The following is a 72,089-nucleotide window of genomic DNA, read 5'->3' as shown; positions in this document are numbered from 1 at the left end:
GATTGCTAACTCAGAGATAGTGTTCCAGACGCTGAAGCACGCTCTGTGTAGACACATGGTTCTGGTCGCACCAGACTTCAGCAAGGAGGTCGTGATCCATATGGATGCCTCAGAAGTCGGGTTAGGAGCCATGCTGTCTCAGGAGATAAATGAGGAAGATCATCCCATCCTATATCTGAGCCTGAAGCTCTCGTCATGCGAGAAAAATTATTCCATTGTGCAGAAAAAGTGTCTGGCCATAAAATGGGCCGTGGATACATTGAGCTATTATCTAGTAGGCTGGAGGTTCAAACTTGTGTCTGATCATGCCCCCCTGAGATGGTTAAGGGAGAAACAGGGTAAGAACGCCCAGGTGACTAGGTGGTTCTTAGGCCTCCAGGATTTCAGGTTCCACGTAAAATATATGCCCGAGAAGCTACAAGGGAACGCAGATGCCCTCTCCTGAATTCCCTGTTTTGTGTCCGAAGGTGCCAAAGCCCTGGATTTTGGCAGAGGGGGGAATATGTGATAGGGTCACTGGTGTCGTACATGAGGGGAGATATGTGCTGAGAGCAATCCAGTCGCTATATGGGCATGGTTTTTATGGTGGGGAGGTCAGAGATGGGCGGGATGTTTACCCACCATATCTCCACCTCAATGGGGGGCTTGAGGGAGTTAAATGTCCAGCTAGATTTTTTTCCCTCTGTCTGTGTGTGGAGATAGGAAGCCTCCAGATGGCTAGCTGGTATATGTGTTGTCCCAGAGACACTGGGCTGGACTGTGTATGAACTGTTTACTTTCTTTTGAGCCAGAAAGGCTGTTTTTTCTGTTGCCAGTTTGGGTTTTTGGTTTATGATGGAATAAACCAGCCAGAGACTTTAACCAAACATGGCCCTGTGTCTACCTCGAGGAGCGGCTAAGTGAGCCAACCTTCCACACCCCATGTAGAGTATTAATGGGCCCTGGTGACCACGTATATCCTAATACCCCCTGATCCCCAATAAATACTAATAGTGCCCCTTGATTCCCTATATATGCTAATAATGTCCTCTAATCCCACTATTCATACTAATTATGACCCATTGAATTCTGCCACAAAAAAAGTTATTAAAATAAAAAATACATATAATCTCAGCTCAGTCAGCGTCCTGTAGCAGATGTACAGTGCCTTGCGAAAGTATTCCGGCCCCTGGAATTTTTTAACCTTTTCCCACATATCATGCTTCAAACATAAAGATATAAAATGTAAATTTTTGGTGAAGAATCAACGACAAGTGGAACACAATTGTGAAGTTGAACGAAATTTATTGGTTATTTTAATTTTTTGTGGAAATTCAAAAACTGAAAAGTGGGACGTACAATATTATTCGGCCCCTTTACTTTCAGTGCAGCAAACTCACTCCAGAAGTTCATTGTGGATCTCTGAATGATCCAATGTTGTCCTAAATGTCTAATGATAAATATAATCCACCTGTGTGTAATCAAGTCTCCGTATACATGCACCTGCTCTGTGATAGTCTCAGGGTTCTGTTTGAAGCACAGAGAGCATCATGAAGACCAAGGAACACAACAGGCAGGTCCATGATACCGTTGTGGAGAAGTTTAAAGCTGGATTTGGATACAAAATGATTTCCAAAACTTTGAACATCCCAAGGAGCAATGTGCAAGCAATCATATTAAAATTGAGGGAGTATCATACCACTGCAAATCTAGCAAGACCCGGCCTCTCTCTAATCTTTCATCTCAAACAAGGAGAAGACTGATCAGAGATGCAGCCAAGAGGCCCATGATCACTCTGGATGAACTGCAGAGATCTACAGCTGAGGTGGGACAGTCTGTCCATAGGACAACAATCAGTCGTACACTGCACAAATCTGGCCTTTATGGAAGAGTGGCAAGAAGAAAACCATTTCTCAAAGATATCCATAAAAAGTGTTGTTTAAAGTTTGCAGCAAGCCACCTGTGAGACACACCAAACATGTGGAAGATGGTGCTCTGGTCAGATGAAACCAAAATCGAACTTTTTGGCAACAATGCCAAACGATATGTTTGGCATAAAGGCAACACAGCTCAATCCGTATTATATTATCTAAGTAGACAGAAAAAATAAGGGTTAGGTATGGCTTATCTTACCGCTATAAATACGCCCCCGGAAGAAGCTACGGGCGAAACGCGCGTCGGGGCGACAGGGGAACGCCGGACTATCCACACCATATAACACACGTATTTATAGCGGTAAGATAAGCCATACCTAACCCTTATTTTTTTTTTTTTTCTGTCTACTTAGATAATATAATACGGATTCCTTGGTTGGGTACCATATAATAAAATATTGTTAGTACCGTAGATATTCTTTAGGTGAATGGTAGTTATATATAACGTTTCACAATACTCTAAAACATATAGGCTGTGTTAGCACTTGTTGCTGATGGTATACATGTATTTGATGGGTATTTTTCCAGCCCCTTGGGTATTTCTTTGTTCTGTATGTTGCATCTATATGGTTTTATAAATCTGACTAAATAAATATTTGATTTTATTTGTTTTTTTGTGGATCTCTTCATTGGAGCGAGGGGTTAATTCCACTGAATCTCCAAATTGTTGTTTGCTATGTTGGGAAGTGCCACATAATATATTTGGACATTGATGTTGAATAGCATTCAGACAATGCTTGCTCTGGGATGCAAGTACTGTCATTCATTTGCCTTTTCATTTGCATATGAATTCAAAGTAATTTTCGCAGGCACTGTACCAGGAAGAGATTCAGTGCTAGTATGGTTGCTATGAGAGCTAAATCCCTCAACACTGTACAGTCCATTTAAAATGCTTTGGGTGAGGGGGGTGTAGCCTGATGCCATACTGAGAGTATGCATTGCTGAGGAGCTCCCGCCGGGCACTGTATAATAGCTGCCAAAGCACCCTGCACCGGCTCTTTGCCTACTTACCGGATGGGACCCAGAAAGAACAGGAGCCTCGCGCAGTCTGGGGCGACGTCTGCGCGAGCGGCGATGGCCCTGGAAGTCTTCCTTCCCCGGGATCAGGGTGCTGTGGAATTCCGGATGCCATCTTGCCACGTGGAGGATGTTGATCGGGAGCATGTGAGCGGTGCTGGAGAGGGGGTTGAGCGGCACGGTGAGGGGCCCTCGGGCCGGGCTACAGTCAGGTCTTCTGAAGCTGGGGCCACAAATCAGGGGATGCCTCTATCTTGTGCTCCCCTGCCCTGCAGGATCACCACATGAGCCCTCTTCTCCTAGCCATCAGGGAGCAGCCTCAGGTGCTGTGCAGCACATAGGGAGGAACAGCCTTCACCCTCTCCCATCTCATCTCTCCCAGGCTCCAACCCTGTCATACCAGTCACACCGTATAAACTGTTGTGAATTCCGTTCTCGGGCTCCCTCCTGTGGTCATGAGTGGTATTGTGTGAGTTCTGTTCTTGGGCTCCCTTTGGTGGCCTTTAGTGCTTACTGTGGGTCTGTAGCTGGAATCCAGCTGCCTCGTTTTCTGCTAGTCTGGCCTCTATTTAACTCCACCTGGACCTTCACTTTTTGCCTGCTGTCGTTGTATTCAGTACTGGTTCTGATCTCTCTGGACTTTCCTTGTGACCTGTCTCCTCCTGAGAAGCTAAGTCTTGCTAGTTCATGTTTGCTCATTATTTCCTTGAAAATGTTTCTCTGTATATGATGAGTTCTGTCCAGCTTGCTTATATGTAATATTCTCGCTTGCTGGAAGTTCTGGGGTGCAGAGTTGCGCCCCTCACATCGTGAGTCGGTGTGGGGGTTCTTGTAATCTCTGCGTGGATTATTTTTTATAGCATTTTATACTGACCGCACAGATTCCTTGCTGTCTTCTGTCTATTTAGTGTTAGCGGGCCTCATTTGCTAAAAAACCTGTTTTCATTTCTACATTTGTGTTTTCCCCTTAACTCACCGTTATTATTTGTGGGGGGCTGTCTAATACTTTGGGGTGATTTCTCTGAGGCTAGTGAGGCTTGCTTTCTCTCTAGGGGTAGCTAGTTTCTCAGGCTGTGACGAGGCGTCTAGGATTTTAGGTAACGCTCCACGGCTGCCTATAGTGTGTATTGATAGAGTCAGGGTTGCGGTCAGTATAGCTCCCACATCCCCAGAGCTTGTCCTAAGGATTTCTGTTACTTAGCAGGTCAGTTTGCGATCCTTGCCACCAGGATCATAACAATAAACCCAGAGGACTGTGCCTCAAAAGGTGATTTTACTAAGTTAACCCCTGGTCTCCCATGTGTTGACGAAGGGTCAGATTGCATGGAGGGACTCTCTGAGGACGAGGTTGGCTCTTGAGAGGACCACTTGCCCCCTCAATGGCTGAAATTGCTCTCTCGTTTCCCTTCCCTCGCTTGTAGATCGGAAATTGCATGTGTGCGACAGGACCTCCAGTTTCTGGAAGGCAAAATTGATTCTTTAGAGGGAGAGCACAATGAGACTAGATCCCATGTGGCTACCTTGCACCAGTCATCTACTGTGCAGATGAAGATGGTCAGAGACATACAGGCTTAAGTGAAGGATCTGGACAATAGGGGTTGGAGGTGTAACATTAGAGTAAGGGGGATTCCTGAGTCGGACGGTCAGGAAAATGTTAAATTAATTCTTCAGGAGATATTCACTTCTGTCCTGGAGGACCCAGCTTCCATCCCCTTTAAGCTAGACAGAGCGCATTGGGCCCTACAGCCTAAGGGATCTTCCCCCTTTCAAAGAGACATTATTTGCTGCCTCTATGATTTTGAAATTAAAGAACAGATCATGAAAAAGGCCAGGTCCATGAAGGAGATGTTGTATCAAGACACCACCATCCAATTGTTCCCTGACCTCTCTCGTATTATGCTGCAAAAGAGGAGACTCCTTCTGCCCTTGTTGTCTATTCTTAAGAACCTCCACATCCCCTACAGGAGGGGGTTCCCCTTCACCTTGACTGCCCGGAGATAGGGAGTGTCTGTGACTCTACGTTCCCTTGCTGATTTGCCTTCTTTTTGTGAGAATCTGTATCCCCAAGATTCCTGATTGAGACACCCCGGACCCGCCAGGACCCCCAGTCTGGACCCAGAAGAGAAAGAAAAGCTGACAGAGAAGCATTGGTGAGGAGAGGGGAATATCGGGCCTCCACTGACTTTGTGGACAGAACTCTTCTTTTTCTGCCCCTCCTTGCATAAAAGGGGGAAAGTGGCAGTGCGTTCAGATGAGTGATTATGACTCTTTAGTTGCATTTGTCGGTGCAGGCTCATATCTGTATTATACTATAATAGCTTTATAGCCATTTCTCATTTTACCCCTTTTATAAGGGGGTCGAGTATTTAATGTTTTGTGTCTGGGGGAGATTCAATTGAATTTGTTCTCTCCTTTTGGTAGTTTTTTGGAGGTGGGCTATGACTCCCTGACTATTTTTATTGTGGCTGCTGGGGTTATCAATCCCGTGGGTTTGTTTTCTTTTTTCCACAGGGCCAGCCACAGTTCAGGTTGTTTTCTATCTCCTGGGAAAAATGATGTTATATTTTCTTCAATTGCTTGTATTTTCTTTCTGTATTCTCTGTTGTCTCTATTTTCCCCATTCTTTTCTGTTTTTCCCCTTCCCAATCAGTTGTCGGAAAGTACCTGTTCCTGAACTTTGGTTTTCGGCTCATTCTGGAGGAGAGGGCCGGGTTCTGCCTCTTGAAAAGGGTAAATATGGCTCTGGTATTAACTGATCATTGGCATATGAGTTTCATTTCTTTCCCAAAATGGTACGCTTATTATCTTTGAATGTCAAGGGACTTAACTCCCCTAGAAAGAGGGGACTTGCCATGCGGGAGTTTAGATCCCAAAAAGCAGATATTGCCTGTCTTCAGGAAACAAATTTTGACAGTATGGGTTCCTTTAGATTCACTTCTGGCTCCTTTCCCGTGTCATACTCTGCGTTATCAAATAATAAGAGAGGAGGAGTAGCTATTTTGATCTCTTCGAGTTGTCTTCTGCAGGAACATAAGGCACATTTAGACCCCGGGGGTAGATACATAATTTTGGATGCCTCATTAGGAGGCAACCCCATCATCTTGTGCAATCTCTATGCTCCAAATTTGGGACAGATTAGATTTTTGAGAAAAGTCCTTTCCCTAATCCAAAAACTTCTACCAGCTGCTTTGTTGATCAGGGGAGACTTTAATGTTCCCTTCTCGCAACAATTTGACAGATTCTCTCTAAATGGTAAATCTCCTTTACAAAATTTGACCAATTTAATGAGAGAATTCAGAAAGTTAATCAGGACTAATTCTCTGTTTGACTTATGGAGAATAGACCACCCCAGAGATACAACCTTCTGTTTTTACTCTCCCCCCATTGCACCCACTCCAGAATAGATTATTTTTTTGCGAATACTCCGATCCTCAGGATGATGGTGAAGGCAGAGATGGGTCACATTACCTGGTCCGATCACGCTTCTGTGATTTTGGATCTTAAGTCTTCCCATCTGATTTCCAGGAAATGTCACTGGCGGTTGAACAAGTTTTTAATTTAGGACCCGACTATTCGGAGGACCCTGTAGAACCATCTCTCTGACTATTTCCATCTGAATGAGGGTTCGGTTTCTTCCCCGGCAGTATTGTGGGAATCTCATAAGGCTGTCATGAAGGGGTACTGCATAAAGGAAGGTTCTAGATTAAAAAGAAGCGTTAGAGCGGAATCTGCTAAATTGACCTCTCATTTGGCAGCTGAGAAGAGTATGTTGGTAGCCTCGCCATCAGTAGGGGCCTTGAATAGAGTTGTTGAGCTTAGAGATAAATTGAAAGATATAACATCATGTAGGATTGAAAAACTCCTCCTCTACTCTAAACAAAAGTATTATGAAAAGGGTAACAAAGCCCACACTCTTCTGGCCAGGATGTTAAAAGGTTAGGACCCTAAATTCCCATACTCATGCCTTGAGGGGTTCTAATGATACGATCCACTATGACCCTGCTGTAATCTCGAATTTGTTCTTTAATTTCTATAGCAATTATACAATTTACAAGATACTATATACCCAAACAAATCTGATAGAAGGAGATTGCTACGTCAATTTCTCCCAGGCCTAAATCTACCAATTCTCCCCACGGAAGCCTTGGTGTCTCTTAATTGGAGTGTGACGCGGGAGATCCTCGACATTCTAGCTGATCTCCCCTCGGGCAAATCTCCCGGTCCTGACGGACTGACATACTTGTACTACAAAACCTTTGCAGAGGAGCTTTCTCCCTATATGGTCAATCTCTTTAACTCTTTCTTGGAGAACTCCCCCATGCAGGAAGCATTAGCTCATTGCAACTTGGTCCTTGTCCCAAAGGCGGGGAAGGATGCTCTGGAATGTTCGAACTACCGTCCAATAGCACTGATGAACTCTGATTTTAAAGTATTTACTTGTTGGCTAGTAGGTTGAACTACTGGTTCCCTCAGCTTATCAACAAGGATCAGGTGGGTTTTGTCCTTAACGAGCAGGGGAAGACAACACTAGAAGGGCGATAGACTTAATTGATGTAGCTAACAAAAATAAATTACAGTCTCTGATATTGAGTCTAGATGTGGAAAAGGTATTCGATCACCTTAATTGGTCCTTCATGTTGGAAACCTTAAAGGCCTTTGGTTTTTCGGGTCCCTTCCTAGCAGCTGTAAAAGTACTGTACAACGCTCCCACTACCTCAATCAAGCACCCCTTCCATTTGTCTTTCCCATTTAAAATATCCAATGGGACCCATCAGGGTTGCCCTCTATCACCCCTATTATATGCTTTATGCATTGAGCAGTTAACGGCTATGATCAGGCAAAACCCGAACATTTCGGGGATAGAGGTTTTTAAGATCTCCCTATTTGCTGACGATGTTCTTTTGACTCTGACTAATCTCCATATTATATTGCCTAATCTGATGGATGATCTTAAAAAATAAGGTGATTTGTCGGGGTATAAGTTGAAGACGTCAAAAACTGAGACCCTCCCAGTGAACATCCCCCCAGATGTATTGGATCATCTAAAGTTGAATTTTAAATTCAGTTGGAAAGTTGAGAATATTCAATACTTGGGGGTTAAACTTTCCTCCTCTTATGACAGCCTATATAGTTCCAATTTTCCGCCACTCCTGTCTGAGTTGAAGAGATTGTTAGACAAATGGAAGCCGCTCCCGCTATCATTTTTGGGTAGGATTTCCTCACTGAAGATGTCCCTCCTCCCCAAACTACTCTATTACTTTGAGACCTTGCCGGTCAAGGTTTCTATGAGTAAGCTCAAGTCCCTTCAGGCAGCTATGATGAGGTTCCTTTGGAAAGATGGTCATCATCGGATCTCTAAGCGTGTTCTCGTCTCCCCTAAGTCACAGGGACGACTATAGATTACAGACATAATTAAATATTATCGGCTGCTCATCTTCGTAGAATCCCTTCGTTGGCCTCGTTTTGGGCATACAATAAATGGACAGAGATAGAGAAGTTGTGGTTGGCCCCAATTCCCTGCTATGGTCTAAGAAGACTGCGCTGGTCCCGGAGCCCCTTTTGGGCCCGATTCGATTTACAAGGGAAATTTGGCACTCATGTATGAAGAAGTTCGGTTTAGCCTCTCAAAATTCGCCTATGATTTCCTTCATATTCCTACCCCTATTACCAAGCAGTCTTGAACATGCAATAGCCCACCCTTGGTCCTCTGCGGGTCTATTTAGATTTTCAGATGTGTTGGATGGGGGCACGCTTGAGCTGAATTCATTTGATGAAGTTAAATCTAAATTCTCCATTTCTAATAAAGAATTTTACCAATTCTTACAAATCAAGCATTTTGCCTCCTGCCTCTTTGGTTCCTCGGGAATCTCTCTGCCAACTGATTTTGAGAGGATCTGCAGGAGGGGGACAACGACTACAGGTCTGATTTCAGAAATCTATAAAATTCTCTGTTCCCCTCAGGATGGCCGTGAACCAAAGCATCCTTACATGAGCAGAAGGGAATTCATTCTGGGAGAGAAACTCTCGCCCCAAAAATGGCACATCATTTGAGAAAAGGCAGAAAATCGTCTATGTGTACCCTCTATAAAGAGAATCAGTATAAAATATTAATGTTTTGGTACCATACTCCTAATATTCTGAATAAATTGAACACTGCGATTCCAAATGTGTGTTGGCGTTGCGGCCTAGATATGGGTACACTGTATCATATTTTCTGAACGTGTTGAGAGATTCAGAATTTTTGGAGGGAAGTGGGTTCATTGAATTCCGAGGTGCTTTATGCTGAAGTTGGACAAGATCCGACTATATAGGGGGATGGGGAAAAATGCGGCAAAACTGTTACGTCACATTCTTACTGTGGCAAGATGCTTGATTGCTCTTAATTGAAGGCAGGTTTCTTCTCTGTCTTTCTTCCATCTACTCTACAGAATTAACGACATTAAACGAATGTATATGACCGCAATACTCAATGCAAGGGAGGAGTGCTTTGACTCGGTCTGGCTCCTTGGGACTACTTTTGGGCGCAAAGATCAGAATAGATCAACATTTGGCCATTGTCCCCCCCTCCTTCAGGTGCTTACTTTTCCCCCTTCCTTTCCCTTCCCCCTCCTCCCCAATGGTGTGTCTCTTGTCTTTTTGTCGTCTGTTCATATTAAGGTTACAATTGTGACAAACTGCTTTAGGTTTTTTTTTTTTTTTTTAATTTTTCTTCTTTTCTTGATGTGTTGGATGAATGCAAAAGAAGTTTGTGACTGTCCTATATTTGTAAATAACTGATGTATCATCAATAAAAATTTACAGTTATTAAAAAAAATGCTTTGGGCGAGCCCCACCATGTGAATGTGCCTAAGGCATCCGCCCATCTGCCTTCCAGCAGCTGTGCCTAACACTAAGCTCTATTTCTGTTCAAACTTCATAATATATATGCTATTCTAATGATACAGTTCCTTGAAAAAAATATTCATACCCCGTGAACATTTCCACATTTTTTTAAATTACGTCCACAACCTTAAATGTATTTTAATGGGATTTTATTAATATTATAAATGTGAAAATTGTGACATGCATTTGTATTCAGCCCCCCTGAGTCAATACTTACAAGTCTTTTGGGTTATGTCTTTACCAGCTTTGCACATCTAGAGAATGAAAATTTTATTTTTTGCAAGATAGCTCTCATTGAGATTGGATAGAGAACATTGGTGAGCAGCGATTTTCAAGTCTTGCTGTGAGGTGAATTTAGGGGAATATACTGCTGACCGTCACCTACCATTAATCATTTGCATGTAATTTGCAGCTGCTGTTCTATTTTGTTAGGCTACTTTCACACTTCCGTCGGTACGGGGCCGTCGCAAACCGTCGGCCCGACGGACGTTGTGCTAAATTTAGCACAACGTGGGCAGCGGATGCAGTTTTACAACGCATCTGCTGCCCATTGTGATGAGCGGGGAGGAGGGGCGGATCTGACGGACAAAAAAATGTTACATTCAACGTTTTTTGTCACGACGGACCGCTAAAACACGACGGATGCGACGTGTGGCCATCCGTCGCAATCCGTTGTCCATTAAAGTGTATGGCAAAAAAACGGATCCTGCAGGCACATTTGCAGGATCCGTTTTTTTGCCATAACGACGGATTGCGACAGAGGAAAAAAGATGGAAGTGTGAAAGTAGCTTTAGGCTACTTTCACATTGCCTTTAAATCTGCAGAGTTTAATCCGCAAACGCAAGGACAAGAAAAATGCAAGAAAACGTGTGTAAATGCAGCGTTTTCAAACCGCATGCGGTTAACGCATGCGGCATTAAAACACTGCGTTTACATGCTTTTTTACGCATTTGCGTTTTTTTTGCGCATGTTGAAAAAATTTACAGGAGAAAAATCTAGATCACAAGAAACAGCCAATGGGACTACAGAGGGCGTTTATTACGGGATATCTATATATAAACCCTAGGACAGCTGAAATCTTCAGATTTTGCTCCTGTATACTGTGACATGATGGATCTTCACATGGATAGCTTTTACTTCAGCCTGGATCTAAGCATCAAGATTTTTCTGGCGTGTGCGTTTGCTTGGGAGCAACACCGAAACCGGGAAAGACAGAGAAGGACACGGCATAGGCGTTTTTGGCAACACCCCATTGTAGAACTGCGGGAGAGCCGTGGTGCATATCACACCCTGTATGTCGAGCTCAATGAGAACCCGGAAAAATTCCCAGAATATGCAAGGATGTCACAAGACTCTTTCCGGGATTTGCTTGCTCGCGTCCAAGGAGCCATCCGGAGACAGGACACACAGCTCCGTAGAGCGATTCCACCAGAGGAACGTCTCCTGGTTACCTTAAGGTATGCAATAATTCTAAACAAATGCTAGTCATAATTATTGCTGGTCTGACATGTATTCTTTGCATTTTTGTAAATTATTTTTTCTTTCTACAGATTTCTTGCAACTGGAGAGAGCTTGTCATCCTTCCATTTCCAGTACCGCCTTGGAATTTCCACCCTGTCTGGAATTGTTTTTGACACCTGCCGGGCTTTATGGACCATTCTCCGTGAAGAATTTATACCCATACCCACGCAGGACATGTGGCTGGAAATTGCTGATAAATTTTGGACTGTTTGTGATTTCCCCAACTGTTTGGGTGCGGTGGATGGGAAGCACATCCGGATTATCAAACCAGCCAGAACGGGATCACAGTTCTTCAACTACAAGAAATATTTTTCAGTTGTTCTCATGGCAATAGCCGATGCGGACTGTCGCTTCATTGCCGTGGACATTAGTGCTTTTGGCCGTGGCAACGATTCACAGACTTTTAAAAACTCGGATATGGGCCGACGTGTTTATGGCAAAAATTTTAATTTTCCACAGCCACGACCTCTCCCCAACACTCAAGGCCCACCGCTGCCATTTGTAATGGTTGGGGATGAGGCCTTTCAGATGAGTGAAAATCTCCTGAAGCCCTATTCAAGTCGGGACTTGAGCCGCACAAAACGGATCTATAACTACAGACTAACCAGGGCCCGCAGAACAGTAGAGTGTGCCTTTGGGATTATGGTGTCCAAATGACGCATTCTAGCAACTGCCATAAATCTAAAAATGGAGACAGTGGATGAGGTGGTAAAAGCCTGTGTGGTTCCCCACAATTTCATTCTGGCTAAGGAGCGACCCACCATAGAACTTGATGAACCTGTTGGAAACCCTTTGCCTGATTACCGTCATCACTCGCTGCGGTCAACAGTTGAAGTAGGCCACATGCGGAACCAATTTGCTGCATTTTTTTATTCAGACCTCGGACGTGTGGAATGGCAGGACAATATGGTGTGAAATGTCCTGTTGGCTTTGGGTGTGTAACAGTTATTTTCAAAATGTTGATAATGTTTGTTTTAATAAAAAAATTCTGTTTTAGTATCTCCACCATGTCTCCCATGTATTTGCTTTACACACCACTAACGGTTCTTGAGCTGTTGACGTCATTGCGTTATGACTCGGTTCACCAGTTGGTATGTGAGGCAGACTGTGTAGACGATGGCTGTTTGGTGCCATCACATTCTCAGTATTTGTTCATTACTTAACATCAGTATATAAGCCGAGACCAGAGTGGTTGTTAAATCCAGAGGTGGTGTTTATATTTTTATTTGATTTTTACTCACATTGAACCACTCCAGGTTTTGGCTTACCAATAGTGATGTTAAATACTGAGCCAATAATGTCAGTGTGACGGAAGCTTCACACAACAGATCAATAGTCATCAAGTCAGGTGTCAGAAATAATGAATTCATGATGCATCAATAAGTAGCTCATGAATTTATTTATTCTGACACAAGTCCTGTTGGGTATAGATATGCCTTGTATCACCTACATCGTACCTACACTTTGTGTTAAATAGATTTAATGTACAAAGAAGATAAAATGGAGGTAATACAAGGCATTTCTCTACTCTAAAGGTCTGGTGTCATAACTAACGATTTTGTTAAGACACGACCAGTTGAGTATAGTTACAGCTATGTATTCAGCTGTGTATTGCCACCATTTTGTCTTAATTCTGCGACCAAAAGTCACAGACTGAAAATACAAGTGTTTTTTTTTTGGGCAACCTCATTTTTCTCTATACCAAACACACACAAACCTTATGTGTTGTACTAACTAACTACTGGAGCTAGGAGGTAGCCCCCCAAAAATACACAGTTATCCAAACCTTATTGGGGGGCAAAAAAAAGAATATTTATTTTAACAACATAAAACCAAAAAAAACAAATTAAGTGCGCCTGCTTGGGGTTGATTGCCGAAATTGGGGGGTGTGGAGCAGTGAGGGCTGGCTAACTATTGACGACGCAGGGGTGGCTGGAGAAGGTGCAATAAAACTACTGGGGTCGGGAAATTCGGGGATTGGGCTAGACACATGAGAGGGCAGAGACACACTAGAAGGTTGAGACAAACCAGACATTACAGACACATTGGGAGGTGAGGGGGGAGGGATAGCTATTGTCTTTGGTTTTTTATTGCCTTTCCCTTTTTTTGATTGGCGCTGCCGTCTGGGGAGCCTCGTTGGGCTACTGGGTATTGGCCTTGATGTGGTCACCGACTTGTCACGGTCCATCTGCCGTTGTTGTTGCCTTCTAGTGGTGGCGGGGAATGCCAGGGCAGGGTCCGGCAGTGGCATTTCTGTGGTGGTGGCGGGTAACAGGCCTGGGTCCGGCATCGGCATTCTTGTGGTGGTGGCGGATAACATGCCTGGGTCCAGCTGCGACATTCTTGTGGTGGTGGCGGGTAACAGGCCTGGGTCCAGCACCAGCATTCTTGTGGTGGTGGCGGGGAACGGGCCTGGGTGCGGCAGCGGCATTCTTGTGGTGGTGGCGGGGAATGGGCCTGGGTCCGGCAGCGGCATTCTTGTGGTGGTGGCGGGGAACGACAGGCCAGGGTCTTGCGGCTGCAGCATGGTGGTAGCAGTGGAGGAGGCCCAAGCAGGAGCAGCAGTTGTCATGGTGGTGGCGGTGGGCTGTCCCACTGCACTGGGCATGGTGGTGGTGCTATAATACGGTCCGGCAGTGTTTGGAATGGAGGTGGCCATGCAGTGGTATGCAGCAGATGTCGGCATTGAGGTAAGCGTGACAGTGTGGGCACTGGTGGAAATGCCCCCACTGTCTGCTGAAAATACCGACTCTGCTGCATAGCCTGCACGTAAGCAGCATTGCAGGCCTGCATAACAGTAATCTGGAGATCGGGACTAAGGTGTTCCGACATGCCCTGTTCTATCTGATTAAAAAAATGATGTGCTGGCCTCTGGAGGTCGGCTTTCACTTGGGCAAGGGCTGTGGTAACCTCCTGGATACGTGTGCTCATATGACTAATGGCAGTATCCAGTCGGTCACCCATGAGTGACCTGTCCGCGGCCCTCTGCCGCTGCCGGGAGGAGCCCATAAAAAATTGGCTAGAGGCAGAGGACTGGGGAAGGGGAAGACCTGATGGACCAGCTTCCTGGTCTCCAGGTTGTGTGGCAGGCCCACTTGCTGCAGCGCTGGAGGATGGCTGGGACGGGTCCGTGGCTGACTGATGAAGGACCGCTCCAGAACCTGGGCCAACAGTGGAGCTCCAAGTGCTGTGAAAAAAGATTAAAAAAAATTAATACCAAACCGTTACAAAGCGATAACTCCTGTGTTATATACATTGAGATTAAAGCAGAGGTCACACTAGCACTATTTGGACAGAGTTTTACATCAGACTTTGAAAGCCAAAATCAGGAGTACAACAGTACGAAGAAAAGTATAATAAAACCATATGCTCCACTTCTGCATGCATCAACCACACCTGGTTTTGGATTCAAATTACTGATGTAAAATATGAAGAAACGATGTAGGCGATACAAGCCATATCTATATACATGCCATATCTATACTCACCAGGACAAGTGTCAGGAAAAATGAATTCAGGAGCCATTTGTTTGTGCATCATGAATTCATTACTTCTGACACCTGACTTGATGACTATAGATCTGTTGTGTAGGCTGCCGTCACACTGTCAGTATTTGCTCAGTATTTCAAATCAGTATTGGTAAGCCAAAACCTGGAGTGGAACTATGTGAGGAAAAGTATTCAAAGAACACGTACCCCACTTCTGCATGTATCAATCACTCATGGTTTTGGTTTCCAAATACTGATTCAAAATATTGACCAAAAAAATGCTAGCATTAATTACAAAACTTTTTTTAATTTTTTTTTTAACCAATATACTTACGTTCTTCGTGCAAGGACTGGTCTCAAAAACGCAAGGATGCGGTGGTACTTGTATTTTCGTATCCTTGCTCCAGAACCACTTGGAAGCCGGCTCTCTTGGCGCAGGTCCTTGTTGAAGCGGTCCTTCATCGATCGCCAACGTGTTTTGACTTTTGACACTGTTGACAAAACAAAACATAATAGTTAGGACAATGCTATTTTGACCGTGGTCACACAACTGTGTGTGCTGAGAAAAAGTAATGACTTTCTATCATGATACACAGTTGTGTGAGCATGGCCAAGGTCTTGACTGCATCACACTGCATTGCTATACTTACCAAATGCAGAACGGACCTGAGTCGGGGCATTGGCCCAGCCATCCCACAACGCTGTGGCCACCTCATTCCAAAGCCGCCGGATCATCACGTTGTTGGCGTGCAGTGGATCCCGGGTGTCCCACAACGGGACTCGCTCATGGACCAGGGAGATTAGGTGCTCATTCTCTATGAGGTCCTCATCCCGTTCTGGAACCTAAAAACAAAAAGGACATTAATATTGGAGACATTAACATAAGGAAGATAGAAAACAGAAGCAGAGGAATGGCATGAATATTGAAATAAAAAAAAACAATGGTGCTGAAGCAAAAGGGAAAGAAAGAGAGAAGTAGAAAGAAATGAAGATTCAAGAATTGTAAAATGAGGATACAATAAACAGTCAGCCAGGTATACTTACACGCTGCCGCCGTGCCACCCAACTGTGACTACGCTGCTCCTGCCCAGTCCCCTGCCCAGTCCCTTCCGCTGTAGAAGTGGTCTGAAAAAAGGAAAATATACATTGTCATATGTGTAGATGTGACAGTGAATACTTACCAATCTGAGGAGGTGAATACTCACTTCGCTGACATGTTCCCCTTGTGCAGGCCCAGGCGTTTGCTCATCATCATCAGAAAAAGAAGACATTCTGATGCGTGCAGAAAGAAAGAAATGGCAGAAATTAGGACATGTAGAGAAAGAAAATTGAAAAGAAAGGCATTGGATAGGATATACTCACATTGTTCTGAGGCTTGTTTGCTGCTCCAAGGGGTTGTGGGGCATCTCGTCTGCAAGGCAGTCTGCTGAGTAGTGAACTGCAAATGTCCACTACCTCCCTTTATCACCTTGTATGTGGGGGGTGGCTTATCAGTGTCTAGACATGTTTTTCTCAATTGAAACGCATGCATTGAAAAACGCAACCAAACGCATGTGCTTAAAAACGCATGCGTTTACATATACTACAATGCGTTTTTTCGGCGCAAACCTTACGCAATCGACCGCATACGTTTCCAGGCGGCAAATTGACGCCTCTAAAAATTACTACATGTTGCATTTCCGCGCCCAGACGCAGATGACTAGACGACGCATGCGTCGTCAAACGCGGAAAAACGCGAACACGCGGAGCTGTCTTAAAGGGGGAGGTGGGGGGCATATTTAAGTAAGAGAGGTGTGGGGCTAGTTGGTTCCTGCTCTCTCGGGGTCTGAATTGGTAGCACCGGGTACCTTGCTGACAATGGAGCAGGCCCTGGAGAGCCTGAGGGCTGCAGCGGTATCGCAGTCCCGTGGATAGCTGGAGGCACAGGTGGCTGGGAATCTCGGTGGGAAAGCAGAGCTGGCAGATGCATCTTCACCGCGGCTTCCTGAGTGTCTTTCTCCCAACGTCGCTCCTCCCGGAGGCGCAGGAGCCCCTCCAGGCCGTGTGCTGGTAAGATCGCAGGCCAGCAGGCCCCGGCCTGGGAGGAATCCTATTGCCAGGGGTGGTCCAGCGGCAGCGTCTGGTCCTTCGCCTCGTGCTGTTCGAGGGGTGGAGCCGGCGCATGCTGGGCAGCAAGTGAGGCCTAGTACTATTGCCGTGGCGGGTCTCGCGCTGGGCGGTCCGCCTCCTCTGCTCAGATCGTCAGCGGGAATGCCATGGGCACAGCTGTAGCGGGCGGTTCTCACATGCAGCTGAATGAACCGGCCCCTTCCAGTTCCTCCGCAGGGTGCCCTCCTGCTCCTGGAAGATCCATCAGGGCGGCCTCTTCTTCCCGTGTGCTGCAGAATCATCGTCGCAGGCACTTACCAGCGGGGATGGGCTACAGTCGGATTTCCTTTTCTCCACGGATTCGTCCCCTGGGTCGTAGCCAGTGGTGGGGTCGCCAGGACTTCACATCCGTACACCTGGGGATCTGGCAGGCCAGGGCAGCATCGTGGTCGAACATCTGGACCCTGGATTTCCGGCTGGAGGACTCATAGCTCCCTCACAGCCTAGTGAGTTTGCTTCCATGTCTGGTCTGTCTTTGCATAATTTATCTTCTCCTGTTGTTAACGTTAGTCAGGTGGGGGTAGCTAGTGCTAATGTGGGGGTGGGGATTTCTGGGGATTTGAACAGTGTAGGGGTTAGGGATATACTGGTTAATGTGCGTGATTTGTTTACTCGGTTGGAACGTGGGGTGGCAACACCGGGGCCTGTAGCGGCTTAGTTAAGTCCCCGTGTTAGTGGTTTTGGTTCTCAGGGTGGGGTGGCTGAGGTGCCAGGTAGGATTGTGGAGCCAGTGTCGGTTCAGACTGAGAAGGAAAAGGAGTGCAGAATTCACTTGGACGACAGGGCTCAATGCGAGGTTTATGTATGTTTTGAGGGACCATGGGGGGCTCATCTTAAGAAGGAGGTCAAAGAAAAGATTTGGAAGGATGAGTACGTTGAGATCTTTTCCCTTCTCCCTTTAGAAAAATTCAATCTGGATAAGGGGACAAAGGAGGACAGCAAAAAAGAGGAAGAGGAGAAGCGTAGGTGGCGGCTTATACCTCAGACTTTTGTAAATTGGCTTCAGGCGTTTGCCATTTTGGCAAACGTTATAAGTGAGAAAGGGCCGGAAAATTGCTCCACGTTTCTTTGTTACATGGATTTCATAGGCGAAGCCCATAGGGTTTACGGGGGGCAAGCTTGGCTTAGGTATGATGAGCAGTTTTGGCAGAGGAAGGCTGTTAGGCCCACGATTAGGTGGGATCAGAAGGACATAGGGCTTTGGCTGCGGGTCATGGGGCAATACAAGTTTGGCCAACCCTTTCACGCTGGGGCCGGGAACACCGGCCAAAGGAATAATCAACCCAGTACGTCGGGAACAGGGGGTCAGTCAGGTCAGTCCGGAGGGCAGAAATTGGGTTTGTGCTGGCAATTTAAGGCCAGTGTAAATTTGGTGCCAATTGCAAATTCAAACACTTATGCTCACACTGCAGCGGCTCCTATCACGAGGCTGCCAAATGCTTTAAGAAAGGCAAGTCCAAAGCAGGGGGGGCATACCCAAGGGGGAGACTCCAGTGAGATTGGAAAAGATAGTCCCTTATCTAGATAGATATCCGGATAGGGCTAATGCGGACTTGCTGCTTTCTGGCTTTCGAGATGGTTTTGTTATTCTGGCTCCCTCTTTCTCTATTCCGTGGGATCTTAAGAATCTTCGGTCAGCAGTGTTGCACGGCGATGTGGTCTCGTAAAAATTGGGTAAAGAAGTTGCTTTGAGTCACATGGCTGGTCCTTTTCCTTATCCACCTTTTGAAGATTTAGTAGTTTCTCCGTTGGGGGTAGTACCCAAGAAGGAGCCTTTTAAATTTCATCTAATTCATCATTTGTCCCATCCTCGGGGGATGTCAGTAAATGACGGTATTGATCCTGAAATGTGTTCCGTAGTTTATGCGTCTTTTGATGAAGCGGCAAAGTGGGTTAGGAAGTGTGACAGAGGGGCCAGACAGATATTGAGTCTGTGTTTCGATTGTTGCCGGTTCATCCGGACAGTGTTAAATTGTTGGGCTGTTTTTGGGACGGGGGTTCTTTGTAGATAGGTGTTTGCCTATGGGCTGTTCTTTATCATGCGCATTTTTTGAGGTTTTTAGCTCATTTTTGGAATGGGTGGTCAGGGAAGTGTCGGGTCTTGGTTCCGTCATTCACCAGCCGAGTCGGAGTGTTGTCTTCGGATTTTGAGAGCAATCAAGTGGGTGGCAGAGCTTTTCGGAGTACCTTTGGCGCAAGGCAAGACGGAAGGCCCAAGCACGTGTTTGCTTTTTCTGGGTATTGTCATTGACTCGGTGATGTGAGAGTTTAGATTGCCCGAGGAGAAACTTCTGGCATTAAGGGAGGAAGTGTCCAGGGCATGTCGGTTGAAGAAACTGCCGTTGAGAGACCTCCAATCATTACTGGGGAAGCTTAATTTTGCGTGCCGAATTATGCCTATAGGGAGGATTTTTCACGGAGATTGGCCAGCGCTACTATGGGAGTTCGAGCCCCTCACCACTGTGTCCGACTTTCAGCGGAGCACAGAGTGGACTTGGGGCTTTGGGATACCTTTCTGGCAAATTACAATGGCCGTTCATTGTTCATGGAAGAAGTGGTAGATTGTGAGACTTTGGATTTGTTTACTGATGCAGCAGGAGGTCGTGGCTTTGGTGCCTATTTTCAGGGTCAGTCGTGTGCGGCGCAGTGGCCGGAGGAGTGGTTCTCTTCAGGTTTGGTTCGCAATATTGCGCTGTTGGAAATCTTTCCTATTCTGGTTGCAGCGCATTTGTGGAAACAGGAGTTTCGGGACCGCAGTGTGAGTTTTAATTGTGACAACATGGGGGTGGTTTGTGCTATTAATGGACTCATATTGTCGTCTCGCCCTGTGATTCGGGTTCTTTGGCAACCGGTTTTAACGTGTTTGGCTTTGAACTCTCATGTTACGGCGTCCCATGTGCCCGGGGTTCGAAATATGATTGCCGACTCTCTTTCTCGTTCACAGTGGGAGCGTTTTCGGTTGTTGCCTCCAGAGGCGGAAGTCAATGGGCTGGAGTGTCTGGAGGAGCTCTGGAGTGTGGTCTCCGGGCCGCAGAATCGCTGATCAGGGCTTCGTTGGCTCCCAGGACCTGGGAGGCATACCAGACGGTATGGTACAAATGGGAAGGTTTGTTGGCGGAGTGCCCCAACAGGACCAGGTGGGGATTTTGCTTTCCTGGTTGAGTCAAGGTGTGGTGGAAGGTTGGTCGTCTGCAAAGGTTTCTCGGGTTATGGCAGCTTTGGCCTTTGGCTTTAAGTTGCGGGGTCAATGTGATCTGACAAAGGTGTTTTTGGTGGGGCAGTCAGTGCAATGGGCTCACAGAGGTAAGAATCAGAGCGACAGGAGGTGTCCCGTTTCGTTTAGCCTGTTGGAACATTTAGGGGGGTTCTTGGATCGTTGTGCTCGTCGGCTTTTGAAATCTGTCTTTTTAGACTAGGCTTCTCCCTTGCATTTTTTGGGGCCTTGAGAGTGGGGGAATTGGTCTCCCCGAGTAAACGGGTTATGGGCGGGCTTTTGGCTAGAGACGTGATGTTGAACGCAAGTAGTATGGAGTTTTGGGTGCGTCGGTCAAAAACGGACCAAGAAGGCAAGGGTAGGCGGATAGTCTTGGGTTCGGTTTCGGATTCTTTGATGTGCCCAGTCTGGTGTCTGCGTTTATTTTGGGATCTACAGCCCAGTTTGGAGGGTGCATTATTATATCACGCGGATGGATCTTGCTTATCTAGATACTAGTTTACTGTTATCTTTAGGGGGGCTGTGCGCCGGCTGGGTCTTGATGTGTCTCGCTTTGCTCCTCATTCTTTTCGTATTGGGGAGGCAACGGACGCAGCGTCCTCTGGGCTGCAGGAGGCAGATATTCAGTGCATTGGGGGTTGGCGCTCAAGGCGGTATCTGTGTTATGTTCGGCCTCAGGAAATAGTGAAAAATTTCAACAGGTAACGTGATTTCTATTTAATCTTTGCAGTGTTGTTTTTCCTGTATTCATGTATTTGTTTTTCAGGTTCTTCATTGCTTGTATGGATTTTCAGCCATTCCTATGTCCACTGGGGAGCCTTGCGTGCTGACCTGAGGAAGGACGGTAGACAGCTCGGCTTTCCCAGAAACACGGCGGTGGTCAGGTGGCTCGGTTTTAGGGTGATGGCCTGGAACAGGGTCATGAAAGAAATACATAACGGTGCCTGCTTGGATCGAGCCCCGGACGTACTTGTTTTGCATGTAGGTGGTAATGACCTCGGGGTTCGGCCGTTTAGAGAACTGGTGAAAGACATCAAGAACGATTTGTTACGGCTGTGGTTGTTGTATCCGGGGATTACTATTGTTTGGTCCGAAATTGTGCCACGTAAGCATTGGTGGAATATGCTATCGCTTGGTAGGCTTAATAAAGCCAGAATAAAGGTTAATAGGTCTGTGTCTGCTTTTGTGTCCAGGAATGGGGGTGTTTCGGTGCGGCACTTTGAGTTGGAAAAAGGGAAGGATGATTATTGGTTGGCTGACGGGGTTCACCTGAATGTGGTGGGTTGTGACATGTGGGCACTTGGTTTGCAGGATGGAATTGAAAGAGCCATAGCTTTTCGGTCTGGAGGGGTCTCGGGCCTTTGAGGTGTTCCAAGGCCCTCGTTGAGGCGGTTGGGGGAAGTCCTTGAAGTTGGTTTAAATTGGGATGGGGGATCCATGGGTATATGGTTTCCTTTTTTTGGAGTTTTAACATGGTTGGGATCTGGTGAATTGTGGTTGGGAGTTTCGGCAACAGTGGTCGAATCCCCAAGGAAATTATAGTGAACAATGGAACCCTTTTGGGTATGGTGCTCCCGAGCCAGTGGGGTAACGGCTGGGAGTAATTGGTGGTATTTATGTTTACGGTTTATTTTGGTAATCACCAGATTTTGTTAGCTTCAAGGACTCCTCCCAGCAAGTATACTGTTATTTATATGTCAATGTTTATTTGGTGTTTTGTTTAATAAAGGCTGCTGTGGCCATAATTTTTCAAAGAGAATTGGTGTTTATGTTTCTTTGAGGCATTGCTCTGGTGGGGTGCGGAATAAGGAAAAGGGGGGTTTCTGGTTGAGGATCCCTGACGTACCTCGACAATACCAGGGTCATGCTGCATTCTGTCAAGGTGGCTCTTTTAGTTCTTGTCCCTGCCAATGCTGAAATAATCGTTTAGATAATTTGTCCCTCATACCTCAAAATTGTCTGGGGGCAGGGCTTTCCCCCCTTACACAGATGCACCACAGCCGTCAGTTACTTCCTCATTTATTCTGGGTGCCGCCTCCTCAGCATTATGGCATTTTCCCGGCGCCTGCGCTGTAATTTTTTTACAGTAGGAAAGAGGAGAGGGAGATGGGGGAGAGCAGGAGATATGTACGGCACATGCCCAAGATTCCCAGCCCCGCAGTGTGAATAAATCAGAAGAGACTGCGGGGTGGGATTTCGGGCCACGCGTCCACACAGGCGCAATAATAAAGACATCATGTGATGTCAGTGGACGGGCAGTGCTAACTGCGCATGCCCAAGGAAAAAATTACAGCGCAGGCGCCGGGAAAATGCCATAACGCTGAGGAGGCGGCGCCCAGAATAAATGAGGAAGTAACTGACGGCTGTGGTGCGTCTGTGTAAGGGGGGAAAGCCCTTCCCCCCGACAATTTCAAGGTATGAGGGACAAATTATCTAAACGACCATTTCAGCATTGGCAGGGACACGAACTAAAAGAGCCACCTTGACTGAATGCAGCATTAGTGCTGCACAAGGTGGCTCTTTTAGTTACAAATGCCTGGGGGGGAGGGTGACAGGTTCCCTTTAAATAGCCATCAATTTTTCTTCAATCTGAAACTGATTCGCTTTTCCTGGATCAGTTTCAAATGGATGATTATTTGAAAGTTCACATGACCATTAGCTTTACAGGCTAAAGCATGATTCTGTGTGGCAGCACAAGAAATAACTGTGATGTTGTTTTTTCACTTTACAGTTTGCTTGGGCTGTTATTCCAACTGAGCGGTGTGAGTTCAGAAGCTGTATGACTTTTGATTATATGGCCACTCAGCTTATAGAGAACACTGGTTACCACATATCCAATGGATAAGTGACAAATGTATAAACACTTTGGACCACACCTTTGGAACCCCTACCAAACACTATAAACTTGATTCAAAGCTCCCATGCCAGTGGGGGTTGAATGAATCTAAGGTCATTTATGCACACTACAACTTCTTATAATGTTTATGAAACTAAGGGCAGAGACAGACTGCCATATAACACGTGCGAGGATCGCATCATAAACCTCATACTGGTTGTCTGCTCTCTTGACCTGAGCTTGACAGCTGCATAGAAATGCATCACGCTGTCATGCTCAGGTCAAGAGAGGTGCAGGGCCAGTCCGTGTAATGCGATTCGATCATCACACAAGTTGTACGGCAGGCTGTCTCTGACCTAAGGCTGCATTCACACATCTGTAAGGCACGCTCTGTCTTTTTATCGGACTTTACACTGAATCATAGAGTTTCATTGATGCATACACAGATTCATTTTAAAAATGGATCCATGTTTCCAGTTTGTGAGCCTCGTATTTTCATAGTTTAGTTTTTTAAGGTTGATGGTAGATATAAGTATCGAGTTCAACCTATAGCCTAACATGTTGATCCAAAGGAAGTCAAAAACCCCATGTAGACAGTTGCTAATTGCCCCACATTAGGGGTGAAATTCCTTTCTGACTCCACATTTGTCCACATAGCTCCATGGATGAACATCCAATCACAGAATGATAACTTGTAATTTTCTGTTTTTAAGAAAGGCATCCAGGTCTCCTTGTATTTTTGAAGTGAATCGACCTTTACTACATCATGTGGCAGATAGTTTCATAATCTTATTACTCTTATGGTAAAGAATCTGTTTCTGTGATTATAATGAAACCTTTTTCCTTTAGACACAGAGGACGCCCCTATATTACCGTTGTAGGCTTAGGTATAAAGAAAGAAAGATCTCTGTAATGTCCCCTCATATATTTATACATTGTAATAAGATTGCCCATAAGCCTTCGTTTTTCAGTCATCCCAAGTTCAATAACCTGTCTTGGTATTGTAGTTACCCCATTCCCTTAATAACCTTGGTTGCACTTCTCTGCACCAGATCTAGTTCAGCTATGCCTGTCTTTTACACAGGAGTCCAAAATTGTATGGCCGCACTAGTGACTTGTATAGAGGCAAAACTTGGTTCTGGTCATAAGCATCTATGCTTCTTTTAATACACCCCATCAATTTAATTCCAGTGGCAGCAGCTGCCTGACACTGATCACTAACGTGGAGTTTGCCATGCACCCATTCAGCCAAGTCTTTTTCAATTATAGTTTTACCCAGTGTTTGACTTTCTTCTGCCCAAGTGTGTGACCTTATATTTATTGACATTAATCTTCAACTGTCATTTCTCAGTCCAAGCCTCCAGCTTATGTATATGCAGCGCCCCAGAGTCCTGGTCGTTGCAGTACTGTGGCTCCGCCACTATGGGGAGCTACGGTGCGTCCGATGGCACTGAAGGAGTTCATCTGATCAGGTATCACAGACACCAATACATTTCACAGCCGGGCCTCCGGGGGGAGCTAAGGGTGCTATTCATTAGGCCACTCCCCACCATAGTGGGTAAACTGGGGGTCAGGCAGGAAGTTAGATCAGAAAAGCTGACTGGATTGGACGAAGCAACACCTAGTGGCAGAGGGTGTTGTGGAGGAAGAGACAGTAGGGTCTCTGTCAGGGGTGGGATCCTGACAGAGGCTTGGCATTGAAAAGAACGTAACGGGTCCGCGCCAGCTCCGGGAAGCGGCGGGGCCCAAGAAAGGACTAGAAGCGAGATAGATTGTGCTGAGTGAGAAACGAGATCAAGCAATAGGAGAATACCAGTAGGGGTCGTGCTGTAAGACCGGAGCAACATCCTACTGAGGCGCACTACCGGTGGCCGGAACGCCGAGGGAGTATTACAATAACCAGCTTCAAGCAATACTCTAAACAGCGGCAGGACAGTCAGTTTAAGGCGGGCTGTCTAACACATATCACCTATGAAGTCTTGGGAGGCAATTGCGGGAGAGGGGCGTCTCTAGGGTCCCGGAAGAACTCCAGGCCTATCCGACAAACGGGTGCCGTTCTAACTGTAACATCAGGAAGGGACGGAAGATTAGAAGAACATCATTTAATCGAGTTGTGAGGGAACTTAAGAAACAGACACAACGGTTGTGGGGTACTTTCCGTAAGCATAGCAGGGAAGGACTACAACACATAGCGCTAAGAAGGAAGGCACCGATTTCCACCTGTGAAGTGAACTCTGAAGGTGTCATTGGACCGGCCGGACTTGCGCAGCCTGGTGAACCATATTCTGGACTGAGGACTCAGAGATCTCCAGTAAAGAGGTAAAGAGACTGCAACCTGGTGTCCTCGTTATTTACCGCGACCTGCACCCCACAACTGCACCACCAACATCCACACCTATTATTCACTGTGCGCCCCACGGCAGGGTCACGGACCGGGGCCTAGCCGCCGTGACAACCCCCAGAAGCAGAGACTCGTAGGCCCGGTACCGGGTACCCCTCGGCCCTGCGGCGGTGGGGGCGCTACAACTTGGCGTCACGAACAGGATCTACTTAAGCCTGAAGAATCAGGTCATGTGTGCCTTGGAACTGTGATTTACTGTGCTTGGACTGTGCTTTATTGCAAAGACTGTGGATTGTCACTTGCCGCCAAAAGTTCGCGTCAAAACCGCCGCCATTACAGCGCTAAGGAGAGCGCAGGAGAAGAAGAAGGGCGTGGAAGTGGGCGTGAACAAGCTGAAGAGCGCGAAAGACAATGGCCGCCCAGTCTAAATATCTCGGCCCCTTGAGGACGTGTCCGTCAGCAGCCGAGATCCGCCTCCTGATCCTCAATGGTGGGCAGAGACAGAGAAAACGAAACCGCCCACGAAGGAGAGAGCGGGAAAAGGACCAGGAAGAAGAAGTCAGAGACATGGAGGACGCCATGGCGAGCCACCCGGAGCCGGAGCGTGGGGTCGGAGCCGAGGACTCCCCCAGCTACCCGGAGGGGCACCGTAACCAGGCCTCCACCGCTGATGCAGAATTCCTGCAGGCCGGAGTGGACGAGCTCGGCGACCGACCCCGGCGGACGCAGCTGAGCACCGAGGCCGGGTGGAAGAAGGCCATCATCAGGAGCCTCACCGGACATCTGTCGGCAGCCTCATCTGGTCCGGAGCAGGAAAGAAGTTCCAGCGCTCTGAAGCTGGAAAGCAAGGCGCTGCCGGGAAGGGGTATGCTGCGAGCAGAGATGACAACGCCGCAGCACAAGGTCCCGCAACCAGCGTTCCAGACCCCAGCGGAGACGGAGCAGACCGGCACCGGAGGGACCGCATCTGAAGCAGGTATGAAGGACGACCCTGCCCTGATGACTGACACCACTCCCGTGACTGCTGGTGCCACAGCTGCTGACCCCGTTCCAGTGACTGATCTTGCAAGCAGCCTCTACCTCTGCTGCAACAAATGCCCCTACTCAAGCTGCGCAGACCTCCATCGCTGCGCATGATTTAACCATACATGAAAGACGGATTAACGGCGTTTGTCCAGCACTGGGTGTAACCCTGGACCTCACTTTTCCCAGGCCGAGAAGGGTTAAGTGCCAGGTGCAGCCCTGGAAGCCGTCCAACTAAGCCTCGGAAACCTGAAACTGTAAATAGTTAACTGTTTATTTCCTTGCTGTTTTGCTGCTAAAACCCGTCCTGGGTTAACTCTTAAAGGGATCCCTTTGTTTACCCGGGATCCCTATTGCTTTTTATTTTTGCTTTCACTTGCATTTTTGCTTTTTGTTCCACAATGTTATAAAAACTGCTGAATCATGAACAGTGCATGATACAAACTGCTTGTAAATAGTTTGCACCTTCTTAAAGGAGCTCCCTGCTGGTAATACTTAAAGGAGGACTCTTTGCGAAGATACGCTACCTCACAGAGACTTGGTACTCTCTTAAAGGGGATGTTCATTTGTCACGCTTCGATAGTAATATTGCTTAAGATGAGTAGCAATAATGTCTTGACCAAAGGAAATGATGATAATGTTTATATGAGAAAAGTTATATGTGTTTAACTGGTTAAATGTGAAGAAATATTGATAATGTGCTCTGAGAAGAAAAAGGTGAAAGATAGAAGGAGGATGCAGTGGACCCGTAGAGATAGACGTGGTGTCCAGCATGCATAGTAGACAGAAAGATAATGAGAAGGCTAATGTTCGATAGAAAATGTTTTTGATAATGCTGATGGATAGTTAATGGGGATAGAAGGTAAACCCTGAGTCCTCATAGGAGTCATGTAGAGATGACTTAGTGCTCTAAAACTGAAAGTAATGTTATGTTCTATACTGTGTATAGTAGTTGAAAAGGCAGTAGGCCCTGGCTGAACGGGGCGGTCCTGTAACTGAAAGGAGAGGCAGTAGGTCTGGTGCCGATAGGACAGGCGGTCCTGCAGATTTAAAGAAGGAGAATGAAAAAGTTGAAATACCTTATAATGTGATTAAAGGAAGGTCTTTAGTGGATACAGAGTGTATGTCCTTAAAGGCAAAGTTAAATTATTGTTCAACAATTTTGCACTTAGTAGAATACCCGGTTGGGTAACAGGAGTTATTTATAGCCTGTAATTTATAATGTTTAACGTTTAACCATGTTTTGTAACGTTCAAGTATTCTCACCTCCCATAAAGGGAAGCTTGTTCAAGTATACGTATTGTTATTTGCACTCAACAAAAATTGTATGTCTTTTTGCTAAACTTGTATTGTTGTTTTCTTCCCAGTCCCGGAGTACTGTGTTTAACCAGGGGGGAGTGCAGCGCCCCAGAGTCCTGGTCGTTGCAGTGGGGAGCTACGGTGCGTCCGATGGCACTGAAGGAGTTCATCTGATCAGGTATCACAGACACCAATACATTTCACAGCCGGGCCTCCGGGGGGAGCTAAGGGTGCTATTCATTAGGCCACTCCCCACCATAGTGGGTAAACTGGGGGTCAGGCAGGAAGTTAGATTAGAAAAGCTGACTGGATTGGACGAAGCAACACCTAGTGGCAGAGGGTGTTGTGGAGGAAGAGACAGTAGGGTCTCTGTCAGGGGTGGGATCCTGACAGAGGCTTGGCATTGAAAAGAACGTAACGGGTCCGCGCCAGCTCCGGGAAGCGGCGGGGCCCAAGAAAGGACTAGAAGCGAGATAGATTGTGCTGAGTGAGAAACGAGATCAAGCAATAGGAGAATACCAGTAGGGGTCGTGCTGTAAGACCGGAGCAACATCCTACTGAGGCGCACTACCGGTGGCCGGAACGCCGAGGGAGTATTACAATAACCAGCTTCAAGCAATACTCTAAACAGCGGCAGGACAGTCAGTTTAAGGCGGGCTGTCTAACACATATCACCTCTGAAGTCTTGGGAGGCAATTGCGGGAGAGGGGCGTCTCTAGGGTCCCGGAAGAACTCCAGGCCTATCCGACAAACGGGTGCCGTTCTAACTGTAACATCAGGAAGGGACGGAAGATTAGAAGAACATCATTTAATCGAGTTGTGAGGGAACTTAAGAAACAGACACAATGGTTGTGGGGTACTTTCCGTAAGCATAGCAGGGAAGGACTACAACACATAGCGCTAAGAAGGAAGGCACCGATTTCCACCTGTGAAGTGAACTCTGAAGGTGCCATTGGACCGGCCGGACTTGCGCAGCCTGGTGAACCATATTCTGGACTGAGGACTCAGAGATCTCCAGTAAAGAGGTAAAGAGACTGCAACCTGGTGTCCTCGTTATTTACCGCGACCTGCACCCCACAACTGCACCACCAACATCCACACCTATTATTCACTGTGCACCCCACGGCAGGGTCACGGACCGGGGCCTAGCCGCCGTGACAACCCCCAGAAGCAGAGACTCGTAGGCCCGGTACCGGGTACCCCTCGGCCCTGCGGAGGTGGGGGCGCTACATATATCCTTCTATAATATTAAATTATCCTCATCTGTGTTAAATACCTTTCAAAGTTTAGTATCATCTGCAAATCTGTCGGAAGACACACTGAAGACAAACTGTGTACTTCAGAGTTCCTTCCAAGTTTCAACTTATACATTGCTAAGACTAAATGGATAAATAAGAGTTCAGTATACCTGCTTCAGTGAAAAAAAACAGAAGCTAAAAAAAGACAGATGCAAGTAAAAAGAGAAAAAAAAACGTCCGTCTCTCTCAGTTGGTAAAACTCACACGAATGTCTGAATGCAGCTTAACAGAGACTGTGAAGGACAGTACTCAGTTATCATCATCAGTCCTACAGACATGGAAAGGAACAGTAGTGCGCATGTGTGGCTTTGCTTAATTCAAACTCAGACAGGAGCTAGGAAACGGGGATTCCGATGGTGGGGCCTCCAGCAATCATATATACATTGTCTTACAAAAGCTGTACACTGACTACTTTATATTGTACCAAAGTGTCATATTTTCAGTGTTTTCCCATGAAAAGATAAAATAATATATTTAGAAAAATGTGAGGGGTGTACTCACTTTTGTGAGACACTGTGTATAGATAGTGATTACAGGTCATTGTTTTCATGAGTTAACTACTTTAATACATGGCTAACACATGGGCTATGTTCGCAGTCTGTAACCATAGACACAAACCCATTCATATCATTAACATGTTCCCCTCATTGGCAGCTCATAACATTGTGAAGAATTTCAACTACTGGATTTTCCTGGTTGCAATGACACCTAAAAGATCATTATATTCCTGCTGTTTGCAGTTTTATTTATGGGTTACATCTCTGGTATCAGCTTTTTATATTGCTGCTCTACACGAACAGGAGGGAACAGAGACTATATAAGCATTTAAATAATTTAGAAAAAGTTTATGACATGAGTTCACATGAGTAACACAAGTGACAAGGCTAAAGAGGAGGAGAATGTACTGTACACACACTAAGTGCAACCGCAGCTTTCTACAATCATATCGGGAATGTCTGACTTGACAATGGTATTGTTGATATCAAAGTAAAGAAAAGAGAGAGGCCTTCGTTTTGTTGGAACACAACACAGACTCAGGTTAGAATATGCGTTGTTTGCTTTGATCAGGCTTAAGATAGCCGTATGACTGGATGATGAAATTCCTGGAGACCTGGCCAGGTGAACAGGACATATTCCTTCACACAGATTCATAAAATAACCCTTTGGGCTAATTATCCAGTTATTCCAGCCAATATCTTTAAAAGCGATGTAAAATTTCTTCAGACAACATACTTGCATGTCACCAGTGCACTCTATGATATGTCTCCGAATTCGCGCATCCTCCTGTTTGTTGTGAACTTTTAATGCCAGAAACGGACGATGGACATGGCTAATATTATCCATTTTCAGCGGCTTGTGACAGTCCAGGCACATCAGTTCTATGTACATATTTTCTGTTCCCTCGTTTAGGGCTTCTCCAGAGAACATCTGTAAAGGAATCATATACCAGCCACCGCTTACAGCTGTAGCCTGGGCTGTGCCTTCTATTGAATAGTCTTTAGGCATAAATTTACCAGTCACTGATAGGGTTATCTTGTTGCGGCATGTAGTTTTGAGGTACAACCACAGATGTGCCTGATGGATCTCCTCTCGCTTTTCTTTGTCGGTAGATAGATGAAAGCGAAGAACACTTCTCTCGCCATTTGAGTTTTCTGTGTATAAAATAACAGGCAAACAGTGATAAGACAATGTTAATGAAGGACGTGGTGCACATTTGCTCTGCACATTTGTTCCTTTTCTTTCTGCAGATATACAAAACATCTATATTTTAACTTTAGTAAAGTTTTCCTTTGCATACTGACATGTACTAAAGTTGAATGTACTAATGTTTGTATCACTTTTTCTGTACTTATCTGACTGTAAAGGTACCTTCACACGAAACGACAACGATCCGTGACGTTGCAGCGTCCTGGATAGCGATATCGTTGTGTTTGACACACAGCAGCGATCTGGATCCTGCTGTGATATCGCTGGTCGTTGAATAAAGTTCAGAACTTTATTTGGTCGTCAGACCGGCGTGTATCGTCAGGTTTGACACCAAAAGCAACGATACCAGCGATGTTTTACGCTGGTAACCAGGGTAAATATCGGGTTACTAAGCGCAGGGCCGCGCTTAGTAACCCGATGTTTACCCTGGTTACCAGCGTAAAAGTAAAAAAAACAAAAAGTACATACTCACCTGCGCGTCCCCTGCCGTCCGCTTCCTGCTCTGACTGAGCGCCGGCCCTAAAGTGAAAGTAAAAGCACAGCGGTGACGTGACCGCTCTGCTGTTAGGCGCCGGCGCTCACACAGTACAGGAAGCGGACGCCGGGGGACGCGCAGGTGAGCATGTACTGTTTGTTATTTTTACTTTTACGCTGGTAACCAGGGTAAACATCGGGTTACTAAGCGCGGCCCTGCGCTTAGCAACCCGATGTTTACCCTGGTTACCCGGGGACCTCGGCATCATTGGTCGCTGGAGAGCGGTCTGTGTAACAGCTCTCCAGCGATCAAACAGCGACGCTGCAGCGATCGGCATCGTTGTCGCTATCGCTGCAGCGTCTCTTCGTGTGAAGGTACCTTAAGACTTAGTTCACATACAGCGTTTTTGCTGTGTCTTTTTCTGCAGTCAAAGCCAGATCTCTTGGCTGCAAAAATGCTGCATTCATATTGTCACTTTTTTTGCAACATTTTTTTTGTTTCAGATTACATGTGTGCTTTTGTCTACAATGAATTTAATAAAGTTCATTTTATTTCAGTTTAGTGAAGTATATCTGTGAATTCAAGATACCATCAATCAAACGTAGCTCCCCAACACCAGTAGCACTGTGTTATGATCCTTAGTGGCTGAGGATCACAGAATGAACTAGCTAAGTTACTGAACATAGAACGAGCTCTAGGGAGCTGGTAACTGGACTGACCGCAAAACCTGATCCTAACCAAACACACTGAAGGTAGCCGGTGAACGTGCCTAAATTCCTGGACGTCTCGACGCAGCCTGAGAAACTTGCTACCCCTATAGAGAAAGTAAGACCTCACTTGCCTCAGAGAAATGACCCCAAAGATATAGGAAGCCAACAACAAATAATAACGGTGAGGTAAGGGGAAAATACAAAACGTAGAAATGAAAACAGATTCAGCAAATGAGGCCCACTAATACTAGATAGCAGAAGACAGGCAGGGAACTGTGCGGTCAGTAAAAAACCCTATACAAAATATACACGCTGAGAATACAAGAACCTCCACACCAACTAACGGTGTGAGGGGAGAAACTCAGCCCCCTAGAGCTACCAGCAAGCAAGGAAATCACATATTAGCAAGCTGGACAAGGACAAATAAATAACCAAGAAACATATTGAACACTGATGAGCAAAAAATAACCAAACAGAAACTTAGCTTCTCTCGGCGAGACTGATAACGAAGGGATTCAGGAGAGATCAAAATAGCACTGAATACATCGACAGCAGGCAACCACTGAAAGTCCAGGTGAGCTAAATAGGAAACCAGCTAACAGATAACGAGACAGCTGAACCAGCCTCAGACCTGCAGAATGACACAAAGAGCCACCAGAGGGAGCCCAAAGACAGCACTCACACAGTACCACTTGTGACCACAAGAGGGAGCCCAAAAACAGAGTTCACAACAGTACCCCCCCCTTGAGGAGGGGTCACCGAACCCTCATCAAAACCCCCAGGGCGATCAGGATGAGCCACATGGAAGGCATGAACCAAATCGGCCGCATGAACATCAGAGGCGAAAACCCAGGAATTATCCTCCTGACCATAGCCCTTCCACTTAACCAAATACTGAAGCCTCCGTCTAGAAACATGAGAATCCAAGATCTTCTCCACCACGTACTCCAATTCGCCCTCAACCAGCACCGGGGCAGGGGGCTCAACAGAAGGAACCACAGGCACCACATACCTCCGCAACAAAGACCTATGGAACACGTTATGAATGGCAAACGACGCTGGGAGGTCCAAACGAAATGACACCGGGTTAAGGATTTCCAAAATCTTATAAGGACCGATGAAGCGAGGCTTGAATTTAGGAGAGGAGACCTTCATAGGAACATACCGAGAAGACAGCCATACCAAATCCCCAACACGAAGTCGGGGACCCACACCGCGACGGCGGTTGGCAAAGCGCTGAGCCTTCTCCTGTGACAACTTCAAATTGTCCACCACATGGTTGCAAATCTGCTGCAACCTATCCACCACAGAATCCACCCCAGGACAGTCAGAAGGCTCGACCTGACCCGAGGAGAAACGAGGATGAAAACCAGAATTGCAGAAAAAAGGCGAAACCAAAGTAGCAGAACTAGCCCGATTATTAAGGGCAAACTCGGCCAATGGCAAAAAAGTCACCCAATCATCCTGATCAGCAGAAACAAAACATCTTAAATAAGTTTCCAAGGTCTGATTAGTTCGCTCGGTTTGGCCATTCGTCTGAGGATGGAAGGCCGACGAAAAAGACAAATCAATGCCCATCTTAGCACAAAAGATCCGCCAAAATCTGGACACAAACTGGGATCCTCTGTCAGACACAATATTTTCAGGGATGCCATGCAAGCGAACCACATTCTGAAAAAATAGAGGAACCAAATCAGAGGAGGAAGGCAACTTAGGCAAGGGCACCAAATGGACCATTTTGGAAAAACGATCACACACCACCCAGATGACAGACATTCTCTGAGAGACTGGAAGATCCGAAATAAAATCCATGGAAATGTGCGTCCAAGGCCTCTTCGGGACAGGCAAAGGCAAAAGCAAACCGCTGGCACGAGAACAGCAAGGCTTAGCCCGAGCACAAATCCCACAGGACTGCACAAAGGAACGCACATCCCGCGACAAGGAAGGCCACCAGAAGGACCTAGCCACCAAATCTCTGGTACCAAAAATCCCAGGATGGCCTGCTGTACTGTTATGATCCTTAGTGGCTGAGGATCACAGAATGAACTAGCTAAGTTACTGAACATAGAACGAGCTCTAGGGAGGTGGTAACTGGACTGACCGCAAAACCTGATCCTAACCAAACACACTGAAGGTAGCCGGTGAACGTGCCTAAATTCCTGGATGTCTCGACGCAGCCTGAGAAACTTGCTACCCCTATAGAGAAAGTAAGACCTCACTTGCCTCAGAGAAATTACCTCAAAGATATAGGAAGCCAACAACAAATAATAACGGTGAGGTAAGGGGAAAATACAAAACGTAGAAATGAAAACAGATTCAGCAAATGAGGCCCACTAATACTAGATAGCAGAAGACAGGCAGGGAACTGTGCGGTCAGTAAAAAACCATATACAAAATATCCACGCTGAGAATACAAGAACCCCCACACCAACTAATGGTGTGAGGGGAGAAACTCAGCCCCCTAGAGCTACCAGCAAGCAAGGAAATCACATATTAGCAAGCTGGACACGGACAAATAAATAACCAAGAAACATATTGAACACTGATGAGCAAAAAATAACCAAACAGAAACTTAGCTTCTCTCGGCGAGACTGATAACGAAGGGATTCAGGAGAGATCAAAATAGCACTGAATACATCGACAGCAGGCAACCACTGAAAGTCCAGGTGAGCTAAAAAGGAAACCAGCTAACAGATAACGAGGCAGCTGAACCAGCCTCAGACCTGCGGAATGACACAAAGAGCCACCAGAGGGAGCCCAAAGACAGCACTCACACAGTACCACTTGTGACCACAAGAGGGAGCCCAAAACAGAGTTCACAACACACTGCTGGTGTTGGGAGCTACAGTTTATTGATAGTATCATGAAATCACAGCTGTACTGCTCCATGATGGAGAAGATGCTCCCATCACTCTGTGTCCTTGGTAGGCATGCACTTTTCCAACATGACAATGACCCAAAACAAAACACACTCTTGCATTTCTGAAGAAGAAAAGGGTACAAGTGATTCAAGTTGAATTCAGCATCCAGGCTCTAAAAGAGGTCCTTCATGAAGAATGGAAAAAGATAGATATTTCAATACACCTCCAACTTGTTCATTCCATGCCTAAAAAAATTGATTATGTCCTTAGAAATCATGGAGGTCATACACAATACTACTACACTTCTACTCTAAAGCCCCTACCCACAGTATTATACTTTTCTACTGGTGACTTCACCTTTTACCAGCACCGAAGTGCTCCATGTTGTGACCGCAACTTCTCGCTGGCTGGAAGTCAGAAGTTACAGTACATCATAAGCTTTCAAGAATGAGGCTCTCGTAGACTTGCACTGAAAAATTATTTCCAGCTCCCTCCAGCAAACACTTGATCGATCTGGCAGGTCAAAACTCATGGAGGCCGACAGGAGCAGTGGTGATAGAAGGTGAAGACAGCGGCAGGTAAGTATGAGAGCAGGGGCAGGGACTTTAGATTAAAAGCACCAATCCAGTGGTAAAATTTTTTAAAAAAAAAACCTCTAGTGGTGCTTTAACCTTACTTTCATGTTAGGCGTTAAAAAAGTATTCAGTGAAATTCAATTTTGTCCAAATTTAAGAAAATGTTCTTAATTAGTGAGACATTGATTAAAATCTTACTTTTCAAAGAGGGTGTACCCATTAATCGTGAGCCCTGTATAGATATGCATAGAAATTGGACATGCAAAACAGTGTTTTTGATATATATAACATGTATTTGGTCAATAAAAAATACAGTTGCAAAGATGTCAGCTTCTAATGGCATCTAGTTAAATGGACCTTAGTATGGGATTCACTCAGCATGAATCAGGACTGGCTGCATGATTGTGTAAGGAGGTGGCAGGGACCCTCATGTGCCTCCTCTCCCCTGGTCACTGTTCACAGATTACATGCAGCACCCCATGGTGTATTAATGAGAAATGTAACGTTTATACATGTTTACTGATGCTAGTATACTGTAATGTGATGCAGGTGTTATGTATTGTGTATAAGCTTAGGGACAATAAAGGACCGTAGGGGGATTAGAATAGAGGGGGCATGATAGATATAGGATAGTATAGAATAGATAGAAGTGTTAGTAAGGTACAGGCAGCATGGGAGTTGGTTAATGGGGAGGAGTTAGAACAGAGCAGGGACAGGGATATAGGAGTACTTCCTGGATAGGCAGCAGAGCCCGGCAGCCTTGCCCAGGGAGAGATGTAAGGAAGAGTGACACAGTCAGACAGCCGTGGGGATAAAGCTGCAATGGCAGTAAGGGGCTCCAGGCCAGGAATAGTGCAGTCGGGCACTAGCTTAAAAGGACCATCCCCAAGAAGGACAGGGTCTAAGACCAGGGCGGGAGCAGCTGAGATAGCATTCCCAGCACCTTTCCCTAAGGAAACAGATGAGGGGCTGACAGGGAGCTGGAGGAGAAGATAGGAGCTGCCCAGATGGCAGGGAAAGATAAGATGCCTCTGTGTTTAACCTGTGCTGCTTATGTGATGAATGCGCTGCTGTCCAGTAAAGTTAATCTGTTGGAAAAAAAACTCAATTCCAAAGTGATTTTTGGGGCTCATGCATGCGGAGCCAACGCAACAGCAGCCGAGGGAAACCTGACAGTGACTGTTCTGTTGCACATGCTGTATATGCAGGAAAAGAGACACTGTATTTTTTCTGTGAGGTGCCAGGGTGTGGGAACTGTTGGCAGATATGTAACAGATACAGACTTGTGTGCAGGAGGAGTTTACACTTTTCTGACAGTAGATGGCGACGTTGTGACTGTTATATGCTTAGTTGAATGTAATGCATATACTTGTTGTACAGTACTTTGGTTTCACTTTCTCTCTGGTTAAAAGGTCCTTCAGACTTCCTGTTATGCTGTATTAAGAAGCTGATGCATGTACCTCATGTTCTGTGAAGATAAAAGTTGAATTACCAAATATAATCTACTCTCACAAGTTTCTTCTGTGACCAAACTATGCAACAGGTTATGGGCCCAGCATAGAAGACAACAAGGACTTGGCGAATGCAAATGAATACTTCAGAGCAATTCTCTCCAAAGTAAGACAAATAAGTAAAAGATGAGCAGCAGTTCAGAGCTAAGCAGCTAAGCTGAACAATGAGAACTATCAGTTATGGAAGTTCAAAGTGGAGATATTATTGTCTAAAGATGATTTTTGGTAGGTAATCACTATAGACAGACCCAATGATAATAATCAGACATGGGATAAGAAAAACAGACAAGCAAGAGCTACTATCAGCTTATTAGTGGAGGAGCATCAGTTAGTTCACATAAGGAATGAGAATACAGCAAAGGGAATGTAGGAAGCATTGAGAAAGATACATGAAAGATCAAGCTTAAATCACAAACTATTCCTGCTAAGAAAACTTTACAAGATGAGATTAAATGCAAGGAAAGACATGTGGGAGCATATAAACTCCATGATGGAGGTGGTAACACAGCCTAGATCAGTTGGTGAAGTCATTAAGGAAAGCTACAGTATGTAGCAGCAATATTATTGTGCAGTTTACCAGATTCATACACTGCTCTAAGGCTACGTTCACATTTGCGGTCCTCGCCGCAGCGTCGGGCGCCGCAGCGGCGCCGCATGCGTCATGCGCCCCTATATTTAACATGGGGGCGCATGGACATGCGGCGCACTTGCGTTTTGCGCCGCATGCGTCGCTGCGGCGCCCGCGTCGGTGCGCAGAGGACGCAGCAAGTTGCATTTTTGCTGCGTCCAAATTCAATGAAAAAAACGACGCATGCGGCGCAAAACGCAGCGTTGTGCATGCGTTTTGCTGCGTTTTTATTTGCGTTGTGCGTTGCGGCGCCGACGCTGCGGCGCACAACGCAAATGTGAACGTAGCCTAATAAATGCACTAGAGACAAGACCTGAAGCAGACATTACACTAGAGTTTGTAAAGACCAGACTTAAAGATGAATATCATAGAAGGAAAGAGCAAACAAACTATTCCAATGAAAGGGATAGTGAAAATGCTTAAAGCGACAGACAAGAAGCCCCATAATACAAAGACAAGAGAATGCTTCAGATGTAAGAAAAAGGGACATTTAAAGAAAGACTGTACTGTATGGAAAGCAGAACAACAGAAATTACACCAAATGGAGAATAAATAGAAAGCAAAAAGCACAATTTCTAACCCACATGCAGGTCACTGGAATGGTACATTTAAAGTAACTGATAAAGAGTCATCGTCAGGCTGGTTTATTGACTCAGGAGCAACAAGTCACATGACTAGTGAAAAAAGCTTCTTTACTGAACTTGATTAAAATAAGAAGGAAGCAATTTATGCAGATGGGAGTAAAATAATTGCAGAAAGTATTGGATAAGGAATGCTAATCTGTCTTGATAGATTTGGGCATAATTCAAAATTACTAGTAAAGGATGTGTTATATGTTCCAGGACAAGAAGGAGGATTGTTATCCGTAAAGCGTCTGACAGCCAAAGGACTTACTGTAAAATTCAAAGATGATACTTGTACAATCCTATAAGGTAATAATTAATGTCTAAGCAGGTGAACAATTATATCGTCTAGACACATTAAAGGAACAGATGAAGTTATGTACACATGATCACAAGAATTGTATTCACATGTGGCATAGACGTCTAGGACACAGTCATCCTGAGAGTATAATGACATTACAAAAGAAGAATTTCACAAAAGACCTATTGATATGTGATTGCTCAATTACCATAAAATGTGAATATTGTATAAAATCTAAAGCTACAAGAGTATCTATACCTAAAGAGAGTGAGACAAAAAGCACAAGACCACTTAACTTGGTACACACTGATGTATGTGGACCCATGAAAGTGACCACATCACGAGGTAATAGATATATGGTGACCTTCATAGATGACTACTCAAGATACACAGTCATGTACTTGATAAAGAACAAAAGTGAAGTTTTTGAAAAATTAGAAGTCTATGTGACAAAGTCAAATAACAAGTTTCAGAGGAAGTCAATCATCATCAGAAGTGATAATGGAGGTGAATTTACAGGACACCAAATAGAAAACTACTTAAGACAGAATGAAATGGAGTATTAAAAGACTGTTCCATACACACCTGAACACAACGGGGTAGCAGAAATAAAAAACAGAACTGAAATGATAAGATGTATGCTAACAGACTCCAAACAACCAGAGAAATACTGGGGTGAAGCAGCAATGACAGCCACTTATTTGCAAAACAGACTTTTTTTTTAAGAGAACTGAAAAAAAACCATATGAACTGAGGCAAGGTAAGAAACCAAGTGTGAATCATTTAAGAGTTTTTGGTTGCAAAGTTTTTGTGTTTATTCCAGAAGAAAAATGCTCCAAACTTAAAAACAGAGCCATTGAAGAAATATTTGTCGGATATAATGACAACTGCAAAGGATACAGAATCCTAGATCCCAAGACAGACCGAATCACAGTGAGTAACAGTGTATCAGTGAGAGGAACAACAGTGATATAACTGCAGGAACATCTGATGAGAAAGAAGTTACAGCTCCATACATACACAGCACCAAGATGCTCAATAAGAGAAAACAAGGGAAGACTACCTCAACGTCTTTCATACAAGTCAAGTACAAATAAAATTTATGAACCTATATCTTGGGAGGACACATCTCAACTTTCAGAAGAAGAGGCCAACAAATGGATAAAGGCTGCAGAAACAGAAATAAAAACCATGCATGATTCAAAGACATGGACACTGAGAGAACTACCAAAAGAAAGCTATAGGCTGTAAATGGGTTTTTAAAGTAAAATACCAAGCAGATGGCACAGCTGATCGATACCGAACAAGACTCGTAGCTAAAGGCTATTCTCAGAAAAATGGAGAATTGTTTAGTGCTCGGAGATTTAGTTTTTCTTGCCGCAGCTGAATGATTTACATCTGTTAGCCAGCACAAGCACATGTTGTGGTTGCCTGGTTGCTAGGGAATCTCCACATGTACTTATGCTGGCTAACAGATGTAAATCATCCAGTTGCGGCAAGAAAAACTAAATCTCCGAGCACTAAAAAATACTCGGAGGACACCCAAGCATGCTCGAGAAATCTTGAGTAACGAGTATATTCGCTCATCACTATTAAGGAGATTTCACCAGATTCAGTCATACATCCACACACACACAATTTCAGTTTTATACTAGCGCATGGCTGAGCGGCCATGCAAACCTTTTATAGCTGTAGCCTTCCAGGACCTTCATAGTGATCCAATCGGAGACGCTACAGGACATGAGCATGTGACCCCCGACCTCCAATGAGAGGTCTCCCATGGACATGCTCAGAAGAAGAAAAGGAGGACTTAGTCCCTGGAACGTCTGCTCGCCGCTGATCAATGCTGGTTACAAAGGTTGAGCCTGGAAAGGCAGCTGTAACCAAACGCACAGTATGTGCTTGAGCCAGATATCTCTGCTGAGCGGGCTCCACTGCGGCTGGAGGAGAATGGGAGACTGCAGCGGACATGGTTTGAGATTCCCACTGTGCAGCGGTGGGAACTCGACACCTAACAGACTGGAAATCCAATTAACAGGAAATCTGCCAGTGGCTATTTTTTCTTGCTCTCAAGCAGACCAATTAGCTGGATTATTAAGGGTACCGTCACACTTTACGATTTACCAACGATCACGACCTGCGATACGACCTGGCCGTGATCATTGGTAAGTCGTTGCGTGGTCGCTGGGGAGCTGTCACACAGACCGCTCTCCAGCGACCAACGATGCCGAGGTTCGCTGGTAACCAGGGTAAACATCGGGTTACTAAGCGCAGGGCCGCGCTTAGTAACCCGATGTTTACCGTGGTTACCAGCGTAAAAGTAAAAAAAACAAAACAGTACATGCTCACCATCTGATGTCCGTCAGGTCCCTTGCAGTCTGCTTCCCGCTCTGACTGAGTGCCGCCGTACAGTGAGAGCAGAGCACAGCAGTGACGTCACCGTTGTGATCTGCTCTCACTTTCCGGCCGGCAGACAGTCAGAGCGGGAAGCAGACGGCGAGGGACCTGACGGACATCAGATGGTGAGTATGTACGGTTTGTTTGTTTTTACTTTTACGCTGGTAACCACGGTAAACATCGGGTTACTAAGCGCGGCCCTGTGCTTAGTAACCCGATGTTTACCCTGGTTACCAGCGAACGCATCGCTGGATCGCTGTCACACACAACGATCCAGCGATGACAGCGGGAGATCCAGCGACGAAAGAAAGTTTCAAACGATCTGCTACGACGTACGATTCTCAGCAGGGTCCCTGATCGCTGCTGCATGTCAGACACTGCGAGATCGTAACTATATCGCTAGAACGTCACGAATCATGCCGTCGTAGCAATGAAAATGCCACTGTGTGACGGTACCCTAAGAAACAATCTACAGTATCACTGAGGTCGACAGAAGCAAAATATGTTGGCGCAGCACATGCCAGTCAAGAAGTTCTATGATTAAGACAATTGCTAACAGACTTAAAACAACAACAACTGGGACCAACAAAGAAGTATGAGGACAAGCAAGGATGTCTAGTTCTTGTTCAGATGGAAAGAGTTAATCCAAGAACTAAACACATTGATGTGAAGTTTCACTTCTTGAGAGATCACCAGGAACAAGGAATCCTAAATTTAGAGTACTCCCAACTAAAGATATGACAGCAGGTATTTTCACAAAGGCATTGAATGCTGAAAGACATCAGAGACTGATGAAGAAATTAGGCATAACTGAATAAGTCCTTACTGTTGAGAAAGGGTGTTGGCAGATATACAACAGATACAGACTTATTTGTGTGCAGGAGGAGTTTACACTTTTCTGACAGTAGATAGCGATGTTGTTACTGTTATATGCTTAGTTGAATGTAAGGCATATTCTTGTTGTACTTTGGTTTCACTTTTTCTCTGGTAAAAGATCCTTCAGACTTCCTGTTATGCTGTATTAAGAAGCTGATGCATGTACCACATGTTCTGTGAAGATAAATGTTGAATTACCCCATATAATCTACTCTCACAAGTTTCTTCTGTGACCAAATTATGCAACAGGAACAGAACAGCCTGTTGCCAGGACTATTACCTTGGCCGCCTTACAATTGCAGCTGGTTATGTATTTGCCCATAATGCTGTGGGGTTTCAGAGAAAACATAGTTTGAAAATCCGGCAGTAGACTCTAGGGACAGACCAGTCTCATCTGGTGCTACTCTCAGCCAGCTACTTCTTGCTGCACTTGATTGACCAGCCTCTCCAGATGAAGATACATGGGAGACACCTGTCAATCAACTAGAGTAGACACAGGGAGAATCTGGTAGGGGGCTGCACAGGGCTAGTAAGGTCTTTCCCTAAGGCCTCATTCATATATCCCTATAAAACTTGTACATGAAAAAATTGTTCTGACGTCAGTCAGTGTTTTGGATCATTTTGGTATCATTGTTTTTCATGAATGGATAAAGAAATAAATAAATTGCAAAGCTTCAGATATAGCTCATATTGTGTCCCAAATGCAGGGACACAACTGTTATGGTTTCCAATGGCAAGGAAACATCAGAAGCATAGAATAAACGGACAAGCTCTCGGGTGATGGAAACTAGAGCTGACCGCGATGCTAAACCTACACACCACACTAGAAGTAGCCAGGGGGCATTCCTGCGTTGTCTCTAGATGCCGCGCGCCAGCCGGAGAACTAACTACCCCTGGTAGAAGAAAACACAGTCCTGGCTTGCCTCCAGAGAATGTCCCCACAGGAGATAGCAGCCCCCCACATATAATAACGGTGAGAGCAGATGAAAAGACACACGTAGTATGAAAGCAGATTTAGCACAGAGAGGCCCGCTAACTAAATAGCAGAAAGATACAACAGAGGACTTCGCGGTCAGCTGCAAAACCCTTCAAAACACCATCCTGAAATTACCTTAACTCATGTGACAACTCATGCCACTGGAGTGGTAATTTCAGCCCAACAAGAGCTTCCAGCTGCAGAGATTCACATAAGTGCAAACTGGACAAAACATACAAAAATAGACTTAAGGACTAAAGTGTCCAACTTAGCTGAGCAGAAAACTGGGAGCAGGAACATGCAACAGAATCACTCTGGATACATTGATGGCCAGCATTAGAATGACTGAGGAGCAAGGTTAAATAGGAACTCCCACATCCTGATAGGAACAGGTGAACTGAGAAGGCAAAGCTTGCAGGACACCAGTACCACAAGAGACCACCGGGGGAGCCCACGAACCGAATCACAACACACAACCTTGAACGTACCTATACGTCCAAGGTTGTGAAGGGATATTACAATTGTAAGATTACTATTTTTTCTTCTTTTTTTTTCTTTTTACTCTTATTGATGACAATAGACACTTAAAATTCTTAAAGGGAAGGTGCCACCAGTTTTCTTGTAGTTTGTTTTTTTGTGAAATTAAGCTTAAAATAGTAAATAAAATGTATTAATGCAATGTTTGCACTGTTTGCAAACATTTCTTTATGAAAAATATATATTTTCTTACAAATATATATATTTACCACTAGGGGGAGCATTTTCTGTTTTAGACCTCAAGCAGCTATAGTGAGACTTACCAGCTTTACTGTTAGCTGGAAAATTGGGACAGTAACTGCTGACATCACCATTTCCCTCCCCTTTTGGGTGGTCTAGTATCCCTGGGGCAGAATGAAGAGTAGTATCACAGGGCAGTACCATTTTCTGTGTGACTGCCCTGTGACCTACTATCACCAGCAGTTACTGCATCAGAAACACAGCTTGTTTACAGAGGAGCAGAACGCAGTGGACTCAGCAGCATCATGGACCTGAGGAAGAGTGAAGACATGTGGTGTGTATGGAGCAGCATTATCTGAGTGGAGCTGTCTGTGACTCATCCATCAGTAAGATAAGGCCGGAGACACACTGGTGCGAGATACGGCCGAGTCTCGCTGGTTAAAAGCAAGCTGTGGCACCGGCACTCCGGAGCGGAGTGTGCGGCTCCATGTATTGCTATGCAGCTGCACGCTCCGCTCCGGAGTGCAGGTGCCACAGCTTGCTTTTAACCAGCGAGACTCGGCCGTATCTCGCACCAGTGTGTCCCCGGCCTAAGAAGGAGATCCAGGTCTGCAGTGAATGGCCAGGCATTGTGGAGGGAGGGGAGAGATACATTGGTATGGCTGAGAGAGACTGATGGGAGTGAGCGAGACATGTAGAATGATGAGTGAGACACATATGGAGCATGATGAGGAGAGAGATACACATGGAATAGCAGGGGTGAGACACTTGGAGCGTGATGAGTGAGATATGTGGTATGATGAGTGAGACATATGGAGCGTGATGGAGATACACATGGAATAGCATGCGTGAGACACTTCGGCTATGTGTACACGTTGCATTTTTGGATGCGTGGAATTGCATCAATTCTGCAGTGTAGTGCACAACCAATGTTAGTCAATGGGAAATTGAGAATTGTGCACATGCTGTGGAAAAATACGCGCGGATTTGCAGGGTTTTATTTTCCACAGCATGTCAATTCTTTTTGTGGATCTGCAGCGCTTCTGCACCCATTGACTACCATTCAGTTAGGCAAATCCGCAGCAAAACTGCAGGTTTAAAAATCTGTGGTTTTGCTGCGGAGTAGACTGTGTGAGCTGTGAATATGTGCGTATCTGTGTGTATCTCTATATATGTGTGTGTTCGGGAACATGGAGTATACTGCTGGTTTATTTTATTTATTTATTTTTTTAGAGGAGATCAAGGGCGTTGCATGGATTAGCTGAATAATAAAGGTAGGAAACTGTGTAGTGTTTTATTTCATTAAAATACTTTATTCTGGCTGTGTGTTTATTTAACCCCTTAACAACTATAGGATTAGTAATGGATAGGTGTCTTATTGACGCCTCTCCATTTCTAAGCCAGCTTGATGTCACCTTACAATACAAAGGTGACATCAACCCCACAAATATTACCCATATGACACCACTACAAGGCAGTGGGGAGAGAGGCTAAGTACAGGAATTGGCTTTGAGCTGGTGTTTGTAGGCGGGGAAGGGGGGGCGATATGCATAGCACCTTCTTAGGCTATTAATATCAGCCAGCAGCTGTCTGCATAGCCTTTTCTGGTTATTAATTATAGGGGAACCCCATGTCGTTTTTTTTATATCCTCCTATTTTAATAGCCAGTAAAGGCTAAATATACAGCTGCGGGCTGATATTCATAGCCTGGGAAGATCCGTGGGTATTAACCCCTTCCTAGGCTATAAACATCATATAGTTCTCACATAATACCGCAATATAGATCACACATAATGGTGTCATATAGTTCTCACATAATACCATCATATAGATCACACATACTGCCAGTGTTCTCATATAATGCCGCCATATACGTCTCACATAATACCGCTATATACTTCTCACATAATACCGCCATATAGATCACACACAACACCATGTAGATCACACATAAAACCACCATATAATTCTCACATAATAGTGCCACATAGATTACACATAATCCCACAATATAGTTATCATATAATACAGTCATATATTTTTTACATTATTCCACCATACTGATCAAACATAGTACCACCACACAGATCACATATAATACTGTCATATAGATCACACATCACATAATGCCATAATACAGATCAAACATAATACTTGGCGGCATCAAGAGTGATCTATATGGCAGTACTATGTAAAGAATATATATGGCGGCATCATGTGCGATCTATATGGCAGTATTATGTAATAAATATATATGGCGATATGTGTGGTCTTTATGGGAGTATTATGTGATAGATATGGCGGCATTATGTGTGATCCCTATAGCAGTGTGCTGGTCTATGGGGAGGTCACAGAGAGAGATATATGGTGGAGGGAGCAGGGTGACAGGAGCACAGAGTATTTCAGGAGAGCAGTGTGCTGGTCTATGGGGGGAGTGTGCTCACGTGCTGACACACACTCTCACAACTGTATACTTAGCCTTTTCTGGCTATTAAAATGGGGGCCCCAAACAAAGAAAAATGACATGGGGTCCCCCTATAATTAATAACCAGCAAAGGCTATGCAAACAGCTGCAGGATATTAATAGCCTAGGAAGGGGCCATGGATATTGCCCCCCGCCCCCAGGCTAAAAACCATCAGCTCTCAGCCACCCCAGAAATGGCACATCTATTAGATGCGTCTTTTCTGACCCTTTGCCTGGGGCGGTGGCAAGTTGGTTTCATATTTGTGGGGTTGATGTCATCTTTCTATTGTCAGGTGACAAAATACCTACAAAGAAAGGCACCACATACAAAATATCATTTAAAAAAGTCCTTTATTAATAGCAAAAAAAACACGAGGTGGTCATAAAATTGCCTAATCCGGCAAAGGTGAGACACAACAAACACAAAACAATGGCGGACACATAGACCTGGAGATAACAACAAAACATATATAAGCACTAAGTGTGACAAAATGCTGAAAAGAAAAGAGGTGGAGGAGTAAAAGGAGGAGGAGACACAGATATAGGCATATCATGCCCTTCTAAAATCAAGAAAGGCTGGAGTAAAAATCTAAACTCACTCTACCAACACCCAGACGTCTTGACAAAAAAAAAAAAAAAAAAAATATCTTTAGGTAGAATGGCGGTGGGTCCATTCAGAACACTTTCCTTAGAAGACGTAGTGGTACCCCCATTGGGAGTTGTGCCAAAAAATGAACCCAATACATTCAGACTAATCCACCATTTGTCATATCCAAGGGGCAGGTCAGTAAACGACAACATCGACGCGGAACCAACTACAGTACTATGTACTGTACCTCCTTTGACGAGGCAATCAGGCGGGTCAAGAAGTTGGTAAGGGGCACCCTAATGGCCGAAACAGACATTGAGGGAGCATTCCGCTTACTACCTATGCCTCCGAATAGTGTCCTCCCATTGGGCTGCTTCTTTGAAAGAGCATACTACATAGATCGCTGTTTGCCCATGGGGTGCTCCATATCCTGCTCACTATTTGAGGCGTTTAGTTGCTTCCTCGAATGTGTCATCATGGACGTTTGTAAGGCGGGACATATTATCCATTACCTCGACGACTTCTTATGCCTGTTTCATGGGTGGGGTACGCTGCTGAGAAGCACCAAATTCTACTAGGCCCAAAAGGATTTCCTGGGCCAGGTGCCGTTAAAAATAGTACTTAGGTAAACAGGCGGTGTAGCTTGCATCATGGGTGGGGTACGCTGCTGAGTAGCACTAAATTCTACTAGGCCCAAAAGGATTTCCTGGGCTAGATGCTGTTACAAAATAGTAGTTAGGTAAACAGGCGGTGTAGCTTGCTTCATGGGTGAAGTACGCTGCTGAATAGCACCAAATTCTACTAGGCCCAAAGGATTTCCTGGGCCAGATGTCGTTAAAAATAGTACTTAGGTAAACAGGCGGTGTAGCTTGCTTCATGGGTGGGGTACGCTGCTGAGTAGCACTAAATTCTGCTAGGCCCAAAAGGATTTCCTGGGCCAGATGCCATTAAAAATAGTAGTTAGGTAAACAGGCGGTGTAGCTTGCTTCATGGGTGGGGTACTGTGCTGAGTAGCACAAAATGTTATTAGGTACAAAACGATTTCCTGGGCTAGATGCAGTTAAAAATTTGTAATTAGATCAACAGGCGGTGTAGCTTGCTTCATGGGTGGGGTATGCTGCTGAGTAGCACTAAATTCTACTAGGCCCAAAAGGATTTCCTGGGCTAGATGCCGTTACAAAATAGTAGTTAGGTAAACAGGCGGTGTAGCTTGCTTCATGGGGAGGGTACGCTGCTGAGTAGCACCAAATTCTACTAGGCCCAAAAGGATTTCCTGGGCCAGATGCCATTAAAAATGGTACTTAGGCAAACAGGCGGTGTAGCTTGATTCATAGGTGGGGTACGCTGCTGATTAGCACTACATTCTACTAGGCCCAAAAGGATTTCCTGGGCCAGATGCCGTTTTAAAATAGTACTTAGGTAAACAGGCGGTGTAGGTTGCTTCATGGGTGGGGTATGCTGCTGAGTAGTACTAAATTCTACTAGGCCCAAAAGGATTTCCTGGGCTAGATGCCGTTACAAAATAGTAGTTAGGTAAACAGGCGGTGTAGCTTGCTTCATGGGTGGGGTACGCTGCTGAGTAGCACCAAATTCTACTAGGCCAAAAAGGATTTCCTGGGCCAGATGCCGTTAAAAATAGTACTTAGGCAAACAGGCGGTGTAGCTTGCTTCATGGGTGGGGTACGCTGCTGAGTAGCACTACATTCTACTAGGCCCAAAAGGATTTCCTGGGCTAGATGGCGTTACAAAATAGTAGTTAGGTAAACAGGCGGTGTAGCTTGCTTCTTGGGTGAGGTACGCTGCTGAGTAGCACTAAATTCTACTAGGCCCAAAAGGATTTCCCGGGCTAGATGCCGTTCCAAAATAGTAGTTAGGTAAACAGGCGGTGTAGCTTGCTTCATGGGTGGGGTACACTGCTGAGAAGCACCAAATTCTACTAGGCCCAAAAGGATTTCCTGGGCCAGATGCCGTTAAAAATAGTACTTAGGTAAACAGGCGGTGGGTGGCTGGGCTACTCTGCTGATTGGCAGACACTGAAGCTATGGAGCAGACCTCTGAATCCCAGGCCAGAGTATGAGTAAACAACTCTGCAGACGACCCCACCCACCTGGAATTGACGATGGCAACATCATGTAAAACTCAGCAAGGGGACTTTTCAAAAAATTCAGCCACAGACACCACTTAAGTGGCATCAATTTCGCCAGAGTTTTTTTAAAACGGTTGGTGAGGTGATTTTCAAAAATCATCAAGCTTTTAGTCTCCCCAAGATGACACAGGGGTAGAAAAGTCCTTGCGGATCCAGGATTTGTTCATCTTGATGAACGTTAGTCTGTCTACATTGTCACTGGACAGCCGCGTGCGCTTATCTGTCAGCACACCACCAGCAGTGCTGAACACACATTCAGAGAGAACGCTGGCTGCGGGGCACTACAAGATCTCCAAGGCGTGAGTGGCGAGCTCAGGCCAGTTTTCAAGATTGGAAGCCCATAATGAGCAAGGGTCCAGTTCCACAGTCATGGCATCGATGTTAACTTGGAGATACTCTTGTACCATCCTCTCTAGGCGTTGGCTGTGCGTCAGACTTCTTGTCTCCTGTGGCCTTGCAAAGGATGGTCTAAAAAAATCTTGAAACGATTGGAAAAAATTGCTGTTACCACCAGATACGATGTTACTGTTACGGTTAGAGTGATGACTCCATTGTCCCACGGTTGGCAAGTTAGAACTCAGAGATTGACTGCGTGCCCCACTGGTGTTTTGTGGAAAAGCCGATGTTAGATTCTGTAACAGTCTCTGCTGATACTCCTGCATGCGTGAATCCCTTTCTATGGCAGGAATTATTTTGCCAAATTTGCTTTTGTACCGGGGATCTAAGGGTACTGTCACACTCTGCAACTTTCCAACGATCACGACCAGCGATACGACCTGGCCGTGATCGTTGGAAAGTCGTTGTGTGGTCGCTGGGGAGCTTTCACACAGACCGCTCTCCACCGACCAACGATGCCGAAGGCCCCGGGTAACCAGGGTAAACATCGGGTTACTAAGCGCAGGGCCGCACTTAGTAACCCGATGTTTACCCTGGTTACCATTGTAAATGTAAAAAAAAAATCAGTACATACTTACATTCCGGTGTCTGTCAGGTCCCTTGCCGTCTGCTTCCCGCACTGACTGAGTGCCGCCATAAAGTGAAAGCAGATCACAGCGGTGATGTCACCGCTGTGCTCTGCTCTCACTTTACGGCCGGGAGTCAGTCAGAGCGGGAAGCAGACGGCTAGGGACCTGACGGACACCGGAATGTGAGTATGTACTGTTTGTTTTTTTTTACTTTTACGACGGTAACCAGGGTAAACATCGGGTTACTAAGCGCGGCCCTGCGCTTAGTAACCCGATGTTTACCCTGGTTACAAGCGAACGCATCGTTGGATCGGTGTCACACACACCGATCCAACGATGACAGCAGGAGATCCAGCGACGAAAGAAAGTTCCAAACGATCTGCTACGACGTACGATTCTCAGCAGGGTCCCTGATCGCTGCTGCGTGTCAGACACAGCGATATCGTATGGATATCGCTGGAACGTCAAGGATCGTACCGTCGTAGCGACAAAAGTGCCACTGTGTGACAGTACCCTAAGAGTGTGGCAACCCAGTAGTCGGCATTACTTTGGATTCTGACAATCCGAGGGTCATGTTGCAGGTAGTGCAGCTAGAAGGCACTCATGTGTCTTGCGCATCCAGGAGGACCAAGTCCTTGTTGTCTTTGTGTTAGCGAGGTGAGAATCATGCTTCCTTCGTCTGCCCTCTCCCCCCAACCTCGCACAACAGAAATTTGATCAAGGTCTACCTCATCTGATGAGTCTTCCATGCCCAGTGCCAGTTCGTCCTCCACTTCTTCCTCGCCTCCTGCACACTCCTCAACAGTTTGGCTGCTACCATGCGCCCTCGGTAATCCCTCTCCCCCAGCCACCAATGCCAGCCGCCTTGGTGCTGCCAACCTTCTTGACCTTGGAGATATGATCCCTTCCGCATACGACTCCTCCTGTTCCACCACCTGACTCCGGACACTGTGTAAGGTGTGCTCCAGCATGTAAATCACCTGAATGGTCATGCTGATAATGGCATCATGAGCACTAAACATCTTCGTTGCTATTTCAAAACTGTGCAGAAGGGTGCATAGGTCCCTGATCTGAGACCACTCCTGCAGCGTGATTTGCCCCACCTCTTGAGCTCGTTGGCCCAGGCTATACGTCATAACGTATTGCACCAGGGCTCGTCGGACAGTGCAGACACTGCTCCTAGGCCCAAAACTATTAACTGGATTAGATGCAGTAAAAATTGAGATACACAGGCGGTGTAGTTAGTTTCACAGGCGGGCTACTCTGCTGACGTGCAGACACTGCTCCTAGGCCCAAAACTATTAACTGGATTAGATTCAGTAAAAATAGAGATACACAGGGGGTATAGTTAGTTTCATAGGCGGGCAACTCTGCTGACGTGCAGACACTGCTCCTAGGCCCAAAACTATTAACTGGATTAGATGCAGTAAAAATTGAGATACACAGGCGGTGTAGCTAGCTTCACAGGCGGGCTACTCTGCTGACGTGCAGACACTGCTACTAAACCCAAAACCCCAAAACGATTTACTGGGTTAGATGCAGTAAAAATTGAGATACACAGGCGGTGTAGCTAGCTTCACAGGCGGGCTACTCAGATGACTATCAGACACTGCTACTAGCCCAAAAGGATTGGCTGAGCTAGATTACACCAAATGCTGTGACTAACACTTGCACAGCACTGGCTCAGACCTGCCTGGCAAACAGTGCTATGAACTGCTGTAACCTACCCTGAAAAGGGCTGATATTACAACTAGTCCCGACTCCTCCTGACTCCCTAAACCTATCTCTCTGACAATTTGCTCCAAAAAAACACTCTTAGTCTGTATAGCGCCCACAGCAGCAGCGGTGCCGTCTAACACTAAGCTGCAGCAGTGAGGAAATGGTGGCGACAGGGCAAATGACTGGTTCTTATAGGGCAAGGACATGTGACATACACAGCCAATGACACATGCCCTTGCTTGTGTGCATCACATGCACATTGCTGTGTGTGTGTGCCCTGCTGATAGGCTGAGAGACTGCACCGCTCCTCTGTAAATGCGGGAAAGAAAAAAAAAATGGAGATCGGCGTTATTTCATCACAGATCTATTCCCCCCCCCCCGCCCACTATACACTGAAACAGTCCATTAACAATGATAAACAGTTTTAATGTGCAAATCAAGCTAGGCTTTTGATGAACGAACAGTTATCGAACAGAAACTCGAACAGCCGAATTTTAAGCAAATTTTTCGGGTTCGTCGAACGACTCAAACACCACCCAAAACAGCTCGAATTTGAAATTGGCGAACAGTTCGACTCGAACACCGCTCATCTCTAAACAGCATGTTATGCTACATTACATTGATTTACTAATAATCTACCAACGCGGTACCTTCCCTTTAAGTATGTCTAGAGTCTATAAAGAATGGAGAGGTCTGTAATTTTTATCGTAGGTACACTTAAACTGTGACAGAATCTAAAATTTTTTAAAAAATTGAGAAAATCACATTGTATGATTGTTACATTATTAATTTGCATTTTATTGCATGAAACGAGTATTTGATACAATAGAAAAACAGACCTTAATATTTGGTGCAAAAACCTTTGCAATTATAGAGGTCATATGTTTCCTGTAGCTCTTGACCAAGTTTTCACACAATGCAGCAGGGTGTCATGACTCTGTTGTTGGGTGTCCTGGGGCCAGGGGCTCCTTCACTGTCCCTAACGCTAGGGGCTCCCTAGCTCATCCTGTTCCTCGGATTACTTCTGATTGGGAAGATTCTGGGGCCACGTACCTTGCCTTAGCTCCTGAATCTGACCTTAGTCTGTTCCCTTCCCCCACCCAGGGAAGAGGGGAGTAATGCTGTACCATAATACACCAACCAGACTAACAAGGTAATACAAACAGGATTAAAGGAAAATACCAATCATACAAAGATACATAAATAACAGAGGTAAACACCTGGGAGTGAAGCATGGGATAAAACCAAAGTAGGAAAAGGAGGGGAATAAGCACACACCCAAAACTTAGCAACAGTCTCAGATAAATCCACCAAATGCCTTCTCAAACAACCAGAAATCACCATCTCCTAGTCATGCAGCATAAGCTATTTGGCAGTGAGTGCTTGTCAGGGCCCAGATTATATAGGAGAAAGGAGTTTCTAACAGTGAACAGCTGAAACCCTTAATGCAGGAAAGTTTCCAAGAGCTCTCAACTGAACAGATTAAACCCTGCACTGCTAAAATAAGCCTTCACTGTTTAATATGAACGTGAAGTGCTTCTAAACATTGCAGGAGTAGGAGAAATCAAATGATGTAGTCTTCTGGCTCCTCTCTGTTGCGATAAACCAGTGACAGTACCCCCCTTTCTACGAGGGACCATCAGAACTGGGTTTATCAAGGTGTGCCACATGAAAAGACCGGATCAACCTGACCGCATGGATGTCAGATGTGGTACCTACATCTTTTCTTCCGGACTGTATCCTTTCCAGTGTACCAGATACTGAAGTGACCTATGATCTAAGCAAGAATCAACGATCTTAGCTATTTGAAATTCCAAATATCCATTCACAATGACTGTATATCGGATTGATGATGGTCAAAATCTTATAATGACTGATGAACCTGGGACCCAGTTTCCCTCAACTTAATGTTCTTTGAGGACAATCACACCAAATCACCAACACACACAGGTCCGGACCCACCAAACATCTCCAATAAACCACACTTTTATATTTGGTCCCCATCTTACTCAAATTATCAAGAACCCCTTCCCACAAAAACGAAATTGATTATGAAAACTGTTCTTCAGGTATTCCACAAGAACAATTCCTATTAAATGAGCTGAAATGAGAATAAAACTCCTATGCACCAAGAACGAGGACTTACCAGTAGACTCATGACAACGATTATTTACTGTGAATTCAGCTTGAAGTAAGAAGGTAACCCAATCCTCCTGATTCTCAGACACAAAACTCCTAAGATAAGTCTCAATATCCTGGTTAACCCGTTCAGTGTGCCCATTAGACTGCAGTTGAAATGCTGAATGGAAAAAGAGATGGATCCCCAAACGAGCGCAAAGCGGCCTCCAAAATTTGGAAATAAACTACACCCCCAATCAGAAATAATATCGGTAGAGATCCCATGTAATTTCTCTAATGAAAATTTGTGCTGAGGTCTTGGCGTTAGGGAAAGCGGTAGCACAATGAAATGTGGCATTTTTCTGTCCACCACCACTAAAATTACAATATTACCTGCCAACATGGGTAGATCAGTGATAAATTCAACTGATAACTGAGTCCAAGGTCTACTGGGAATCGCCAATGGCTGGAGAGACCCAGACAGACGAGTATGAGAGGTTTTAGAGCACGCACAGACACTGCAGGTGGCTACATACTCCTGAACATGATGATGTGGCCATGAGTGCCAAAAATGGCGAGTAAGAAGATCTGAAGTAGCTTTATTACCGGGATGTCGATCCAAGACTGAATCATAATGTTCACTAAGAACTCCCAAACTGAGATTCACAAGTACAACCAGTTTCCCTAATGGACAGGCAGCAGGGGCATCCCCCTGAGCCTCAACAACCTCTTTCTCAAGATGGGAGCATATAGACGCAATAACCACCCATTTTTGTAGTATAGGAACCAGTTCACAATTATCTCAACCCCAAAGGAAAACAACAAGATAAGGAATCTGAGTTAATGTTCTTCTTCATCAGCCTACATGTAACAAAAAAAGTTCAACCTGGTGAAGAACAATGATCATCTTGCCTGTCTAGGCATTAGACATTTTTTGCAGACTCAAGATATACCAGATTCTTATGAACCGTGATTACCATAACTGCATGAACTGCCACCTCCTGAAAATGATGCCACTCTTCAAAGGCCCACTTGATTGCCAAGAGTTGCTTTTTACCAATGTCTTAATTTTTCTCTGCAGATGACAGTTTTTTAGAAAAGTATGCACATGGACGTCATTTACCAGGAGACTCACCCTGCGACAATACAGCCCCCACACCCACTTCAGATGCGTCACTTCTCAGAGTGACGTCAGACTGTGCGAGAATCAGCGCAGATGCAAAACTCTTCTTCAAGGTATCAAATGCCTCCCTGGCCAGACTGATACACTTGGAAAAGTCTGCCCCTTTCCTGGTTATATCCATCAGAGGTTTGGCCACCACCGAAAAGTTTTTGATTAACTTACATTAGTAGTTGGCAAAACCCAAAAAACCTTTGTAACACCTTTAAATCCTCAAGGCAATTCCAACCTAGTGGCACCCGGACTGTCACCAGATCCATCCGAAAACCGGTGGACGATAAAACGTATCCTAGAAAAGGGATTTCCTCAACCGAGAACATACATTTATCTCATTTGACAAATAATTTATTGTCTCTGAGTATCTGTAAGACATGCCTGACATCTACCTAATGTGACTCAAGGTCAAGTGAATAAATTAATATGTCATCAAGATAGACTCCAACAAATCTATGTACCAGGTGCCTTAAGATGTAATTTACAAAGTGCTGAAAGATTTCAGTAGCATTAGTCAACCCAAATGGCATCACAAGGTCATCATAGTGTCCCTCAGGCGTATTGAAAGATATTTTCCACTCATCCGCCTCTTTAATATGAATGAGATTATATGCGCCCTGAGATCCAGCTTATAAAACCATTTTACCACCTCCCGAGTCTGCCCATCTACCACATAGTTGTGCAGAGTGAGAAAAGGTAGTCCAAAAAATACAGGAGAGGGCAGACCCTCAATGGTGTGGAGTCGATGGCTATTATGGGTATAGGTCTGGACAGTGTATGTTGTTTGAGGCCCAGCATCTAGCTTCTATCAAATTAAACCGCACTGCACTGTCCAGAAAGGCAGAAATAACCACCTTATTTTTGCACAGATGGATTTCAGCAAGTAGTAAAAATTGTGTCCTACCCACAGAGAAGATATGTACACCAGGATTGCTAACCTTCCCTTCCCTTCTCCTTAGTTTTCCGGCGGCTGTTTACAATGAGGTAGGGAAGGACATGCACCCATGAAATGGTTCTTTTTCCTACAGTAAAAACACACTGCCCCTTTGCGCCGAGCTACAGTTTGATTCTCAGAATGTGTTGCCCCACCCAACTAAGCCATGGGTTCCTCAGATCACTCAAACCAGGTTGCCCTTGGCTCTGGATCTCCCACACATTGGGGTGTCTCTTTATGTCTCTGACAAAGATGGTGATCCACCCGGATAGCCAAAAGACATGGCCGTATCAAGGGAAACCGGAGTCTTGCACTCTTACTCATATTCTAGACAGAAGTGGCTACAGAACGCGGAGTGATTCCACTTAGTGTAAGTGGACAACCTCCGAAACTTGGAGCAATACTTCTCTGCCATCTGTTCTCCCTCCTGAAAAGGCGAAGTTTAGACTCAGCCAGGTAGACATGGTTGGGTTCATGGTATATATGACCCAGCACCAGAAAAAATTCCTCCACCGTCCGGAGCGACTGGGAGTCCGATGGTAAAGAGAATGCCCATGTTTAGGGGGTCACCCTAATGGAGAGAGATTGTTATCCCCACCTGTTGCTCCTCAGTTCCTGAGGAACATGCATGTAACCTGAAGTATAGCTTACATGCCTCCCTGAAAACAACAAACCTGTAACACCCCCCAGAGAACCTGTCAGATAAAGCGATCTGGGGTTCCACTAAGGGTTTTCTGGAAGTCATAGTCCTCAAACATGATGTGTTAAGGTGCTGTAAAACAACAGTGCCTATATCTGGCACCTCCAGGCTGAGTTTCTTCAATTACCCTGTGAAAGCAGAGATAGGATCCAGATGAATAAAAAAATGTTTTCTGCCAGAGCTAATGTTACAACTCTGTTGTCGGGTGTTCCGGGACCAGGGACTCCTTCCCTGTCCCTAACGCTAGGGGCACTCTAGCTCGCCCTGTTTCCCAGATTACTTCTGATGGTGAAGTCGCCGGGACCACGTACCTTGACTTAGCTAATGGATCCGCCCTCAGTCTATACCCATCCCCCACCGAGGAAGGAGGGGAGAAGTAGTGTAACGTAATACCCCAACCAGACTAACATTGTAATACAAACAGGATTAAAAAAAATACTAATCATACAAATATACTAACGCAAACAACAGAGGTACACACCAGGGTGTGGAGGATGGGGTAAATCTAACGTAGGAGAAGGAGAGAAATTAGCACACAACCAAAATCACCCAACACATAAGTCCACCAAAACGCCTTCTCAAACAACAACAAACCACTATCTCCTAACCATGCAGCATAAGCTAACTCAGGCAATGAGTTCTTGCCAGGACCCAGGCTATATAGGAGATGGAAGTGGCTAACAGTTAACAGCTAAAAGCATTAAAGGGAACCTGTCACCCCCAAAATCGAAGGTGAGCTAAGCCCACAGGCATCAGGGGCTTATCTACAGCATTCTGTAATGCTGTAAATAAGCCCCCGATGTATTCTCAAAGATGAGAAAAAGAGGTTAGATTATACTCAACCAGGGGCGGTCCCGGTGCAGTCCGGTCCGATGGGTGTCTCGGTCGGGTCCAGCGCCTCCCATCTTCTTACGATGACGTCCTCTTCTTGTCTTCACGCTGTGGCTCCGGCGCAGGCGTACTTTGTCTGCCCTGTTGAGGACAGAGCAAAGTACTGCAGTGCGCAGGTGCCGGGAAAGGTCAGAGAGGCCCAGTGCCTGCGCACTGCAGTACTTTGCTCTGCCTTCAACAGGGCAGACAAAGTACGCCTGCGCCGGAGCTGCAGCGTGAAAACAAGAAGAGGACGTCATCGTAAGAAGATTGGAGGCCCCGGACAGGACCGTGACGCCTATCGGATCGGACCGCCCGCCCGCCCAGGTGAGTATAATCTAACCTCTTTTTCTCATCTTTCAGGTTACATCGGGGGCTTTTCTACAGCATTCCAGAATGCTGTAGATAAGCCCCTGATGCTGGTGGGCTTAGCTCACCTTCGATTTTGGGGGTGACAGGTTCCCTTTAATGCAGGAAAGCTTCCAAGAGCTCTCAAATGTGCAAATTAACACCTGCACTGCTAAAAGAAAACCCCACCATTTAATATGAAGGTGAAGTGCTTCTAAACAGTGCAGGATTAGGAGAAATCAGACAATGGGATCTTCTGGCTCCTCTCTGCTGCAAAAAAACCCATGACACGGGGATTTTGGCCCACTTCTCCATAGAGATCTTCTCCAGATATTTCAGGTTTTGGGGCTGTTGCTGAAAACATTGAGTTTCAGCTCCATCCAAAGATTTTCTATTGGATTCAGGTCAGGAGACTGACTAGGTTACTCCAGGACCTTGAAATGCTTTTTACAGAGCCACTCATTAGCTTCCCTGGCTGAGTGTTTCGGGTCATTGCCATGCTAGAAGACCAATCTCCAAAGTATAATATTTGCCCCACATTGTTTCACGGTTGGGACAGTGATCTTGGGGTTGTACTCATCCTTCTTTTTACGCCATACACAGCAAGTGGAGTTGATGTTAAAAAGTTCTATTTTGGTCTCATCTGACCAGATGACCTTTCTCCCATGCCGCCTCTGAATCATCCAGGTGGTGATTGTTGAACTTAAAATGAGCTTGGACATGTGCTGGCATAAGCAGGGGGACCTGCAGGATTTAAATCCATGACGTTGTAATGTTTTACTAATGGTAATGTTTGAGACTGGTCATTGACCAGTCCTCCAGTTTAGTTCTGGGCTGATTCCTGACCTTTCTCAGAATCATCCTTACCCCACAAGGCGAGATCTTGCATGGATCCCCATACTGAGGAAAATTGACAGTTCCAGAGAACAGGGTTTGTGTCATTACGTACTAGATAATGTACTGTTAGTGGAAAACTAGTCGAATTTCTTTTATCTTCACATATGTCACTGACATGTAATATCAAAGCTGAAAGGTATGTGATCGAATATGGCACTTTATAGAACATCATCTTAGCAGTCACTGATCCCTGCTTACAGATCTCAATGTCTCATGGATATGACAGTAGATAAAAAATAGAGTTGCCACCTTAAGAAAATGAATCTAAGTCTTTATGTCTCGCTCTGCTGATTAAAAAATATCAATGTTACATTATGGGGCTGTAAACACAATACAATGTATAGTAAGGTCACTGCATTTCCTACAAGAAATTCTCTATAAAAAAGCATAATGAATATGATCCTTAAATTATTGTGGCATCTACAATTGCCAGAAGGAGCAAGTATATCCCCAGGTCTCTCTTTGTTCTCCCTTGTCCACCAGGTCTTGGCCAGAAGGAGCTGAACGAATAGTCTGAGACCTACTGACCTAGGTCTTAGGGCAAGGGAGAAGTGAAAATTATGGACATAAGTCCACCATTCTGGTGATTAATGACCCTAGCAGTGGGATTTATACCCATCAAACAATTAGCACTCATTCTGTAATTAAGTGATAATTTTTTGAGACTACTATAAATGTCAGGGCTATACAGAAACATGATGTTCTGCAGATAAATGCTAATCATTTATACACAATATACATTGTATACTGCACCTATTTCAGCAAAGCTGATGACTTCATAGGTTTGACCAATATCCATTTCCTTGTCTCCTTTACTATTCTTTGTTGGCAAGTCTTGTGATTGGTCCTCATCCAACTCAATGTTCAGTTGTTGCAGAGCCTGTGCCAGATTTTCCCGGGACACTGCCTGTGAAATGTTTGGCCGCTGGTGCAAGTGAAGTTTGCTCAAAATGTTCTGCTTGGCCACTTCCAGAAGTATTGCTTTTTCAGCTTCAGCCTCCATAGGTTGGTTGAAAATACTGCAAGACGAGCAGGAAAAATTTGCCAGTGATGCCTGCATAATAACCAGGAATAGAGGTAAAGCAACATGGACGTTCATGATGTTATCTGCAGAGAAGGACACAGCAGTTCAACAAACTCCAAACATAATGATCAACTAAAAGCACAGTCCTGTCTTGTTATTGCAGAAAAAGGAATCTAGGAAGCATGCCAAACTTAAGTGAAGAGTCTGCATACTGTATATATATATATATATATATATATATATATATATATATATATATATATATATATATATATATATATATATATATATATATATATGTTATACATACATACACACACAGTATATACAGTATATATATAACAACTATTTTGGTCAAGCAACCTTTACACCCTGATATCATGAAAATGCATAAATACTGTATATACATATATTTATATATAGATAAATATTGTATTTACGTAATAGAAGGATGTAAAAATTGCTTAACCAGTGATTATTTGACTCTATAAACAGGAGATAAGCTAGCTAAAAAAAAGCACAAAAACATAATCTTCTGCTCCGCAGTTCATAATACAAAGATAGTGATCACTAAGGAGAAACCTGGTTACAAGGATTCTTTGCTTGGAGATCTGGAGCTGGTGAATGCTTCGCTCTTCCTTCTGTTCTGACTCTGGCGTCCTTTCAAATTGGGAGGAAACTAAACCCAAAAGTGCAAAGTTTTCTATAATTTTAACTTTGTGGGTTTTTTTACGAAACAAGAAGTAAACCAAAGCTGTATGAGTACAGCAAATATACACAATGGGTGACCTCAGGAGAGCCAGCAGAGCACAGTTAACCCTTTCTGAAATATTCCATGTTATAACTGGTCAATATATATTCTAGTGGAACTTTATGAGAAAAACAAACTACAACACTCAGACTAACTATACACTGTTATGATATTTGGCATGATAAATAAATATATATATACATATATATATATAAATGCAGCGCCCCAGAGTCCTGGTCGTTGCAGTACTGTGGCTCCGCCGCTAAGGGGGGCTATGGTACGTCTGATGGCACTGAAGGAGTTCATCTGACCAGGTATCACAGACACCAATACATTTCACAGTCTGGCCTCCAGGGGGAGCTAAGGGTACTATTCATTAGGCCACTCCTCACAGTCTGGTAAAACTGGGGGTTAGGCAGGAAGTTAGAGAGAACGCTGACTGGGTTGGAACCAGGCAACACCTTGTGGCAGAGGGTGTTGTAGGGGAAGATTCGGTAGGGTCCCTGTCAGGGGTGGGATCCTGACAGAGGCCTGGCAAACAGAGAGAAAGCAACGGGACCGCGCCTGCACTTCATAGCGGTGGTGCCCTAAGAAAGGACAAGAAGCGAGATTTATTGTGCTGGGTGAAAAACGAGATCAAAGCAAGAAGGAGAATACCAGTAGGAGTCATGCTGTTAGATCGAGGCAACATCCTACTGAGGTGCAAACAACCGGCGGCCGGAACGCCGAGGAGGTACAGAGCTCTAAGCCATATTTCAAACCAATGGCAGGACAGTCAGTCGCAGGCGGGCTGTCTCACCTAAATCACCTACGCAGACATAGGGGGCAACCTTTGGAGAGGGGCGACTCTAGGGTCCCGGAAGAGCTCCAAGCCTACCCGTCATACGGGTGCGTCCCAACCATAACACCAGGGAGGGACGGAGGATTAGCAGAAGATCTGTCTAGTGGCAAGGATCGCAGGTCGGACTAGCTAAGTAACTGAACAGACTACTAGCTCTGGGGAAGTGGTAACTAGATTGACCGCAACCTGATCCTATCTGCAAACAACTATAAGCAGCCATGGAACGTTACCTAAAAAATCCTAGACGTCTCGTCACGGCCTGAGAAACTGACTATTCCTGAAGGGAAAGTAAAGGCCCCGTCTCACATAGCGAGATCGCTAGTGAGATCGCTGCTGAGTCACAAGTTTTGTGACGCAACAGCGACCTCCATAGCGATCTCGCTATGTGTGACACGTACCAGCGATCAGGCCCCTGCTGCGAGATCGCTGGTCGTGTCGGAATGGCCTGGACCTTTTTTTGGTCGTTGAGGCCCCGCTGACATCGCTGAATCGGTGTGTGTGACACCGATCCAGCGATGTCTTCACTGGTAACCAGGGTAAACATCGGGTTACTAAGCGCAGGGCCGCGCTTAGTAACCCGATGTTTACCCTGGTTACCAAAAAAAACAAACACTACATACTCGCCTTTCGGTGTCCAGGTCCCTCGCCGTCTGCTTCCTGCTCTCACTGACTGCCGGCCGTACAGTGAGAAGTGAGAGCGCAGCAGTGACGTCACCGCTGTGATCTGCTCTCACTGTACGGCCGGATCTCAGTCAGAGCAGGAAGCAGACGGCAAGGGACCTGACGGACACCGAAAGGCGAGTATGTAGTGTTTGTTTTTTTTGGTAACCAGGGTAAACATCGGGTTACTAAGCGCGGCCCTGCGCTTAGTAACCCGATGTTTACCCTGGTTACCCGGGTGCTGCAGGGGGACTTCGGCATCGTTGAAGACAGTTTCAACGATGCCGAAGTCGTTCCCCTGATCGTTGGTCGCTGGGGAGAGCGGTCTGTGTGACAGCTCCCCAGCGACCACACAGCGACTTACCAACGATCACGGCCAGGTCGTATCGCTGGTCGTGATCGTTGGTAAATCGCTTAGTGAGACGGGGCCTTAAGTCCTCACTTGCCTCAGTGGAAGACCCCAAAGATATAGAATAGCCCCCCACAAATATTAACGGTGAGTTAAGGGGAAAGCACAAACGCAGAGATGAAATCAGATTTAGCAAATGAGGCCCGCTAATACTAGATAGCAGAAAATAGGAAGGAAACTGTGCGGTCAATAAAAAATCCTATTCAAAATATCCACGCAGAGATTGCTCGAGCCCCCGCACCAACTAACGGTGCAGGGGAAGCAACTCCGTACCCCAGAGCTTACCAGCAAAAAAGAAATCACATGTTAGCAAGCTGGACTAGACTCATAATACACAGAAATCATATTGCAGGCAGATGAGCAAAAAAATATTCAAACAGAACTTAGCTTATCCTGAAGAGGCAGAAAACGAGATAATCAGGAGTAATCAGAATAGCAATGAATACATTGACAGACGGCAACAAGTGGGAGTGAAGCAGAGCTAAATAGGAGCCTCCCTGGTGAATAACGAGGCAGCTGATCCAGCAGACCCGCAGGATAATAAACCAAACCACCAGGGGGAGCCAAAAAACCAAAGTCACACAATACCATCTGTGACCACAAGAGGGAGCCTGAAAACGGAGTTCACAACAGTACCCCCCCTTGAGGAGGGGTCACCGAACCCTCATCAAAACCCCCAGGGCGATCAGGGTGAGCCACATGGAAGGCACGAACCAAATCGGCCGCATGAACATCAGAGGCGACAACCCAGGAATTATCCTCCTGACCATAGCCTTTCCACTTAACCAAATACTGAAGCCTCCGTCTAGAAATACGAGAATCCAAGATCTTCTCCACCACGTATTCCAATTCTCCCTCAACCAGCACAGGGGCAGGAGGCTCAACCGAAGGAACCACAGGCACCACATACCTCCGCAACAACGACCGATGGAACACATTATGAATAGCAAACGATGCCAGGAGGTCCAAACGAAATGACACAGGGTTAAGGACTTCCAAAATCTTATAAGGACCGATAAACCGAGGCTTAAACTTAGGAGAGGAGACCTTCATAGGAACAAAGCGAGAAGACAACCACACCAAATCCCCAACGCGAAGTCGGGGACCCACACAGCGACGGCGGTTGGCAAAGCGCTGAGCCTTCTCTTGTGACAGCTTCAAATTGTCCACCACATGATTCCAAATCTGATGCAACCTATCCACCACAACATCCACTCCAGGACAGTCAGAAGACTCCACCTGACCCGAGGAAAAACGAGGATGAAACCCTGAATTACAAAAAAAAGGCAAAACCAAAGTAGCAGAACTAGCCCGATTATTAAGGGCAAACTCGGCCAATGGCAAAAAAGTCACCCAGTCGCCTGATCAGAAACAAAACATCTTAAATAGGTTTCCAAAGTCTGATTAGTGCGCTCAGTTTGGCCATTCGTCTGAGGATGGAAGGCCGACGAAAAAGACAAATTAATGCCCATCTTAGCACAAAAGGTCCGCCAAAATCTAGACACAAACTGGGATCCTCTGTCGGAAACAATATTTTCAGGGATCCCATGCAAACGAACCACATTTTGAAAAAACAGAGGAACCAACTCGGAGGAGGAAGGCAACTTAGGCAAGGGCACCAAATGGACCATCTTAGAAAAATGATCACACACCACCCAAATGACCGACATTCTCTGAGAGACAGGGAGATCTGAAATAAAATCCATGGAAATGTGCGTCCAAGTCCTCTTCGGGACAGGCAAAGGCAACAACAAGCCACTGGCACGAGAACAGCAAGGCTTAGCCCGAGCACAAATTCCACAAGACTGCACAAAAGAACGCACACCCCGCGACAAGGAAGGCCACCAGAAGGACCTAGCCACCAAATCTCTGGTACCAAAAATCCCAGGATGGCCTGCCAACACCGAAGAATGAACCTCGGAAATAACTCTGCTGGTCCATCTATCCGGGACAAACAGTCTCTCCGGTGGACAACGGTCAGGTCTATCCGCCTGAAACTCCTGCAGCACTCGTCGCAAATCTGGGGAGATGGCAGACAAAATCACCCCTTCTCTGAGGATACCAGCTGGCTCTGAATCACCAGGAGAGTCAGGCACAAAACTCCTAGAAAGAGCATCAGCCTTCACATTCTTCGAACCAGGCAGGTATGAGACCACAAAATCAAAACGAGAGAAAAACAACGACCAACGAGCCTGTCTAGGATTCAGCCGCTTGGCCGACTCGAGATAAATCAAATTCTTGTGATCAGTCAAGACCACCACACGATGCTTAGCTCCCTCGAGCCAATGTCGCCACTCCTCAAATGCCCACTTCATAGCCAACAACTCCCGATTACCAACATCATAATTCCGCTCGGCAGGCGAAAACTTTCTTGAAAAGAAAGCACATGGCTTCATCACAGAGCCATCAGAGCTTCTCTGCGACAAAACAGCCCCCGCTCCAATCTCAGAAGCATCAACCTCGACCTGGAAAGGAAGGGAGACGTCTGGCTGACATAAGACCGGAGCCGAAGAAAACCGGCGCTTCAGCTCCCGAAAGGCCTCCACAGCCGCAGGAGACCAATTAGTAACATCAGAACCCCTCCTGGTCAAATCCGTCAATGGCTTAACAACACCAGAAAAATTAGCGATGAAGCGACGGTAAAAATTTGCAAAACCCAAGAACTTCTGAAGATTCTTAACAGATGTAGGCTGAGTCCAGTCATGAATAGCCTGAACCTTGACTGGGTCCATCTCAATAGCAGAAGGAGAAAAAATGAAACCCAAAAAAGAGACCTTCTGGACTCCAAAAAGACATTTTGAGCCCTTCACAAATAAAGCATTGGCACGCAGGACCTGAAACACCATCCTGACCTGCTTAACATGGGACTCCCAATCATCCGAAAAAAAACAGAATATCATGCAGATACACAATCATAAATTTATCCAGATATTCGCGGAAGATGTCGTGCATAAAGGACTGAAAGACAGAAGGAGCGTTAGAAAGTCCAAAAGGCATCACCAAGTACTCAAAATGGCCTTCGGGCGTATTAAATGCAGTTTTCCATTCATCACCCTGCTTAATACGCACAAGGTTATACGCACCACGAAGATCTATCTTGGTGAACCAACTAGACCCCTTAATGCGAGCAAACAGATCAGATAACAATGGCAAAGGATACTGAAATTTGACCGTGATTTTGTTTAGAAGGCGATAATCAATACAAGGTCTCAAGGAACCATCCTTCTTAGCCACAAAAAAGAACCCCGCACCAGGAGGGGAGGAGGAGGGGCGAATAAGTCCTTTCTCCAAAGACTCCTTTATATAACTCCGCATAGCAGCATGCTCCGGCACTGACAAATTGAAAAGTCGTCCCTTAGGAAACTTACTACCAGGAATCAAATTTATAGCACAATCACAATCCCTATGAGGAGGTAGAGAACTGAGTTTGGGCTCATCAAATACATCCTGGTAATCTGACAAAAACGCAGGGACCTCAGAAGGAGTGGATGAAGCAATTGACACCACAGGAGCGTCGCCATGAATTCCCTGACAACCCCAACTTGACACAGACATTGCTTTCCAATCCAGGACTGGATTATGAGTCTGCAACCATGGCAGGCCCAACACGACAACATCATGCAAATTATGCAATACAAGAAAGCGAATCACCTCTTGATGAACAGGAGTCATGCACATGGTCACTTGTGTCCAGTACTGAGGTTTATTCGTAGCCAATGGTGTAGAGTCAATTCCCCTTAGTGGAATAGGGAATTTTAAAGGCTCCAAAACAAAACCACAGCGCCTGGCAAATGACAAATCCATCAGACTCAGGGCAGCACCTGAATCCACAAAAGCCATAACCGGGTAAGATGACAGGGAACAAATCAGGGTAACAGACAAAATAAACTTAGGCTGTAAAGTACCGATGGTGACAGATTTATCAATCTTTTTTGTGCGCTTAGAGCATGCTGAGATAACATGAGCTGAGTCACCACAGTAAAAGCACAACCCATTTTGCCGTCTATAATTTTGCCGTTCACTTCTGGTCAGAATTCTATCACATTGCATAGACTCAGGTGTCTGTTCGGAAAACACCGCCAAATGGTGCGCAGGTTTGCGCTCCCGCAAACGCCGATCTGAATGGCCAGAGTCATTGACGCATTCAGACCTGCAGGCGTAGGGAACCCCACCATGACATTCTTAATGGCTTCAGAAAGACCTTTTCTGAAATTTGCAGCCAGGGCACACTCATTCCATTGAGTAAGCACCGACCATTTCCGAAATTTCTGGCAGTACACCTCTGCATCATCTTGCCCCTGAGAGAGGGCCAACAACGCTTTTTCAGCCTGGTTCTCAAGATTAGGTTCCACATAGAGCAATCCAAGGGCCAGAAAAAACGCATCCACACTGAGCAACGCAGGATCCCCTGGAGCCAATGCGAAAGCCCAATCTTGAGGATCGCCACGCAAGAAAGAAATAATAATCTTAACTTGCTGAACAGAATCCCCAGAGGAACGAGGTTTCAAAGAAAGAAACAACTTGCAATTGTTCTTAAAATTCAGGAACCTAGATCTATCTCCAGAAAACAACTCCGGAATAGGTATTCTAGGCTCTGACATAGGACTGTGCACAACAAAATCCTGAATACTTTGTACCCTTGCAGCAAGATGATCTACACTGGAGGCTAAACTCTGGATATCCATATCAGCAGCTGAACTCAGAGCCACACCAAGATTAAGAGGAGGAGAGAAGCCAGACACACAGCAGCTAGACACATGGCAGCAAAAAAAAAAAAAAATATCTCCAAGCTTCTTTTCTCCTGCTTCTGCCATGCAATTAACACTTTATGGGCCGGCTGTACTGTTATGATCCTAGTGGCAAGGATCGCAGGTCGGACTAGCTAAGTAACTGAACAGACTACTAGCTCTGGGGAAGTGGTAACTAGATTGACCGCAACCTGATCCTATCCGCAAACAACTATAGGCAGCCGTGGAACGTTACCTAAAAAATCCTAGACGTCTCGTCACGGCCTGAGAAACTGACTATTCCTGAAGGGAAAGTAAGTCCTCACTTGCCTCAGTGGAAGACCCCAAAGATATAGAATAGCCCCCCACAAATATTAACGGTGAGTTAAGGGGAAAGCACAAACGCAGAGATGAAATCAGATTTAGCAAATGAGGCCCGCTAATACTAGATAGCAGAAAATAGGAAGGAAACTGTTCGGTCAATAAAAAATCCTATTCAAAATATCCACGCAGAGATTGCTCGAGCCCCCGCACCAACTAACGGTGCGGGGGAAGCAACTCCGTACCCCAGAGCTTACCAGCAAAAAAGAAATCACATGTTAGCAAGCTGGACTAGACTCATAATACACAGAAATCATATTGCAGGCAGAGGAGCAAAAAATATTCAAACAGAACTTAGCTTATCCTGAAGAGGCAGAAAACGAGATAATCAGGAGTAATCAGAATAGCACTGAATACATTGACAGCCGGCAACAAGTGAGAGTGAAGCAGAGCTAAATAGGAGCCTCCCTGGTGAATAACGAGGCAGCTGATCCAGCAGACCCGCAGGATAATAAACCAAACCACCAGGGGGAGCCAAAAAACCAAAGTCACACAATACCATCTGTGACCACAAGAGGGAGCCTGAAAACGGAGTTCACAACAAAGATCATCTAATCGAGTTGTGAGGGAACACGAGAAACAGACACAACAGTTGTGGGGACTATCCCGTAAGCTCAGAAGGGGAGGACCACAACACATAGCACTAGTAGGAAGGCACAGATTTCCACCTGCAAAGGGAACTCTGGAGGTGCCATCGGACCGGCCGGACTTGCGCAGCCTGGTTAACCGTATTCCGGATTGAGGACTTTGAGACCTTCAGTAAAGAGGTAAAGAGACTGCAACCTGGTGTCCTCGTTATTAACTGCGACCGGCACTACACCGCACTACCAACACCATCCACACCTATTATTTATTTGGACCGCCCCTCAGCAGGGTCACGGACTGGGCCTAGCCACCGTGACAACCCCAGAGCAGAGACTCAGAGGCCCGGTACCGGGTACCCCTTGGCCCTGCGGCAGTGGGGGCGCTGCAAAACTTGGCGTCACGAACAGGATCTACTTAAGCCTGAGGAATCGGGTCATGTGTGCCTTGGAACTGGGATTTATTATACTTGGACAGTGATTTACTGCAAAGATTGTGCCGCGCCATTTACCGCCAAAATCCGCCATTACAGCGCTGAGGAGAGCGCAGGAGGAGAACATGGGCGTGGAGTAGGCGTAGACAAGCTGGAGAGTGCGAAAGACAATGGCCGCCCAGTCTAAATATTTCTGCACCGTGAGGACGTGTACGTCAGCAGCAGAGATCCGCCTCCTGATTCTCAATGGTGGGCGGAAACAGAGAAAACGAAACCGCCCATGAAGGAGAGAGCGGGAAAAGAACCAGGAAGCGACTCACGTGGAGGACGCCATGGCCAGCAGCTCGGAACCCAAATGTGGGGTGGAAGCAGAAGTCTCCCCCAACTACCCGGACGAGTACCGCAGCCAATTCTCCATGGACAGTGCTGATCTTCTGCAGGCTGAGATGGGAGACTTGATCCACCAGCTCCTTCAGCTGAACGCGAAGGCCCCGGCTCCGCACCAGGTAGCGCTGGAAGGAAGTCCTATGACATCGGATCCTGTACCACTGCCGGAGTTGTTGCTGAGGAACTCGCCGACGCCGCCAGCGGAACCCGCCGCGGAGGAGGAACCTGCATTGGCTGGTGAGTCCGTCGACCCTGCCCCACCAGCAGAGGACCTGCTGATAGGCCCTGTCGCGGCACCCCCTCTCCCTGGGACCCATAGACTCCAACGCCTGTTACCATGGGAGGAGGCAACGGGCATGGAACACCGCCTGAAGGCCCCGATCGCGCCAACCACCCTGTTGTGTGAGACCCGTGCGGAGCGCATGGTATGCCGCTGGGTGAACCCAGGATCCGATCTCATGGGGTTCCCCGGGGTGAAGACACGGGAAGGGGAGATGGTGCAGGCCCTGAGCTGGGAGGAATACCAGGCCCAGCTGGAACAGCAGTGGAAGGAGAAGGAAAAGGATTACCAGGCTGGGCTGGAGGCCTACCATCAGAAAGACCTGGCGGTCAAGGACTGGGCCCGCAAGGACCCCACCGCTCACCAGGCCCTGTGCAGGCAGGGCATCATCACCACCTTCAAGCTCCGCGGAGGCTGGGGCTTCATTAAAGAGCCGGGCCTGTATGCTGAGGTGTTTGTAAACCGAAGGGATGTCGAGTCGCATCTCAGAGAGGGCCACCCAGACCGGGATCTCTACCCGGGAGATGAAGTCTCGTATACCAGGCACTTTGGGGAAAAGGGGTGGTTTGCCCTGAATGTCCGCAAGAGACAGAACCCTGTGTGATGCCCCCGATTAAGGTGCCAGTGAAGCTGACCCCTGTAGCGAAGGTGCCCCCTTGTGGTCAGCCCATGGTCATTACCAGGACCACCGAGGTCACCCCCACGTGCACTATGGTCAAGACCACGACATGCAGCATTGTCACCTCCACCACCCTCGTGGCCAAGGAGGCACCTCTTCCGGTGGGCGGTGCCCGTGCTGCTCCAGAACTGAAGACAGTGGGTACGCAGACCCCCAGATGGGACAACACGTCCCCTTACGCAGTACCAGGTGGTGCGCAATACCCTAGGGGGTTGCCTCCACCGGTGCTGCCTCCTGAGTGGTTCAAGTAGTTGTACTAACACTCTGCAAATGTAAATAGTTAACTGTTTCTCTGCTATTTTGCTGCTAAAACCCATCTAGGGTTAACTCTTAAAGGGATCCCTTTGTTGACCCGGGATCCCTATTGTTTCTTATTTTTGTTTGTTTTCTACGTTTGCACAAGTTATCAAAGAACTGCCGAATCATGAACAATGCATGATACAAACTCCTTGTATATAGTTTGCACCTTCTTAAAGGTGCTCTCTACTGGTTTTACATAAAAGACGGACTCTGCGAAGATACGGTTCTTGGAACCTGCACTGGAGTCCTTGCTGCATACGGACTTGCAGCTTGAGAAGTTGCACTACCTCATAGAGACTTGGTCCCCTCTTAAAGGGGATGTTCACATCCTGCACTTATGAACAGTGTTGCCTTAAGATGGTTGAATGGCAATAATGTCTTGAAAAGAAAGTATTGATGATGTTGATATGTGAAAGTTAAATGTAACCAACTAGTTGATTGTAAGAAATGTTCAATAATGTTAATAGAAGAATGAGGACAGGAAGTGAACCCGTAGGGGTTAGTAGTGAGTCCTCCTAGGAGCCATATAGAGATGGCTCACTGATCTTAAACTGAAAGAAAAATGATATGTTCTATACTGTGTATAGTAGTGGAAGGACAGTAGGCTCGGGTGGAAAGGAGCGGTCCTGTAACAGAAAGGAGAGGCAGTAGGTCTGGAGCAGTTAGGACAGGCGGTCCTGCAGATTTAAAGTAGGAGAATGCATAAAAGTTAATTAGCCTTAAATGTGATATAAGAAGGTCTTTAGTGGATTTAGCGAGTACGTCCTTAAAGGCAATGTTAAATTATTGTTCAAAATTTTGCACTTAGTAGAATACCCGGTTGGGTAAGAAAAGTTATTTATAGTCAAGTTATTTAAAAGTATTTAACCATGTTTGTAACGTTCAAGTGTCCTCACCTCCCATAAAGGGAAGCTCTGTTAAAAAGTTGACTTGTACTTGCATTTTCAAAACTGTATGTCTTTTTGCTGACATGTATTGTTGTTTTCTTCCCAGTCCAGGAGTACTGGATTTAACCGGGGGGGAATGCAGCGCCCCAGAGTCCTGGTCGTTGCAGTACTGTGGCTCCGCCGCTAAGGGGGGCTATGGTACGTCTGATGGCACTGAAGGAGTTCATCTGACCAGGTATCACAGACACCAATACATTTCACAGTCTGGCCTCCAGGGGGAGCTAAGGGTACTATTCATTAGGCCACTCCTCACAGTCTGGTAAAACTGGGGGTTAGGCAGGAAGTTAGAGAGAACGCTGACTGGGTTGGAACCAGGCAACCCCTTGTGGCAGAGGGTGTTGTAGGGGAAGATTCGGTAGGGTCCCTGTCAGGGGTGGGATCCTGACAGAGGCCTGGCAAACAGAGAGAAAGCTACGGGACCGCGCCTGCACTTCATAGTGGCGGTGCCCTAAGAAAGGACAAGAAGCGAGATTTATTGTGCTGGGTGAGAAACGAGATCAAAGCAAGAAGGAGAATACCAGTAGGAGTCGTGCTGTAAGATCGAGGCAACATCCTACTGAGGTGCAAACAACCGGCGGCCGGAACGCCGAGGAGGTACAGAGCTCTAAGCCATACTTCAAACCAACGGCAGGACAGTCAGTCACAGGCGGGCTGTCTCACCTAAATCACCTACGCAGACATAGGGGGCAACCTTTGGAGAGGGGCGACTCTAGGGTCCCGGAAGAGCTCCGAGCCTACCCGTCATACGGGTGCGTCCCAACCATAACACCAGGGAGGGACGGAGGATTAGCAGAAGATCATCTTATCGAGTTGTGAGGGAACACGAGAAACAGACACAACAGTTGTGGGGACTATCCCGTAAGCTCAGCAGGGGAGGACCACAACACATAGCACTAGTAGGAAGGCACAGATTTCCACCTGCAAAGGGAACTCTGGAAGTGCCATCGGACCGGCCGGACTTGCGCAGCCTGGTTAACCGTATTCCGGATTGAGGACTTTGAGACCTTCAGTAAAGAGGTAAAGAGACTGCAACCTGGTGTCCTCGTTATTAACTGCGACCGGCACTACACCGCACTACCAACACCATCCACACCTATTATTTATTTGGAGCGCCCCTCAGCAGGGTCACGGACTGGGCCTAGCCACCGTGACAACCAAAGAGCAGAGACTCAGATGTTATGATTTTCCCAATGGCAGGGAAATCAAAATAACAACGGACTAGCTCTCGGGTGATGGGAACTAAAGTGACCGTGACCTGAACCTGACACGACACTGGAAGTAGCCGGGGAGTGTTTCCTACGATGCCCTAGACACCACGCGCCAGCCGGAGATCTAACTACCCCTATCAGAGGAATATACAGGCCTGCCTTACCTCCAGAGATGAACCCCAAAAGGAGATAGCAGCCCCCCACAGATATTGACGGTGA

At 45.9% G+C, this 72,089-nt stretch overlaps 1 protein-coding gene across 2 annotated transcripts; it reads right to left on the bottom strand.

The window, feature by feature from the left end:
• Positions 1-29,527: 29,527 nt before the first annotated feature.
• LOC143816837 (inhibin beta C chain-like) lies at positions 29,528-59,964 on the bottom strand. 2 transcript variants are annotated; one of them, XM_077297725.1, is made up of 3 exons: positions 59,868-59,964; positions 59,015-59,368; positions 29,528-30,632 (listed from the first exon to the last, which is right to left on the bottom strand). In XM_077297725.1, exons 2-3 carry the CDS (start codon positions 59,358-59,360, stop codon positions 29,896-29,898), a joined length of 1,083 nt encoding a protein of 360 aa, XP_077153840.1. In that variant the 5' UTR covers positions 59,361-59,368; positions 59,868-59,964; the 3' UTR covers positions 29,528-29,895. The 2 variants fall into 2 exon arrangements, with proteins under 2 accessions (XP_077153840.1, XP_077153841.1); XM_077297726.1 differs by having other exon boundaries at positions 29,817-30,632; positions 59,876-59,930.
• Positions 59,965-72,089: the final 12,125 nt, after the last annotated feature.

The sequence above is a fragment of the Ranitomeya variabilis genome, chromosome 3, assembly GCF_051348905.1.
Source record: "Ranitomeya variabilis isolate aRanVar5 chromosome 3, aRanVar5.hap1, whole genome shotgun sequence".
Classification (NCBI taxonomy): Eukaryota; Metazoa; Chordata; class Amphibia; order Anura; family Dendrobatidae; genus Ranitomeya; species Ranitomeya variabilis.
This window is presented reverse-complemented; position numbering and strand designations above follow the sequence as displayed.

Bases quoted from the DNA above. Each gene is read 5' to 3' on its own strand.
- LOC143816837 (XM_077297725.1), bottom strand. From the start codon at position 59,360: ATGAACGTCCATGTTGCTTTACCTCTATTCCTGGTTATTATGCAGGCA. The intron at 30,633-59,014 runs GTGCAGTATACA...TTTTATACACAG, and splicing joins CATCAGCTTTGCTGAAATAG to AAAACTCAAATGGCGAGAGA.